At 35.7% G+C, this 71,916-nt stretch overlaps 6 protein-coding genes across 6 annotated transcripts in view; 4 read left to right on the forward strand and 2 right to left on the reverse strand.

The window, feature by feature from the left end:
• LOC142619649 (zinc finger CCCH domain-containing protein 48) overlaps window positions 1-7,929 on the forward strand; it is a 9,214-nt gene extending 1,285 nt beyond the window's left edge. The window contains exons 3-9 of the mRNA XM_075792851.1: window positions 84-173; window positions 423-524; window positions 1,605-1,751; window positions 1,915-2,034; window positions 2,150-2,209; window positions 7,223-7,320; window positions 7,447-7,929. Coding sequence (XP_075648966.1) covers window positions 84-173; window positions 423-524; window positions 1,605-1,751; window positions 1,915-2,034; window positions 2,150-2,209; window positions 7,223-7,320; window positions 7,447-7,591 — 762 coding nt within the window. The 3' untranslated portion in view covers window positions 7,592-7,929. The remainder of the gene's footprint in view (window positions 1-83; window positions 174-422; window positions 525-1,604; window positions 1,752-1,914; window positions 2,035-2,149; window positions 2,210-7,222; window positions 7,321-7,446) is intronic.
• A 7,985-nt stretch (window positions 7,930-15,914) lies between these two features.
• On the reverse strand, window positions 15,915-20,664 carry LOC142619997 (sorbitol dehydrogenase). Its single transcript, XM_075793429.1, has 6 exons — window positions 20,321-20,664; window positions 20,061-20,128; window positions 18,299-18,535; window positions 17,617-17,907; window positions 16,768-16,955; window positions 15,915-16,290 (listed from the first exon to the last, which is right to left on the reverse strand). The coding sequence occupies exons 1-6, from the start codon at window positions 20,445-20,447 to the stop codon at window positions 16,098-16,100; spliced, it is 1,104 nt and encodes a 367-aa protein (XP_075649544.1). The 5' UTR covers window positions 20,448-20,664; the 3' UTR covers window positions 15,915-16,097.
• Window positions 20,665-22,150: 1,486 nt separating this feature from the next.
• Window positions 22,151-25,705, forward strand: LOC142619999 (L-idonate 5-dehydrogenase-like). Its single transcript, XM_075793431.1, has 6 exons — window positions 22,151-22,303; window positions 23,123-23,190; window positions 23,375-23,611; window positions 24,100-24,390; window positions 24,523-24,710; window positions 25,319-25,705. The coding sequence occupies exons 1-6, from the start codon at window positions 22,189-22,191 to the stop codon at window positions 25,509-25,511; spliced, it is 1,092 nt and encodes a 363-aa protein (XP_075649546.1). The 5' UTR covers window positions 22,151-22,188; the 3' UTR covers window positions 25,512-25,705.
• An 879-nt stretch (window positions 25,706-26,584) lies between these two features.
• On the reverse strand, window positions 26,585-28,582 carry LOC142619998 (pentatricopeptide repeat-containing protein At2g22410, mitochondrial-like). The gene has a single exon (XM_075793430.1). It carries the CDS (start codon window positions 28,552-28,554, stop codon window positions 26,725-26,727), a length of 1,830 nt encoding a protein of 609 aa, XP_075649545.1. The 5' UTR covers window positions 28,555-28,582; the 3' UTR covers window positions 26,585-26,724.
• A 12,796-nt stretch (window positions 28,583-41,378) lies between these two features.
• On the forward strand, window positions 41,379-42,115 carry LOC142620951 (uncharacterized). The gene has a single exon (XM_075794273.1). The coding sequence runs from the start codon at window positions 41,451-41,453 to the stop codon at window positions 41,790-41,792; it is 342 nt and encodes a 113-aa protein (XP_075650388.1). The 5' UTR covers window positions 41,379-41,450; the 3' UTR covers window positions 41,793-42,115.
• A 12,426-nt stretch (window positions 42,116-54,541) lies between these two features.
• LOC142620967 (protein HOTHEAD-like) lies at window positions 54,542-60,368 on the forward strand. The gene is made up of 5 exons (XM_075794288.1): window positions 54,542-54,742; window positions 55,157-55,801; window positions 56,207-56,619; window positions 59,366-59,916; window positions 60,161-60,368. The coding sequence occupies exons 1-5, from the start codon at window positions 54,655-54,657 to the stop codon at window positions 60,210-60,212; spliced, it is 1,749 nt and encodes a 582-aa protein (XP_075650403.1). The 5' UTR covers window positions 54,542-54,654; the 3' UTR covers window positions 60,213-60,368.
• Window positions 60,369-71,916: the final 11,548 nt, after the last annotated feature.

A 71,916-nucleotide genomic window follows, 5' to 3' on the forward strand; every position in this document is an offset into this window, starting at 1 on the left:
TGTTTATTTTACCCCTGATTGGGATTAGTTTAACTCTGTCTCTCATAGTTCATTTGTTATGGTTTTACTATATTTCTTTGCAGTGTAATGCAGTGATTCAACTTGGTGGTGAAGTAGGTTGTATGATCAATGAAGGACATTGGGTCTTTGTTGGAATCCCAAATGCTGTCAAGGTAGGCAACCTCAAGCTTTTGTTTTTAAAATTTATAGTGTGATGTAACGGTTCCTTTCTTTCCTTCTTTTATTTATTTTTTTTGGGAAGGGGGAGGGGGGAGGGGGGAGGGGAGAGGGGTTATATTAAGTTGTTACTGTTGTGAGCTTATTAGTGTGAGTATAACAATATTCTCTGTCTCTCCTCTCTCTTGGCCAAGCAGTGAGTAGAATATATCGTGCTTAATGGGATTTTGATAATGATATTGCAGGCATGGAACACACTAAAGAACTCTGAACTGAGTCTTAGTGGACCTGTAGGACAAGTTTATGCCATGGTTGTGGGTAATGATTTGCTCTTTGCGGGTACACAGGTAATATTTTGGACTATGAGTACGTTTTTGTTAAGTATGATGTTTTTTTTTCAATGTTCAGTAAGAGTTGTTTTATTACAACTTTTAGCGGTGGGTTAGTTGATGTGTAGGACTGCATCATTGTGTGAACCATCAGATTGTTTTAACTATGTTATTGAGGGAGGAATTTTGATATTGAAGGATTTTAAAGGTGGTCACGGTGCCTATCAGGCTGGGATGCACGGACGTGGCACCGGAGGTGCCGCACCCGCGTCCGACGCGGCGGGACTCGCCGACGCGCGAGGGACGCCGCTGCTCGCGCGTCGGTGCGGCGTCCGGCCGCGTGGCATCTTATTTTTCCCGCCGACTCGCGCCGACTTGCGCGGACGCGGCGCCGACTCGCGCCGATTCGGGCCGATTCGGCCAGAATCGGGCTGTTTCGGCCGTATCGGCCGGCGACCGAAACGGCCGAAACGGGCCCGAAACGGCCGAAACAGGCCGAGAATCAGGTTGCAACAACCGAAATCGGCTCTAAATGAGATCCAAAAACCCTAAATCTATCATTCCTTAATTTTATTTTGAATATTTGTTGCTTTTTTGTGTTTTCTTTTTGGTTTTGTGTTGTGTTTTGTGTTTCTTGCTTTTTTCTTTCTTTGTTTTGTGAATCAAGGCATAGTAAATTAGTAATATGTTTTTTAAGAATATTTTAATAGTAAAAATATATAGAAAATATAAATAAAAATATTTTTAATAATTTTTTAATTGCCGAGTCCCGCCGCACCCGCACCCACTTTTTTCAAAAATTGCCAAGTCCCGCACCCGTACCCGCACCCGTACCCGCACCCGCACCCGCACCCGTGCTTCATAGCTATCAGGGGTATATACTTTAAATAAAAATGTGGTACATGTGGACCCTTGGTTTTGTTGAAATTCAGATTTGATAGTTTGATTTGAATTAATTGTAGCGAAAATCCATTGCATCTTTAGGGAGACATTCTGTCCCTGTTTGTGTCTGCTTGTGTATGTGCCTTTTTTCTTTGGTGTGTGTGTGTGGAATCGATTTATTTTACTGGTATTTATTGGAGATTTTATTTAATGCAGGATGGGTCTATATTGGCATGGAAGTTTAATGTAGTTACCAACACTTTTGAACCGGCTGCATCACTTAAAGGTCATACCCTCGGAGTTGTTTCATTAGTAGTTGGAGCTAATAGACTCTATTCTGGTTCTATGGACTGCTCTATAAGAGTAAGTTGGTTTCAATATCATTTTATTCTATGTATCTAATCTTTTTATTGGTGTACTTTTAGAGTTTTATTTTGAGGGACACACAGTAGTTGCATTTGGAATGCATTTTTCCTGCTTTTTGAATTTTTTCTTTTCTTAAAAAATCATATGTGCCTTTTTGCAGGTCTGGAACCTTGAAACTTTGCAATGTGTACAGACACTAAAGGAGCATAGTTCAGTTGTGATGTCTGTTCTTTGTTGGGACCAGTTTCTTTTATCATGCTCATTAGACAAAACAATAAAGGTTGATGTCTCTAATGTTTATTTTATTTAATATATATGTATGTATATATCTCTAGATTCTAAATATGCACTAGAGCTACAAAGTTTTTATGTTGTTCCATTTTTGTTTTGTGCAGGTGTGGGTTGCTACAGAAAGTGGGAATTTGGAAGTAACATACACTCACAATGAAGATCATGTATGTGGTTTGTGATATTTTATTTTTCTCATGCATATTAAAATTTTATTTTTAAATAGGTTAGCTATATCAGAAATGAAATTGGCGGGCTTGTCAATCCATTTAGTTGAATTCAGATGTTGATATTGATAAAAGGAGCATTTGATCTTCTTTCGTTCTTAGTATGTTGTTGAAATTATCAAACTATCTTGGTTTTATCAGAAATGAAGTTGGTGGAGGGTGATGAGGTCATGAGTTCAAATTATCTTGATAGATTATGTTCTATTGGTAAGCTACATTCTTGAACTCATGACTTCACCCTCCACCTAGAACTTATAAGGGGAGGAGGTGCCTTGCTATTGGAAGATCAATTTTCATTTGAAGGCAGATTACGTGCACATTATATTTTGAAAGACTCCTGTGCTGTATCTGGAATTTTTAAGAGTTACTTTGAACTTCTAGGGTCTTTTCATAACCCGATATTATGAAAATGATCACTAATTTGTCAGATTAATCTGCATTTAGCATTCTAGATGGCATGCTTTAGAGATCTGCAAGATTCAAGAGAATATAATATCAGTTTTCAATAAAAGCTGTTTTGTCCTTGGTGGAATTCAGAGGATACTGAGGTAGTGTTTGGTAGTGTATTCCAGTGGAGTGTATCCTAATAGAATGCATGATAGAATAATACATCTTTCTAAAAAATTACACTTGGTATTACGCCAAGGCTTCTCTTAAAAAATAATTATGCTTAATGTAATTGTGTTTGGTTATAAATTAGTTTAGAATGCATTTGGATCTGATTGGGCTAGGTAAGAGATAAGGGTCAGGTTGGGTTTATATTAAGGACCCGTGGTGTTTTTTTGTTGTTGCTGTGATTGCGGCATGGGGGACGATTCTCACGTCTGACAGTCTCCTTAAGCGAGGTTATAAGATATTAGGGTGGTGTTGTATGTGTCGGTGTAGTGGGGAGTCAGTGGATCATCTATTGCTATATTTCACTGCTGCGCTCAAGTTGTGGAGGAATTGGGTTGGTAAGCATTGGTCTGACAATTAGAATTTAGTGCTGCTATGTTTGATGTGGACATTTTGAAGGGAACATAACATACGTTTGAGGATGTAGAAAGTACAGGGACTCAATTGTTAGCTATGTTTATAGTAGGCTCTTTATTAGATTGGTCTTGTGCATGGGGTCTCACTAATAAAACCTCCATTCGAGAGTTCCTATCATTGTCTTCTTTCTGTATACAAGGAAAATATAAGGATTCAAAGTTGTGGTGGTGGGGGGGGGGGGGGGAAGCTTAATATTAGTTTGTTGAATTTCATGATGCCCATTAACATCTTAATGCCATATCTGTGGACATAATCTATGATCATGTTGCAATGAACTAATACTTATTCATCAATAGTGATTCTTCAAAATGTTGTTCGATGATTTTCATAAAATAGGATATCAGTAAAGACTTCTAATTTGTTTGTATTTTCTTTAAAAAAAAATCAAACCTAGTAGTTGACTTTCCCATTATTTACAAATCTATAAAAGTCATATAAATTATGAGGATTGTTTTACATGTTCATAGCATTCAAATAATTTCTTGACTTGTAAAGTCATGAGATTTTATCCAATGTAAAAATCAATGTTTATTTGGTTTTGTTTGGGACTCATTTTTGGAACAATGGATTTATTATAAGATAGGGAAATAATGAAGTATCAAAATAAATTGTAGAATGAGTACTCTTCATGTGTTAATTAGACATAACTTACACCTTTTTTTTTCAAAATTTTTTTTTGGATGAGTACAACATTTATCATTAGTTACTTATCCTTTGAACCAAAAGTTGACACACATATACTCCATCTAGCACTATAGCAAAAACGTGCCACAACCCCCTCTATCCATTTAGGCATTCACAAGCTCACCATTCACACAACACATCTTAGAGAGAGCAGAGAGAGGGAACTGAGGAGAGATTTCAGAGAAGAGAGAGGTCAGATTAGAGAAGGAAGAGCCTGATATGCTATATTGCCTGAAGGGTATACTTGTTATCTAGATTTGTGATTTGTTTGATTGGTCTTTTTGGTTTGTCTGAAGTTTTTTTGGGACAACTGGGCAAAAGGGTAGGTTAGATATTTTTTCTATTTGGGTTTCATGGGTCAATTTGTTAATTTTGTTGGGGAGGGGGGCCAGGTATATAAATTTTGGGATCATATTTTAATATTTTTATTTATACGCATACAAAAGTCAATTTTTCTAATATAGTTGTGGGGGGGGGGGGGATGCCCCCCCCCCCCCCCCCCCCTCAGTCCAAGTGTAGTTCTGTCTCTGTCTGTATATAATTATGTCATCTGTAAATCTTCAGATTTTTCCATGTTCCTGGAACGTGAAGTAGTCTCTTTGCAATGTATATCTTTACCTATAAAAAATATTAAAAGGAAAAGGAGGGCCACACACGTAGACATGACCTGCTTCTTATCCTCTCTCTCTCTCTGGGGAGCTTGGCCATCGCTGAACCATCCTGTCTTTCTTCCACCCTCCCTATTGGGGTTTTGGGTTCAAGGTTTGATTGAGTGGGTTTGTGGGATGTAGGTGGTTGCTTGGTCACTGTATTTGAGGATGCGGAAAGTACAAGGACTCAATTGATAGCAATTTTTCCTAAGCTCTTTATTTGATTGGTCTTGTGTATGGGGTTTCACTAATAGTAACTCCATTATGAGTTTATAAAGTTGCCGTCATTCTGATTTCTGTACATAATACTATTACTTTGTAATTCTTTAGACTCCTTTGTGTTCATTGTACATGAAGTAGTCTTATTTCAATAAAATGTCTCTTTAATTACCAAAAAACAAGAATCCTTCAGTTTTGAGGATTCTCATTTCAGCTTCCAAAAATGAAAAATGAAAGAATGCATTCTTGTGTAAAAAAAAGGGTTACCAAACATGCACAAAAAGGCCAAATGTATTCTCATGCCTTGAAGTTTGTGTAATGCATTCCAAGTTGAGATACCAAACGTGGGCCAAATAAATAGTACATTGCAAGCTTCAGTGTGGTTGAATATTAATAGGAGATAATAAACATTAACAAATTGTTCTTTTTTCTTGACTGATGATTTTGCAAGAGATTACTTCTCTTGGAACATGTCAATTTGTTATGTATGAGTATGCGTGATCAAAAGAAATATGCAGTTTGTTTTGCGTGTTTGTTGAAATTTCATTGAAGTATTGTTGTCTGTTGCTTCAGATAGATTTGTTTATGTGTGATCAAATGACTTCTGCTTTTTTTTTTGGCATCAATTACTGAGTATATTGTCTTCTCACATCTAGAGGTGATTTTTTCAAGAAGAAAGAAGATTCCATCACTTCTCTCCCATGATGCTGCCTTTACTTCAAAATTTCTAATTCAGTTGTAATCTGTATGAATTGTTGAAACTCTCTGTGACCATGAGTTCCCCATAAGCTGGCAAATTAAAATGTAGAAGACCTTTTTATGTTCTTTTCATTTCTTCTTTGGGAGACCAAAACCATCCTGTTTTTGGGAACTATCTAATTCACATTGTGTCTAATTTCAGCATAAAAAGTTGCATTCAAAGAGTTGGGGGCTCGAGTAGTCAAGAGTGAATTTCTTCACGGCTGCTTTGTAATCTTATTAGAGATTTTTAGTGTGGTCTGTGCAATATAAATCCAAACTGCTTTCAAGTGGAGCAAAATAATTTTCTGATCGGGCATATCTTGGCTGTATATCCAGCCAGCTTTGCTGTGCCATAAATCATGATCTCTCTCTGGAGTTCTTATCAGCAGAATTATCTTTGTTGTTTAGCGTCAGAAGGATTCTGTTGGATGCATTAAAAGAAGTCATTGAGGAAGCATCTACTGGCAATTGTAATGTCTAGGACTTGGAAATGGGTTTTTGGTGTCAAATTTGCATATGTGAAAACCTTCAAGGGATTGTTAGTAAGGTTGTCCATTTTCAAGGGGAAAATTTAGAGTTCTATCAAAGTTCTGAGTCGTGATGTGCTGGACTATGGGCTTTTGGAAATTTATGATTCTGGAAAAGGCTTTAAATTAAATTTTTTGGGATGGGAATGCATATAAGATTATTCCTAAACATACAATGAGGATCTGATGATTTGGATTATAGATTATGATGAGGTCTCCTCTTGGCTTGCATGTTCAGATCTGTAGGTGCTGATAAACTGTTGGAGGCTTAAAGATCGGCCATGATATTTACTCTGTGCAAGGTTTTCTGTGCATGTATACTTCTTAAGTTGGTTTTCAAATAATAGGCTACTTGGCTCATTTTAGTAAAAAGGATCGTTGGAGCATTTGGACACTAAGGATTGGTTTTAGAATTGGACCAAAAAAGATTGTTTTTAGTTCTCTTTGGGGGTATGTGTCGGCGTTAGTTATTTTTAGGGGTGGAGGCTTTTGATCTTTAAGGCTGTTTAGGGGTGCCTTTGGCCCTTTGCAGGTGATGCATATCTACTCAATTACTTGTTGAGCTTTTATACCAGAATTTGTGGGGAAGGTTGTCCTGTTTTTTGTGGTATTTTATGTTATTCGTTTTGTGTGTACATGTTTGAGGGCAGTCTGATGGTATGAAACACCATCCCCAGGAACCTCTATTTCATATGATATAATTCAACCATGAGTAATTTGACGTTGGTCTTTCACGTGGAAATTTTTTATTATTTCAGCAATCAGTGTACTTTCTCTCATTTTATATTTTTGCTTACCCCCCTTCCCCCTAAAAAGTTTTGGTTTTTGGTTGTTGATTTCTTTTAATTTATTTAGTACTTATATTTGTTTGAAGTAGGACGTTATCTGAGATGAGGAAACATTTGGTTGTGGATTCTTGTTTAGAAATTAGTGAATATGGGTGGCATTATTTGAAATGATATGTTATTGCCTTTCTTTTTTTTATATTTGAAGTAAGATGTTGTGCTTTAGTAATTAAATGTCGCATACATCTTGAAAGAGAGTTTCTTTTATATTGTAGTATAGTTGGTTTAATGAAGTTATGATTTTGTCTGCTGCAGGGGTTGCTTACACTGTGTGGGATGCATGATTTAGAATCCAAGCCCATCTTGCTATGCTCTTGCAATGATAACACTGTCCATCTTTATGATTTGCCATCGTGAGTATTTTCTTGGTTTTGACTTGTGTCCTCCATTTTATTTAATATTTTTGTTAGCATCTATTTGTGTTTTCAAGAACCTAATGAACCGTTGTATATGTTTTTTGTTGGTCTATCCTGCTTTAGATTTTCCGAGAGAGGTAAAATTTATGCTAAACAGGAGGTTCGAGCAATTCAGATGGGTCCCGGAGGCCTGTTTTTTACTGGTGATGGAGCAGGTCAAGTGAAAGTGTGGCGGTGGTTGGCCGAATCAACTGCTACAACTCGATGAGTGGCATCAATTATATTGCCCTCTGCATTTTTCTCTTGATTATATTGATTAGTTGAGTTCACTTTTCTTTTTTGGGTCCCTTTGTAATTTGTGAGTTTAAGGAGGAATCATAAGTTGAGAAAGCCAGTTTTCGGGTTTAGTTTATAGTGGTAGTACCGTTGTATGTGTTCTCTGTTTCTCAGCACCAAAGCTGTTGTCTCCTTGCTGTGTGCCGTAATTATGAAGGGCATTTTGGCCCCTATCAAGGCTGTAACATTTGACAAAATCATGATGAAAATTGAGCAAATATTCATATTGCTTGCTGCAAGAAAATGTTAAAATGTGCATTGAGACTGAAATTTCATCGTGTGTTCTGTACTTGATCATGTATACATCTTATGTTTTGTTGATAGTTCGAATACAGCGACTTTCACCCCCACCCTTTTTGGGTTCTTCTGAATGCACGTGTCCTTCTGGGATGGTTTTGCAGACTTCACACTTAAGAGCATAGTATGTTCGGTGTGTGATGAGTTGTGCATTGTGGATTTGACTTGGATACAGGCAAAATACATAGAATTTAAAATGGTACAGTATTATTCCGAGAGTTTCTGGTCACTGCTTGGAATATTTTGAAGGATTCTTCGTTTAGGATGTTGTAATAGGTTGTGACATTGCTATCTTAGCCCAAAACATACGAGATGATGATGTTAATAGCAATTTACCACCCCATGATATGACCTGACTCTGATATTGTATTGTTATTTTTCTACAAGCATTCTCCATTTCGAAAATCCTAAATCATTGCTATATAGATTGTAAACTTGTCAAGAAATTGCTTTACCCGTGTCTTGTCTTGTTTGATATACGAGGGGTTTGTTTACGTTTCTTGTACCTTAGACATGTGTCTTGATGTTATTGGATAACGCTTAGTCTAAGCTTTTTCTAAGAAGGAAGTTGGACCTGGCGCTCCGCGGAATGGGCTCCAAAGTACCATTCTGCCGCTGCCAGTTTGTGCACAAACGTTGAGTCCAAGTCTAAGAAAAGACGCTGCAAATTGAGCATATCCTCTGTTTCATCCGCAAAAAGAACTTTTCTCTAGTTTTTGCCGCAGGTCTGATTTTTCTACTGTGCAGTAAAACTGTCTGCTGCGCGATAAAGCTTTTTGTTGTGCAATTAAGCTTTCTGCTGTGTTAATAAAGCTGTCTTCCATGCAGTTAAGCTTTCTGTTGTGCTAATAAAGCTGTTTGTCGTGCAGTTAAGCTTTCTGCTGTATTAAAAAGCTTTCTGCTTTGCTAATAAAACTGTCTGCCGTGCAGTTAAGCTTTCTGCTGTGAATGACTACTCTTCATTTTCTGTAGAAATAAAGCTGTCTGTTGTGCAGTTAAGCTTTCTGTTGTGCTAATAAAGCTGTTTGCGGTGCAGTTAAGCTTTCTGCTGTGTTAATAAAGCTTTCTGCTGTGCTAATAAAACTGTCTGCCGTGCAGTTAAGCTTTTTGCTGTGAATGACTACTCTTCATTTTCTGCAGAAATACTTTTCAACTTCCTGCACATAAACAAATCTAAAACCCAAAGAAAATACCAATCAAGCAAGTGTTAGATTACATGGGTTAGCATATTCTCAAATATATACATACATATATTCATAAATATACTTATACGTATACACATATACATCTATAAAATGCATTCTGTAGAACATGAGAAAACAAGATATATGTATATATATACTTATGGTAGGATAATAAGTCAAAAGTAAAACACGTAATAATAAGAAGAGAAGAAAGCTTCAGTAGGAAAGGTTTAGATAGTATAATAGCTAACACGGTAAATATATTAAAAAAGTTACTACAGCAGAATAACTAGTACAACAAGTAAAGATACCACAGCAGGACAACTGATGCGGCAAATGTGATAAAAACATGCTATAGCAGGATGACTAAATACGACAGATATAAGTTATAATGAGAGAAATCAAATATATTTGCAATTGAAAATCAAGTATTGAATATTCCCATAGAATAAGTAAACCAAGAAGGAACCCAAACCCCAACTTGAACAACATTGTCATAGGCTCCCGCCATCAAAGTTGTGCATTTTGAAGAATAGGCCTAAATGGCTACTAGCTATTATTTTTTGGAGATTTCAAAGAGTGAGTTTGCTAAGAGGGAGGGAAAAGATGGTCTATTGATGCATGCCCCTATTCTTGCCGTGTTTTCTCTTTTCTTTTTACCACTTTCTTTCTTTCCCTCTGTTCTTTTTTTTTTTAATCTTAGTTTTCTTACTACTCTCTTGCCGTGGGTTGTTTTTCTCACTTCGGTCTTTTCCCTTAGGTGCTTCTTCTATTGGGTCTCCCTTCTCCTCATTCGGTCCCTCCTCTATCCAGTCTCCCATTTCTCATCCATGGCTACCTCCTTTTATAATGAGCTAATTCAATGAGATTTCTCCATTTTACCCTTAGGGCTTTACCAATTGTTTTTGATTCGTTGTGGACATCCATTCAAGATTACCCACCGATCCATTGGTTGCCCCGACCACTGCCATTGCTTAGTACATGTTTGCTACACCACAACTTATTTCACGTCAAAATCCCCTTTTGTTTGTTCTTGCTGTATACCTCTATCTCTAGGTTCGAATGTGTAAGGATTGGGCTACCTCACTACCTAGTTTTATGGCATGCATCAAATGGTCCCAACCATCTACTACTTCTTTTGGGTAAGATACCATCCCAACAAGGTATACTCCCAAAAGAAGTTATGGCAGGAAACCAAATATAGACCCCCTTTTCCCCTCACCACCAAACCACACCCTCTGAATCCTTTGATCGTGGCCCCACCTCCCTTGCATTGGCTGGGTACAGGTTGGTGGTGCTCCGGCCCTTCTGTGCTTGCTCCACTGTCCTTTGTTTTTGTCTTTTTTCGTTCCCACGCCATTTCTGTTGTAGTAGATTAGTTCTGTTTTGTTCTGCTGCGTGTTTTTTGTCTTATTTCTTCATGCGTTTCCTGCTGCATTTGTCATTTCCTTTGGTTTGACTTTTCTTTTCTTCACGTGATTCCCGTTGCTGACACTTCCTGCTGTTCCTTGTTTCTTTTCATCTTGCTTTTTCATATTAGCTTTCACGCCTATCTTCTTTATCCAAAAGGATTTGGCCCTTTATGGCCCAAATAATGTTGATTGGATTAAAAGGGTCTTAGGCTCAATTTTTCGAAGCCATTCTGCCAAAGAACTGTATTCTGCGGCAAAGCTGTATTTAGCGGCAGATTTGTATTTAGCGGCAAATTTGTATTTAGCGGCAGATTTGTATTCTACTGCAGATCGCTTTCCTTTGCATTTCTTCCTTTGGACCTCTCTTGCTCTTTGGTCTTATTGGTGGGCCTTTGGGCCTTACTTTTCATTGGGCTTTCCTCCATATGGGCTTTTGCGTCATGCAACTTATTGGGCTTTCTTTCTCATAGGCTTTTGGGTATGAATTTGCAAAAATGGGCATCAACAATTCTCATGTAGTCATTTGTGTTTTGTCAAGTTTTGTTTTCAAAACTAGTAGTAGACCCATGCGATATGTGTGAATAAATTATTATTTTGTATTGTAATATAATGTATAATTTTTTCTCTAAAACTTTTTGAAGATAATTTGTTTTCCTTAAAAATCAAACAATTTCTATTCGGTCCAATTAGGTCCTACTTCAACCACTCGGTCAGTTTTTTTTTTTTCATGTTTAGCTCAAAAAATACTTTTTTTCTTCTTCATATTTGAGTTGAAAAGTATGAAATTATATTAAATTTGAGCTAACCTCTTTAGTTTTGAGTTAAAAAAAAATACAAAAAAAAACTAAAATAGACATTAGAAATTAGAAATATGAGCCCTAAAAATGCAATAAAAATGATAAATATTTAAAAGTCTTATTTAGTTCAAATTGGTTCTATTTGGTCCATTTTGTCATTTTCGGTCCAATTTGGTCCTATCTAGTCCATTTTGTCTATTGAAGTTCTATTCTGTCCAATTCGGCCCATTCGGTCTTATTCAGTCAACTACGGTTTAATTCGGTCCATTCAGTCCACATTGGTCGTTAATTCTGTCTATTGCGGTCTAAGTCGGTCTATTCAGTCCACATTGGTCCTATTTTGTCTACTTCGGTCTAATTCGGTCCATTCAGTCTACATTGGCTCTATTTGGTCCACAGTGGTCCTATTTTGTCCTCTTCTCTCAATTCTATCCACTTTGGTCCTATTCGGTCCATTATATGTACTTTGGTTCTATTTGGTTTTATTCAGTCCAATCTGCCCACTTTGATCCACTTCAGTTCTATTCATGCCATTAGGTTCTATTCGGTCCATTTTGTTCTCTTTAGTTCTATTTGGTCTATTATGTTTTATTCAGTCCACATTGCTTCTATTCGATCCAGTTTGTCCACTTTGGTCCTATTCGATCCAATTTGGTCCCTTCCCATCCATTCTACCCACTTCAGTCCTATTCAGTTCACCTTGTTCCTATTCGGTCCTATTCTCTCCATTTGGTCCATTTTTTTTCATTTGGTCCAATTCAGTCCATTCAGATCATTCAGCTCATGTTGGTCCACTTCGATTTATTTTTGTGCACTTATATAATACGAAAAGACATGTTAGAGTTGAAAGCATCTAATTACAATCCAAATTTATTATAAAATAAAATAAATCTCAAACTTGTAATATCTAAAATCTTAAGCATGACATTTATTGTTGCTATGCTTTTGTTGAGTCACATTAATGTAGCATTTTAGTATACTTCGATATAGCTAAATTTAAGTGAAGATCTTTCTAAACATAAAGATTATGAATATACAATTGAATCTTTAGGGTAGTTATTTATTTGTTTTAACGTCATTACTTTTAAATGAATTTCATGAGGTTGATTAAACATTTAAGCAAAATAAATAAATAAATTCATATATGTATGTGTAAGGACTAGATTTGGTTCCTTAGCCTATAAGAAGAAGGATTCAGGTCCAAAGAGCCCAATACAATAAATTTATAGAGAGTGGGTTGGAAACCTAGACTTTAATAGATCAAACAATGATTGTAATGAGCCCAGATGTATCCTTCCCTTGAATTGGGTTACAAGTTCTATTCTTACTACTACAGTGTTTTTTCCTTTTTCCAAGCTCCCGTCCCCTCTGTAAGGGGCTTCCTTCCTCATTATATATTCCTCCTTTCTCCCTCTCCACCATCCACGTGTAGGTCTAGATATTGGCTTTGATCCCTATCCCATCAGCACATTTCAGAAGTCTTTGAAAGTAGCTGTAAGGCTGCTTACTACTGTTTAGGTATTACCTCTACATTAATGTGGCCAGAGGGTTAGTTGCAGAGCATTCAATGCGGTGGTAGCAACTTTCCCCTAGATATTTCACAGCTTCCCTTCGTTTTATGCTTCCATGACATTTACCTTTATCAGTAGAACCTTTTGAAAGTTGCCCTCGTGGGCTGACCAATCCTTCTCGCCTCCGCTTTGATTAGCCGAGGAGGCATTCCTTGGACTATCTTCCATAACTCTCGCAACTACAATTTTTTCGTGGTGTTTCATCTCTTACGTCTTCTCTATTGCCTACATGTCCTCGGACCACTAAGTGTCTTCGGACAAGGCCCACGGCCCAACATACTTTCCTGGTCTTTTATCCCTACAGTATGTATGTATAATTTTTATTTAAATAAATTATTCAAAATATTCATTCTTTTAAAAGAAAGAGATTATCATGATAATCAAAACTCATATCAAACTTACACTGAATATGTATAATTTATTCTCTAAATTTTATTGGAGAGAGAGAGAGAGAACTTGTGATGGGGAACTAAAAAATACAACACCAAAATGTATGAACCCAAAATAGAGTCTTAAAAAATCACAATGATTCATTAATATAAAGTAGAGTTGCAAGAAATAAAAAAAAAAAATCAAGAGAAAGAGAATAACCACTTTTTCAAGAGAGAATGTGAGAGAAAATAATAAGAAATTTATAGAAAACAATAGGAGAAGAAAAAAAGTAAAAAAAAATAAAATTATTCAAGTCATGTTATGTAATAAAATAACATTATATTTATGGTGGTACGGCCCACAACGAAATAAGGGTCGTTGGGCTTGGACCCCCAATTAATTTGTATGTTGCATTGGGTATAGCCTACAATTAGAGATCCCAAGAGAAGTTGGGTATGGTGGATGATGAAGATGAACAATTGTGAAGTGGTTCGTTACTAAAAATCTATTGCCCGAGGAAGATCTCAGACAGCCAAGGTGTCCAGAGCTGGATCACCTTTCCCAAGTATTAGATGATGATTCCTCTTTTTCTCTCCTGTTTTTTCTCCCCTAACAAAATTGTTCCAACTACTTACCCTGGTCTTCTCCCTTGTTTTTATACCCTTATATTAGTGGACTTGTCATGATGAGGGAATATTCTGCATGCATGTGGGTCCCTCCACTCGCAGAGTCTGAGTGGCCTTCTAGGTCTAGGCTATTGTTCCAGCGTGTCTAATCTTGTATTAGGGAGTGAGACCCATTGTTCCGTTGCTGAAATGATTTCCTAATAACTTGTGTCTGATGCCGAATTTTGTGTTCGGCTGGCAGACTTCCCAGGGCATTACTTCCTTTCCTTGGATTGATGGGGTTTGCTTGGATACTGTAGAGAATGCAACGGCGAGGGTAATTTTCCTCTGGCCTTCTGTTGGTAGGATAGGCCTATGTTTGATGGTTCTTGGCCTAGGTTTGGCATGGGCCAAACTTTGTTCTCCCACAATATTCTTATATGCTATCTTTATAGTGCAATATGATAACATTTATGAAATCAAAGAGAATAAAAAAAGATAACAACTTAAAACACAAAACTTAATCACATCAACCCAAAGTAGAGTTCCAAATAATACAAACATTCATCAACCTAAAGTAGAGATGCAAGAAAAAAAAAAAAAAGAGAGATAGAAAGAGGGAGAAATAACCTTTTGTACGTGGAAAATGAGAGAGAAAAATAACATTTTGTGTGTGAAAAAACTATGAATATAATGGAAAAGAGAATTGTAAATTTACTAGTAAGAGGAGGGAAAATAAGAAAAAAAAAAAAGGAAGATAAAAGGATAGATGAAATGTGATATTAAGGTAGATAGTAGTGGGGAGATGAAAATGTAAAATGGAGGTAAATTTTGACAAATCAACCATAGGATTACATTTTCTTCTTATAACCTCTATGCTTGCAAAATTTCTAGAAAATTAAAAACCAATAGCCATGTCATCAATAAATTGTTTAAATTTCAAGTTTTTGTAGTTTAAAATTATGCATAAACATGCAATCCAATGGTTTGATTTTTGAAATATGTAGTAATATTAATGATATTAAGTAAGGTTGTAGCCTTAGATTACAACCAATTTGGTAGCTAAACTTTCTTTTTAAAAATATTGCTTGCATTTCATGCCACATTAGTCTGTGTAAGCTTAATGTCTTAGTGTGGATGTCCAGTATGGTATTCAAAGATTTTAGAGGAACTGATAGAACTTGGTTTCCCGGTTTCTATAATTCTATGGTCAGCAAAAAGCCATCCTAGGACTAAGACACCACATTGTGGCCTTGGCCCTTTACATGCTTGAGCCTAGAGGGAACATATTCTAGGTTCATATTTTTAGGGACAGATCTCACCAACTCTGGTTTCAACGACCCAACTCAAAGCAACTGTTTGCACCAACCAAACTTGGGTGAAAACGGTCCACTACCACTATTTAGCAAAGAAAATTAACAACCTACCAATATTTTGGAAATATGCGGGGTTCTACCCCCTTTTTTAGGACCTAGAGTTTGGTGAAATTGAGTACCATTAAAAATTTTCCGACAAATTTAAAGGCTATTTTTTCAAAGAACTCAAGTTCTAAAAACTCGAGTTTCACGGTAAACTTGATTTTCACAAACTCAAGTTTTAAAAAGGTGGTAGATCCCTACATGTTTTCAAAACAGTGGTAAATTGCTATTTTTTTGCTAAATAGTGGTAGTAGGCCATTTTTGCTACCAAACTTGGATATACCTGAGTCAGACCTAATCCTTTGTAAACAGTGCACACAATTCCCACTTCTACAGGGTTTGAAACAGGGTTTCATCATTCAATATTATCAGGGACTGATCAACTTGAGAGATTATTTTTTTGCATTCTCTTAAAGAACTAAGAAAACAAGAGGACACGTGGACTCGAGAAATTGAAAATCTCTCTTCAATCCCATAGATTATCAGGCTTTGTCAAGCTTCATTCTTATCCTTACATTTCACTTATCCCCTTTCTATCAGCCCTCATCTGTTGAAGAAGCCCATTCATCAGCCCAAGGTGTAGGTTTACAATCATAAGCTTAGTATTAATATCTGAACTTTATTACTGTAAGAACAAGTTTTTATACAAGCCACTAGCTGAGATAATTATTTATATTCATAAGCTAGTATTTTCTCTTTCTTCCTCCTGTAATTATTACAAGTAAACTGAGTTCTATGTTCATACAAAACCGGTCCCATAATCCCATAGGCGATGGAAGACTTCATAGATTAAACATGACCTTAATTGCATTACCACCACCAGCACTAGTTTCAAAGGCTTCTTCCACCTCCTTCTGAGAGAACCCAAACCTGTGGGTTATAAGGGGCTTCACGTCGATCTTACCACTACTTATAAACTCAAGGCATAGCGGCCATGTGTTCTTATAACGGAAGATGCCAACCACATCAACCTCCCTATAAGAAATAGAAAACCATAGCTGTTAATTACCACAAATCAAAGAGTGAAAAAGTAAACTCAGCTTTGCAAATTCATACCATTATATGATACAAATTTCACTTTCAAAACTTTCTCCAATTTCTCGAGTCATCCTAAATCCTAGCTGACATTCTTATTGAACACTGTTTAACAAATTATGCATATTTATAGTGAGTAGTGACCACTACTCAAATGATTGACAGACTTATCAATTCTTCCAAATAATAATTTAAATGCATATATCTGCCCTTTCCCTTTTCCATTACATCCAATTCTTATACTCCAACCAGAACTAATACCAAATTTTCCATCACTACTTCAAATATCTTGCAAACTTTCCAATTTGTACTATGAGGCTCCAATTTTCACACAAATTATTCAAAAGACCTTAATTATTGGTAAACTCTGAATAATTTCTCAACACAAAAATGTTTGTTCATAATTAAATCAAATACCTCGCAGCAGCCGGAGTGAGTGGGACAGTCATCTCACTATGACCCATTCCCACAAGGCAAACTTTTCCACCTGCACGAGTGGCACTAAGTGCTGTTGACATGGTTTTGTTGAAGCCTGCACAATCAAAAGTCACATCGATTCCAGCTTCCATAGCTTTATGTATCTGTGATACTTCTTCAGCAACATCCTGTAAAATAGTGAAGTTAAAAATAGCAATGGAGACTTCTAGCAACAACCACCGGAAGAGACACGGATCCTCAACATTATCCATACTAAAGGAAGAACAATGAACCAAAGCTTTATAAGAGCAGATAAAAACTGATACAGATGGATTTAGTATAAAACTGAAGAAGCTGTACATTATTTGTTTCAATTTCTTTTATCCCTCTTTTAACAAAAGAAAAACATGAATAAGGATCAATTTTGAGAATAAATGGAAAAGGTTAAAAATCTAAAATCATTAGGAAAAAATAAGAAGCTTGATTAAAAGTTTGATCTAACTAACAGAGCCATCCCTCTTTTCATTTTAAAAGCAATAACAACATTTTTATTTATGTGAGTTAGAGGCTGCAAATGAGTGAAAATAATTGTCAAAAACTTATTTTGTAACTTTAATCAAAGAACTGAGATTGACTAAGGAGGTCAGATTGACAGGATATGGCCCTTTCCTATATTGCACAATAAAACTTGAAAATAGTGACGAAAATTGAACAATTTTACAAGTTGAAGATATTTGTCATGTTGTTGTCCTTTCAAAAGGGGGCAGGACTTGGGAATGGGAGTTGGATATGATACACACTGCATAAAATTAACTTGTAGAAAATTTTGTAAAATAGAATAACGAAAACCTGAATATTTGTTGAAACTTTAACAATATCATCTGCACCAAGCTCTTTTGCAACAGATAAACGGTGATCATCCACATCCACGATAACAATTCTGGGTGCCCCAAAAGCACGAGCTGCTAGCATTGTAACAAGCCCTATGGGTCCTGCTCCCATGACCAAAACATTTGTTTCAGGACCAATATTTGCTCGTCGACAAGCATGAACACCAACACTTAAGGGTTCACACATAGCCCCTTCCTCCAAGCTGACACTGCCTGGCAGTTTAAAGCATAGGTCTGCAGGATGAACCACCTGTGAATAGAAAGATGCATCTCAGACGAAGCCTGTAGCTGCACTATAAATTTATTTCATCACATTCAATACTACGCGTGCCCTCTGCTACTAGGAACATGTGATACACCACTTAGATATGTTGAATTGATTATTATGATTAACCATGGACGGTAAAATCACAAATGAAGGTCCATGATCATGAATTTCTATTTGAGCTGTTTTATTAACTTTGCATGAAAATGGAGGAAACGAGGTTATATAACTTAAAATTGAACTAACCAGGGTGCTTTTACAAATGACCAGAGATGGTATAATAATAGGCGTAAAATGTGATTTGTGTTGTGCTGGGGCAAGAGCATGTTAAAAATAATAGTCCAATGCATTGTTTTGAAATGCTGCAAATTTTGACCTGATTTGCAAGAGAACCATGGACGGGTGGAGTGGCAAAAAATTTCATCTCCGGGCACAGATTGTACCGACCTTCCTTGCAAAGGTTGCATCGCCAGCAGCTGATCCCTGGCTCCAGTGCCACGCGGTCACCAGGCACTAGCTTCTTCACCTCACTCCCAACTTCCTCTATGATCCCAGCACATTCATGCCCAATTACCATGGGTTCTTTAACTATAAAATCTGCACATCTCAAGGTCTGAAAATACATGGAACATTCATAATGGGGCATTAGACACACTATCCTTTTGTTATATCTTCTCCAAGTCAGAAACTATTATTACTTAAACTTATTGCATTTGGTTGGTAAGAAAAAGGAAGAAATCTTCATGTGCAATGCAAAAATAACAACCTATCATTCGTACCAAAACTTTGGAGTTGGCTATGGATTGTTGATAGACTAATCAGGGTTGTCCCCATGTTTTTTTTTCTTCTCATACTACCCTATCTAAAGTCCTGCTCTTTTTCGCTACCTTAATTGACATGTCCTTTTTTACTATTTCCACTCAGGAAAACTCTAGTGACACCCAAACCCACACCCAAATCCACAACAATAGTATATGTCAACCTATGATTGGCACACCAAATCCATTTTTTTCACCACATGTAGTCCAATCATATGTTGACACACAAGCATGTTGTGAAATTGAGCATGCTTGTAGACGGACTATTCCACTAATGTTATTTTATGTTTTTGTGTATAATAAACAAGAAAAAAAGAGAAACAACTAAGTCAAAAAGGTGAACTAAGATTCAAATTTCAACAATGAAGTTTTATTTTTTCCTTATTCTTTTTTCTCAGCAACCCAGCAGATGCTAATCCAAACAGGGCCAGCCCTAGGCCTAGGCCATGGCCTAAGGCACCCTAACATTGAAAGGCCCCCAAATATGGGGGCAGTAAGATGTGTGTGTATATATATATATATATAACATCAAAAAAAAGAAAAAAAGAGAAAAAGAGAAAGGTATATATATGTTTTTTAATTAAAAAAAATGTGAGTTACGGTGTACAATTTTTTTTTACCACTCTTAAGAATTAAGAAGGCCTAAAATATTAGAGTCATGTTAGAATATTAAAAGTTTTATTATGTAGTTCTTAAAAATTGATGTCTCCAATCACAAAAAGTAATTCAATACTTATTTATTCTTTTTGTTGACGTGGTAATTCATTACCACATCATTTTGTAAGTTTTTTGCAGTAAAACTTGTAATAATTTTAGCATTTTCTCCAAAAACAATTTATGAGTTAATAGAAATACAACCCAAACACTATTAAGTGAATGAAAAATGTTAAAACTAATACAAATTTTATGACAAAAAACTTACAAATTGATGTGGCAAGAATATGATTGGTGCCGCTTAAACAATATACTAAATAAATGTTTGAACAACTTCTTTTTATTTATTTATTGTTAACACGCCATTTATAAAACCTAAATAGAGTATCACTAGCTCACTCTAAGTGACTTAGACATATTAATAAGTAAGAATTAACAATAGATTTGAAATAAAAAAATTATAATAAAAAAAATCAACGAAATATTATTTAAATGATATTTAGATAGAAAAAAAACCAATTTAAATGATATTAAGATAGAAAAAAGGCCTCTTTAAAATTTTCGCCTTAGCCTCAAACTATACCTGAATCCAAATAATCACAACTCAATTAAAATATTATAAATTAATACAGATAAAAAAGATAAAGCTAACTGAATTGTGTTTACCTTGAGATAGTGAACATCACTGCCACAGATACCAACAGCTTTCACCCTAATTTTAACATCATGTGGTCCTAAAAAAAAAAAAAATTAAACATAGTAATAGCCAGCTCAGAAAGAATCAAGCAAAAGGGTTATCCATAAACTGATCAAAGAAATAAATAATTCAAAAAAAATAAGTGAAGAGCTGCATAACTTCAATCACACTGATTAAGTTGACTCCAAAAAAAAGAAAAAGTTTGATTAATTGAAAAAAAATGAGATACCAAGAGGAGGAAGCTTGAAAGGCTGAATCTTGAGGGTGTTGATACCAAGAAGCCAAGCAGCCATGTTCTCTTCTTCACCATCTTTGGCTTCTCCTGCACTCCCATGTGACATTCCTCCCTTACCCATTTGCTCTCTCTCTCTCTCTCTCTCACACACACACACACACACACACAAACCGAGTCTAACAGAGAAAATATAAGGACAGTGAGGTGTAGACGGTTCTTTCTGTCTTTAGAAGAACACAACGCAACAGGTGGTGGTCGTCCAGATGATGACTCAGATGTTGTAGATAACCCACGTGGTTTTGTGGGTTGTTTGCTTGTTTTTATCCCAAATTGTCATTTTTTAGGCTATAAATAAGACCATGGGCATGGGCGTTAATGTATCTAATCAGGATAAGGCTCCCTAAATCTATGGTCAGATTAACGAGTGTCACAGTACATTGGTTACGTTAAGTATTTTTATTGTAACAAACAGGCTTTTTTTAGGGAATATTATTTAGATTCTTTCTTAACCGACATACTTTTACCCCCATTAATAAAAGGAATTTTAATTTTCAACTGTCTTCCAAATAATTTTGTATACTAAGATAATATATTCCTTGTCGGCAAGTTGCAAGAAATTTATTTTAAAGCCAATAATGATGTGTAATCATCATTTTTTAAAACCCTTTTTGTCCTTGTGGGTATGTTTGGGCTTGGAACTGTAAATTTCCTTCACTTGTGAACCTGGGGGACCTAAATTAATGTTCCATGGATGAGATCTGAATTAAATATTTCTATGATTTTTGCTATCTCGAACCAAACCAAGCTTCATGTTAAAGAAAAATTCCTAGTTCCAAGGCTAATTAGTAATTAGCCTATGTGCAGAATAATTTGCATTTTGCATTAACAACCACCATTGAGTGACAATGTCTCAGTTACTAATACAGGCACATCTATGTTAAAATCTAGTTCACATCCAATGAAGCTGGTCTTGATTTTACTACGATAAACCAAACTTGAAGACGGAGGACCATATATTCAAGACTATGAGCAAAGCGGCAAATCAATTTGTAATTGGCACATCTGGTATAATTATGCAATTGTGGTGAGGTAAAAAAATGTTGGCTCATATTAGTGGCCGCACATAATGAACATTGTTAGGTGAGTGAGTAACTATGATATGAGTACACTCCATGAGTTTTCAGCACCAAATGAACAAGCTTTGATATTGTGTTTTGAGCTTGGACTTGCTTAAATCAAGTCTCAAAAGCAATTTTGGCTTAAATTGCTAAATAAATTAACATATATAATACTTTTAAGTTTAAGCTTCACTTTTCTCCAAATCTCGTTCTATTTGTTAATGACTTGGTTAAGTCCTAAATTTATCACCACTTTGAGGGTAAAGTCGGAGAAAGTTGCTCGTACACCATATCATGCCAATATCTAGGATTAACCATATTTGACTATTCATGAGTCATGACTGTAATCAATCATTGGAGAGTAGAACCTGATTCCAAAGGTTTAAGTGGAGAGGATATATCGTCAAATCCAAAAGGGTAGGTGAGGCTCATGAATCATGACACAATAACAAAACGTGGTGTGGAGAGGATATCATTTATTATACTAGGATAAAGTCATTCATATCATTTCTTATTCCAAAATGTATTTTGTATGATACAATCTCATACGTATCAAAATCTAATAAAAGAGAGACATGTGTACAAAAATAACTACCTAGACATATGTCATTCATTTGTTGGTGGAGTAGTTATTTTTTGTTAACATATCTCACAATTCTTTAATTTTTTGTTAACTCCTCATACTATGCAAGACAGGATAAGAGAGAGAGAGAGAGAGAGAGAGAGAGAGAGAGAGAGAGAGAGATGTCAGGGGGTATTGTTGAAGTCAAGGAACACAAAGATGGAGAAGAGAACATGGCTGCTTGGCTTGTTGGTATCAAAACTCTTAAAATTGAACCTTATCATCTCCCTCCTCTTGGTAAAATTCTCTTTCCCTCGTGTGTAATGTTTCTTTGTCCAGGTCATGTCTTTCTCTCACTTGTGTTTCAAAACACCGTGCTATGCATGTTAAAGATCATGAATCTACAAAATTTCTTATTCTTTTGATCATGTTCAGGGTTAGTGTATGTTTCTACACGCATGCCAAACCACTTATTTTCATGAAGTATATGAAATTCATGCATTGGTATATAAGAACACACAAATCCAGATCATTGTAGGTAGACCAGAAGACCCAACATATCATTTAATCATATATGCAGCCAGCCCAGCCTAGTGTCTTGTGCAAAGATAACTTGTACCCTGATAATTGAGCATGGGCTCAACATTTTCTGTGCTGGTAGCATTGCTCAGCCTGGAAACCCTGCAAACCCCTTTGACCCTCTATTACATGCCAAGCAATTAAGTGTTGTTTACAGGATTTGACTATTACAAAAAATTAAAATTTCACTCACATTTATTATGCCCTTAAGTCCACTATATAATGCATGAGTATGAGCTGACGGGTATGATTTTTAAGTTTAATATCTTTTAAGGGAAATGCTAACGAATGCCCTTAGGGTATTTTTTAATAATCTATTTAAAGAAAGTTTTTATGGGGAAAGAAAGAAAAACAATGAATGTTTTGACAGTTTCTTTTATTTCCCATAAAAGTAATGTCAAAACTTTCCTAAAATAGATTGTTAACCAATGCTCTAAGGGCATTCGTTAGCATGACCCCTTTTAAAATTGTAAATAGCTTGATGATGTACAATTTTTGAGACAGTTGTTCACATTGAGCAATTTTCTGTAAAGTTAGGCCCCCATGATGTTAAAGTTCAGATAAAGGCGCTTGGTATTTGTGGAAGTGATGTTCACCACTTCAAGGTAAAATGTTACCCTGACACCTTGTTTATATTAATTCTTCGATAAAATATATTAATTTTTTCTTAGAGAGGGAGAGAGTGAACACTTAATTTTAGTATTATCTGTTTTTTGTTTTGTTTTTGGAGGTTTATGTGACCTACTGATATCTGATTTGATATTTGATAATTGATATGTTTGTTACCAGAATATGAGATGTGCAAATTTTATTGTCAAGAAACCCATGGTTATAGGGCATGAGTGTGCTGGGATCATAGAGGAAGTTGGAAGCCAAGTGAAGACACTAGCAGTGGGAGACCGTGTAGCATTAGAGCCTGGAATCAGTTGCCGGCGATGCAATCTCTGCAAAGATGGTCGCTACAATCTTTGCCCTGAGATGAAGTTTTTTGGTTCTCCCCCAACTAATGGCTCTCTGGCCAATAAGGTATCCAACATTTGCATCTCTCCAAACCAAACTTCAAAAATGAATATTATATAATCTACGTGAATGAAGTATTATTGAGTGATGCAGAGTTTGACAACAATTTATCTTCACTATCATTATGATGGAAAAATGAGGCTACACGAGTGCATCTAAACAGGACTTCAATTTACAAGAACATCTTGACAATGTGATGCATTATGTGCAGCTAGGAGGCATTCTTTGATAGTGATTTTCTAAGATTTTATCCCACCCCCCACCCCCGTGCCCAAGTCTATGCTGGAAATGTGAACCAAATATATGGTTGACTAAACAGCACTTATTGTTCCCTGCGTTAGATTCCCTATTTGTTTTGCAACCCAATATGGCCTGCCATGAGATATAGATTTTAGCATTAACATCTAATTTTATACCTTTGATTCAAGGAAATGTTAAATCAATATTTATAATTTTTATGTTCTAAATGCAAGAACACTGCTATTTTCTTGCAGGTGGTGCATCCAGAATATCTATGTTTTAAACTACCAGACAATGTCAGCTTGGAGGAAGGAGCAATGTGTGAACCCCTCAGTGTTGGTGTTCATGCCTGTCGTCGTGCAAATATCAGTCCTGAGACAAATGTATTGATTGTGGGAGCAGGACCAATAGGCCTCATTGTCTTGTTAGCTGCTCGTGCTTTTGGAGCGCCTAGAATTGTCATTGTTGATGTTGATGATTGCCGTTTATCTATTGCAAAGAATCTTGGTGCAGATGAGACCATTCAAGTTTCAACAAACATTCAGGTTCCGTTTTCTTTCTTTCTTCCACCCCCCCAGTCAGTTGAACTTTCTTGTTAAATTATAAACAATTTGCCAAGAGTTATCCGTCTTCCAAGTTATTCATACTTGTAAATGATTTGAGTGATATTTGGACAGGATGTAGGTGAAGAAGTGGTAAAATTACAAAGTGCTATGGGCTCTGGCATTGATGTCAGCTTTGATTGTGTTGGTTTGAACAAAACCATGTCAACAGCTTTGAATGCCACTCGTTCAGGTGGAAAAGTTTGCCTTATTGGATTGGCTCAGAGCGAGACAACAGTTCCTCTTACCCCAGCAGCTGTCAGGTACTTGATCTTAAACTTTATCAAGGAAACAGATGATTTTTTCCCCTTAGCCTTCATTCCCCTACTAACCAAAAATCTTTAAGTTCCAATTTGAAAGCTGAATACGACTGCACTTATGTAAAGAGATCCCAGAACTTTAAAACTCATGCTCATTTCCTTTCTTGGATTTCCTCTTGAACCCTGTGGAACAAATAAAATAATTCCCTTGATGATTTGACAGAAATAGATCTAGATATAATATATGATCACACTATTGGATGACAATGCATAGCAATGTGATGAAATTATTGGTACCATGATAAGGCATAATAATCTACTAGCAGATTATTGAGGTTGGTGTTTCCCAGTTCCTTGACAGAGGCCAATTGGAATGAGCAGATGAATTTGCAGAATTTGTTGTTACAAATTTAGCTTTTGAGTCACTTGGTTTCCCCAATAATCCTTTTTACAATTTTGCAATTTTACAATGGTACAACCCCAACCCCTAATTCTTTTGCTTTATTCTGCATTTCTGTGTGTGTGAAAACAGGTAGAGACTAATTTTATAGTTTTTCTTGCTTTAAACTTTGGCTTCATATATTTAACGATATTTTTTTTCCTGGTGTTAGGGAGGTTGATGTGATTGGAATATTCCGATATAGGAATACATGGCCACTCTGCATTGAGCTTTTAAAGACAGGCAAGATCGATGTTAAGCCCTTGATAACTCACAGGTTTGGATTCTCACAAAAGGGGGTAGAAGATGCATTTGAAACCAGCGCCAGTGGACGTAGTGCTATTAAGGTCATGTTTAATCTGTAGAAGCACTGTCACAGGTCTTATGATGCATCTAAGATTCTGTGTGAGCTGGCTTCTTGCTTCTTTCTTTGGTTTGATCCATCTTGTATTAGCTAAGAAGAATAACATATCAGCAGTATGGTATAAGGAAGTCATTGCAAAATAATGAAGATACGATAATATAGTATTCAAGATACAATAAACCAAAAAAATTAGTACTTTGCAACTTGGCCCATATCAGGAAACCTATTACAAGCAACAAGTATATTCTGGAGTGGTGTCCAGAAATTGTTAAAAAAAAAAAAATGATAAGTAATGATTTTTTTTTAAGAGCACTCACAGTAAAGGACGGATAATAGCTATAATGCTATTTTAGCAACTAAAACACCAAGATGCAAGCTACAGCAAAGTTGCAATAAGTTGCTATATCTAAAAAAAATACCAACTGAGCTACAGTGGGCTGTCAAAGATAAGCAGCTACCTCTAGAGCTGCTAAAGTAATCTACAGCAGAATTTTTTTTTGGAGAAGCAAGACCTCCCAAATCAATGTACCTGTGCCTCATATTTCACCAACTACGCACCAACCTGGCATAAAATCTACATTTGATTATGATTATCTTGGAAACTGTATTTTGGAGATGCTCTATAAGGTAACAAGCAACCAAAGAACTTCAACTCTAGTTCCTGTTATCACCACCTTTTTCCATAGCTTAGTTCCTGTTATCACCACCTTTTTCCATAGCTTACCAAGGTTGAATTCTGTCCCCAAATATTTACCACCCTAAGCGTACTTTGTCAGGAATTTGCATGACACTTCTCACCTTGACTTGTTTGTTGAGGATCCATAACCAGCCCCAAATGTTGGGACCAAGGCTTGGTTATCTCATTGTCAAATTCTGGAACTCTATCAAGCCTTCTTGTAATGTAGAGCCATCCCATTTTTAAGTCTGTGCAGGGAACATCCATCAGAAGTTTTCCTCTCAAAGAATCCAAAATCCCAAACGCCACTGGTTCCCTCACCAAAATAGTTTCCAGCACCAACACAGCTGGCAATATGATAAAACAAAAAAAATCTTGGTCCCAGCAGCAAACAGGTTGATTTGTGGGTAAGGTCCAGACCTCCAGATATGTAGTGCTATGGTTAATACTCATTTGGTTTTACCTACACTACCAATGCGCTAAATGAAATGTTCTGTGAGGTTCATAGTTTGAGATGCCATACATGATGGTTCCTCATTTAAGATTGAATAAGACACAGGTCTTGGGAGTTAGACAATGTTGTACCATTTACTTCGACGGAACTACAACCAAATGGCTTCTGGACATTGTTTTCTTCCATCAACTCCCTCATTTTAATAACATCATCCCATCTATCTGAACTGGCATAAGCATTTGCAGAGAGAACATAGTTCCCACTGTTACTAGGATCCATTTCCAGAAGCTTGTTTCTAGCAATCTCTGCCAGGACCATATGTCCATGAAGGTTACAAGCACTTAACAATATTCTCCATACCACAACATCTGGAACCATAGGCATTTTATTTATGAAATCATATGCCTTGTCCAGATTGCCAGAGCGGCTCAATAGATCCACAACGCACCCATAATGCTTCATTTCTGGAGTGAGTCTGTGGACTTTGTCCATACTTTCAAAATATTCCAACCCTTTATCTACTAATCCAGCATGAGCACAAGCTAGTAAAACCCCAACAAAGGCTCCATGAGTTGGCTGAACACCATCTCTTAACATCTGTGAGAAAAGCTCAAGTGCCGAATCTGCAAAACCATTCACAGCAAGACCAGAAATCACTGAAGTCCATGAGATGGAGTCCTTTTTCATTTCTTGGAACACTTCTAGAGCCTTCTCAACCGCTCCACATTTGCAATACATATCTATCAAAGAGTTTCCTACATAAACATCTGCTTTTACACCATGCTTACGGATATAGTCATGAACCGCCTCCCCAACATCAAGTGATCCTAAATGGGCACAGGCAGAAAGCACACTAGCAACCGTTATTTCATCCGGTTTCACCTTTGCCGCCATCATTTCTTTAAAAAGTCTCACTGCATCAGCAAACTGGTTAGCCTGAGAGTAACCTGTGATCATAGAAGTCCAAGAGATCACATCCCTTTTAGGCATTTCATCAAAAAATTTCTGTGCAGCAACTATGTTTCCCACTTTCGCATACCCCATTATCATGGCATTCCAAGAAACTATATTCTTTTCACGCATCCTATCAAATACTTCCTGTGCTAAATCCACTAAACCACGCCGTCCATACATATCTATCACAGTGTTCCCCAAGTAAACATCAACCAAAACATGATTCTCTTCAATATACTTAACCATAGAGTCTGCGATTTTCCATTCATTCAGAAAACTACATGCTAAAAGAACTTTCATCATTGTCACTTTATCAGCCTTCACATTTGCCACCTGCATTGCTTTAAAAAGACCCAAAGCCTCCTTAAATCTATTACACTGACAATACCCACATATCAAAGAGTTCCAAGAAACCAAATCTCTGTCACCCATTTTATCAAACAGTTTCCTCGCAAGAACCAAATCACCACAAGAAGCATACATGTGAATCAAAGCATTGGAAACAAAAAGATAGGATTCAAAACCAAGTTTCAAAGCATGAACATGAAACTTCTTCCCATTTACAATATCAGAAACTCTAGCACAAGCCTTGAAAACAAATATAAGGGTCAAATTATCCCCAGCAAGTCCTTGGTGATACATACGGCTATAAAAACATATTGCTTTACTAGGTTGTTCACTCTGTGACAAACCACGAATCATATGGTTCCAAACTACCAATGTGGGACACTCAATTTGGTTAAAAACGAAGTGGGCTTTTGGCAAAGTTGGTGAATATAGTGCATAGGACTTGATAACCTCAGAAACTGAATATGGATCAGTGAAAAGGTGGGTTCTGATGAGGTGGGCATGAAGCTCTTTGATGGGATTGAAAGAGATTGAATTCTTAGTTACTCGCCCTGATTTTTGGGTCGTTGTGTAGGTACTGAAGATCCTGGAAATGGGTCTTGCGAGTTTCATTAAGAACTAGATGGATTTGGGCGAGCCTAAGGCTCTGGGAGTTTATGGAATATAATGGAATAATCATAATAATCATAAAGGAATGAAAAGAAATGGAATAGAATGAAATGTATTTAAATAAGAGAAATGAATAGAATGGAATGGAATGAAGTAATCTTGATTGGATGTTTTAAAATAAATGAATGAAAATGAATGAAATGTAAGTAATCTTATTTGGGAGTAACATGGAGAAAATAGAATGAAATCATTTTATGATAATATTACTATTAGACTTCTATTTTAAAATAAAGAGTTGAATATATAGGGGTATTTTGAGAATTTTAGTAAAAAATTCATTAAATTTAATTTCTTTCCCTCCTATTCCTCCCAATTTCGGGGGAAATGAAAATTTGAGGTTTTAAGGGAATAGAGATGAATGAGTGTTCCCTCCTATCCATTCTATTTCCTTCCACTTAAACTTCCAAACAAGGGAATGAACTTTCCATTTCCTCTATTAAAACTCCCAAACAAAGAAAGGGAAGAATATTCTAAAATTATTCTTTTCATTCAATTCCATTCCCTCCTCCCAAGCGTAGCCTAAGGTTTGAATCTGTGAGAGGGCCTAAACCGAGAGGACGATAATCAAAGCTATAGATTAGGGAGTACAGAGTTATTAGCTGGAAATATTTGAGGGATAAACGGTAAGGCTTCTTTTTGAGAGGTTGCCGTTGATTAAAGTTGTATTGTGAATGTTGAGTAAGAAATGACTTGCCGTTGTTCAAATAACGACCTTTCTCTTTGTTGCAAATAACCAAACAAAAAAAAAGAAATTTGATGATGAGATAAAATATATATCGAACTCTTAGGGGGGTTGTTTGGATTTTCAGTTTCCATCACCCATAACTTTGTTTTTATCACCCATAACTCAAAATTGGTGGGTTCCACGGTTGAGTAGTTTGTTTGGATGTGTTTTCAGTTTTTGTTTCTATCACTCAATTCTTTGATTTTTGAGTGATGAGTTATGAAAACTGAAATCATATTTTAGGTGTTTTTGAGTTATCAAAACTGAGTTATGATGGCAAAATTGTAATTTCACTCAAGTTATGGGCCCCACAATCAGTGTTTAGTCATTTTAGTGGTTAGTTTTTACTCCCAACAGCTCTCTTTCGTACTAGACCAAACCCATTTCATTCAACACCCTTCCTTTACTTTCTTCATCTTCTCTTCCCAAGCACAACCTCTCCATACCCTTCCTTTACCTGCTTCATCTTCTCTTCCCAACATCAATATCATGAGAAAAGCTAGCTTAGAAGGAGATTTATACCATAGTTGAAGGAGATCTCCATCTAATGTGCTCCTCGCCATCTGTGACAGCGAAGACCAAGGACGAAGTTGCAACAAACTCACTGATTTCGGCCTCCACAGATTAGATCCACAATCTTCCTTCCTTGCTTCGTCCTTTTTGGGTGCTGGTTTTTTTTTTTATTTTATTTTTTTTTTCTCAGTTGTACCGATTTTGGCCTCCACAGATTAGATCCACAATCTTTCTTCCTTACTCTGTCGGTTTGGTTGCTGGGTTTCTTTTTTTTTTTTTTTCATTTTTCTTAGTTCTGGGCTGTGAAAGTTTGGCTGGATCCCACATGTTTAAACAAATCTCATACATAGTTATGTGGGGATGGGTTTTACAACTGAACCAAAAAAAAAAAAGAAGATATTTGAGTGAACATAGATAATTACATCATCCATGATACACAAAAAAAAGGGTGTTAAAAAAAACCATGACATAGCCTAAGGAAATAATGAAAATAAAAGAGGAGTAGTAAGGACAATGGTGTTGAGGTTGCGAAGGGAATTGAAGAACTTTAGTTTGGTAAAGTTGGGTTTTGGGGTAAGTGGAGTGAAAAGGGGCGGGTAAGGGTTCTGGTGCACTGGTAGCATATGTTAGACTTAACTCAAGAATTTTAACTTTTTAGGAGTAGTGAAAACTTACTTTCATTTGATGTGGATGAATCCTTATATAGTGAGTTTTGGAGTGGTTACTTGTTTAATAACTTCCCCAATATTTGTGGAAGTTATTAGGTTAAGACTTAACTTCCACAACTGCTATAGAAGTTAGAATGTTCAATTTGTATCTTCTACAACTGCAATAGGAAGTTGAGTACTTAGTAGGAAGTTATAGCAATGAACAAGGATTTTGCTCATGTTTCAAAATAGTAGCATGTGGTCCAAATTACAAGCTTTTGTAGATAAATCCATTTCCGAAAATTTCCTAAGCGTTGGGGGGTTGTTCAGGCGCTTTCCTGATGAACGACCCATATGTCCATGGACAAACTTCTTATGTTGGGTTGACTTTTGGCTCTGGATGACTCCTATGGACGAACTAGAGATGGTTCGATTTTTAGTTCCCCATCAAAATTAAATTTGGATTTTCAATTTTATACTATGTGTCCCATTTACTTTTTAGTTTTATGCAAAGTGAATTATTGAGTATAAAAATCAAAGTATCCAAATCCAATTAGATTCAAAATAGGATTTCAATTGAAGTCCAATTTTCCACTATGTGTCCATCTAAGTTTTTAATTTTTGTAACAAGTAAATTAGTGGGTGCAAAAATCGAAGAGTCTAAAACTAATTAAATTCTAAATTATATATATATATATATATATATAAAATATGAGAAATCATTATATATTTTAGATATGTATATACACGAGACTGCAGACTATTTTATTTAAAAGGATAATTTTTTTGTTTGAGAAACACACACACACATACATACATACATACATACATATATATATATATATATATATATATATATATATATATAGGGAAGGGGAAAAAGAATAATTATTATTTGGGTTAAAATGCAAATACAACCCTTTGACTTGGGTTTTCTCCAAAAAAAAAAAAAAAAAAAACCTTTGACTGGGGTCATTATCCAATACATCAGTGCTGAAAATTGAACTTTTAAGCCATGATGGCATGTACAATATCGCAATTGATATTTTTGTTAGAGGTCCATTATTTTTGGTAAACTAGCATTAATTATTAATGACTTAATGGGCTCCAAAAAGATGTCTAGGGGAGAAATATATTTTTTTGACAAAATTTAGGTACAGTACCTTATGTGCTGTTCCTTAGTTTCCTCTCTTAAAATTCAGCCATATGGCTATTTAACTAAAATATACACTTAAATCCTATAAGAAAAAATCCACATGACAGAATCTTAAAAGGGAAACCTAAGGAACAACACCTAAGTACTATACTTAAGTTCTACTCTAACTTTTTTATCCCTTCAAACCTGAAATGAGTTATAGGTTTATTTTTTATTTATAAAAACAAATGAGTTATAGAATTAGAAACATCAGCATATTTTTTTGAAATGGACACAAATGTCATATACTAATATCCAGAAAAGCTACTTTGAAGCATGCATGTCCTTAAGATTAAATTTTAATTTTAGCATATATTCAAAATTAAAAGCTCCAATTCAAGGCCTTCCTTTAAAAAAAAAAATAAAAAAAGCTCCAAACTACAAGCAATAAAAAATAAAAATATTACAACTGTAGCATATGGTGATTTCCCTTTTTAGCGATTTTCATCCGTTTTCTCCCAATTATGGTCTCTTTAATTATTAAAAAAATATTGTGATCTTTTTTTTTTTTTTTTTTGATGAACAATATTGTGGTCTTTTTATTATGAGGTCAGAGTTTTAAGATTTATTCTTCCCTTTTTATAGTCTATACGAAACTTTTTTAATAAAATGATGGGAAAATCAATATAGATATAATAATATCCTTTGAGAAAAACATCACAATCATTTGGACCAAAATTTTCTAGCCACATCCATTTGTCACATCTAAAACCGACCCAGAATACCTCTTCTGACTTCATTTTCTACAACCCATTTGATCCAAATATTGAAACTTTCCAAAATTTTAATTATTGATCACAAGTTCACAACCCTCCAATATGTCTGAACTTTTAAGTTTTAAAACCATGGAATTCACTAAATTGAGAATGATGGCTCTTGGCCCTTCGGTTCCAAGAGTTGATTTGGTCCCTAAACGTGTGAATGACTTGGTCAGCTTATGACTTATACCATGCATAAAGCCAATTTTGGTTGAGCACGCCAAGAGGCAAAGTCTTAAACTTAAACCCCAACTTGGTCCCCATGCCAAGCCCAAAACTTGACATTCCCTGGCTTTTGGGTTAGGTTAGTTGTTCATTTGGGTTTGATAAGTTGATTAATAATGGTAATTGAAATTTGTAGTTTTTCCCATGGGTGGTGAGTGGGGGGAGATCACAACTCTTTCATGCAACTTGCCACTTCTCCGCACAAATGGAATAGTTTTTCCGCCTCTCTCTCTCTCTCTCCATATGAAATTTCTAACTTGCCCAATTTCATCATGTACCTAAATTTCACTTATTTAAGGGTTAAATTCAAAGAGACCCCCTCAGTTATGAGCCATTATTAAACACACTTCCTATGTCATAAAATTGACTTTAAAAAAAATTCTTATGCTACTTAAAACGACACAATTGTCCATTCTTTTATATTTCCATCACTTTTAGGTTTTATAGGACGAAAAATTAACTTTATGAGCATATCTTAGAAGAGAATGTAATCATGTTTTGATTCGTGTTGTTCATGTGGTCATTATTTGTCTAATGAAAGTGAGAAAAATCTAAAACAAAAATTGGCCATTTGAGTCATTTTAATTATTACAAGGATTTAAAAGTTAATATCCAATTCATCTATTTTGGTTCACTTCAGTTCATTCGGTCTATTCAGTTCATTTTGGTCTATTTAGTCCACCTCAATCTATATTGGTCCTATTCGGTCCATCTTGGTCTATTAGGTCCAGTTCAGTCCAGTTAGGTCCAGTTCAGTCTAATTTGATCTATTTAATCCATTTCGGTCCACTTCTGTCAATTCGGTTCTTTCAATGCTCTTACTTGAGAATCAGAAAAGAAATGTTTGGGTTGGGAGTATCTCCAAATTTATTAAAAAATATATATCCCAAACTTATCTAATTTCTTTTGCATTTTAGCAATTTAATCTCATAAAGACTAAAGAGAGTAAGAATATTTCAGTTCCAAGTATTTTTTTTTTCTTCATGTTTTTCAGTTCCTGTTTTAAGCATTACACTTGCACACAACATGATACTATCAGAAGTAGCTTAATACCCTTAATTAAAGAATCCAATTTGATTGGATAAGGGGTACGTGTGGCGTATAAGAGAAATCTTGCCACCCGCCTATTTGTAGGCTTGTCACCCAAGCTCATAACACTAGGAATTTATTTAGAAGGACAATTATTATTTGAAAAATGCAAATACAACCCTTTGATTTGGGTCATTATCAAATACATCATCTGCTACAAAATTGAACTTTTAAATGATGATGGTATTTAAAATAAATCAATTGATATTTTTGTTAGAGTTCCATTACTTTTATTAGAAAAAAAAAAAACATACAAGGTGGAAATTACGTGATTCAATTGTTACTTTCCAAGGCCGCAGAGTTTTTTTATTTATTTAAAATAATTCAATTGTTATAATTATAATTAATGGAGAGGGGGATTGAAGATTGGACTTTGTTATTCTAGAAGGTCTAATATATATGGATGAGTTTAAGTTATACCTGGTGTAACTTCACAAGAGTTACACCTTTTGTGAACTATTGATTACTATTAGATCTAAGGGTTAAAAAAAATTCATAGTAATATAATTATTACTCCCTAGAAATTAGTGATTTAGATATTAACTTTTCCTATTACAGGAAAAAAAAAAACCACAGCATTAAATTTTTTTTTTTTTTTCCATCCCTCTTGTCTTTCTTTTTGCACTATACTTTCAGGCCTACACCATTCATAAAATTCTCATAGTTGGGTTGGAAAGCAGCCACAGAGTTTCTCTTTTGTTTATTGTCTGGTGTTACTAGGTAATTTCATAGTTGATGTTGAGGAGACCACATGTGCTCTAAAACTATTGCGGTGAACTGTGGCAGCTCTAGGAATTTTTTCCAAGGTGTTCCTAAAAATTTTTTCCAGGAATATTTTTTTTGGGTACATGGTTTTCTTATCAAATATTTGTCCATAATTCTAGTAAAAGAATAAACAATAAACTTAGGTCAATTATGTAGATCTAGGTTAAACATGCAACAAACATATCATGCAGTAAAATATGTAAATAGCACAAGATATGATGACCTACGAAAACTAATGAAACAAACTAATTTCAAAGTAAAAACCTGGAAAGGAACTATAATTTGTTATATTGTTGTTTCATTAATTATAAAATTATTAATTATTGTTTAACCTATTAGAGTATCATAATTTAATTTGTTTGTCTTTTATAATATATTGGTTAATTAAATTATTACTTTTTGTTTATTAGTTACTTCCTCCAATTAATTATTAGTTAATTAAATGATTGTTTATTAATTATTAGTTGTACTATTGCACTAGCAAACAACCACACCCCATTCACTCCCAATTTAACAGGCCCCAATGCCTATGGCCCCAATCATAAGATTAGAGTCAATCAGATAAAGCCAATTAATTGTATTTTACCAAAAGACACCAACACAGACAATTAATTTATCTCACCATACCAACATCAATACCAACGAACTCCAAAAACAGTGCAAATATTAATAAAAATTTATAAAGCATACTAACCAAAAGGCAAAAGCAGACAAATGACAATCACAAAAAAAAAGAAAAAAAGAAAGACAATCAGTTCTCAGTTCAAAGTCTTAAAAGAGAGAGAGAGAGTCTCATTTTTTCACTTTCATCTTCCCTCTTCACTCTTCAGATAAAGAGTAGAGAGACTGAGACAGAGTCACAGAGATGAAATACTTGAGGGGCGGCGCCGTCGGGCACAGTGGCTAGGCAAGGAACTGAGGAAGACCGATCGGGCACAGTGGCGAGGCAAGGCGAGGAACTGAGGAAGACCGATCTGGTGATCGAGTTTGAATGGAAGATCGAGTTTGAGTCGGCCCGATCTGGTGATCTCCTACTCCGTCGTCCGTTCCGTTGGTTGTTGCGTCTGTGAAATTTTTTGCGTCTGTGAAGTGTGAAGTGTGAAGTGTTTGGCTTGATATGATTTTAGTATACTAGGTTAGGTTTTTTTTTTTTTTTTTTTTTTTTTTTTTTTTTTTTTTTTTGGAGAATCCGTGGGTTACTGGGTTTGCTACCATCTGTTGGGCTTGCCGTCCGTTTTTTTTTTTTTTTGAGAATCTATGGGTTTGCCGCTTGCTCTGTTACACTTTTTTTTTCCTTCAGATTTTAGTTCAAATTTTATTTTTTTGCCTTTTTTTTTGTTGAAAAAATAAATTTTTTTTAGGGTGTTCCTATCTTTGATTGAGGGTGTTCCTAATTTTCTTAAATTTGAATTTCCATTACCACCATTAATAATAGTCTTGTATCTATAAAGGAGTTTTAAGTGGATGACACGTTTTCTATTGAAGAAATTTCTTTGTGGAGGAACTATGAGAAGAACTTTTACATTAACTTTAAGAGAGAATCTTGACTAATATATATATATTTTATGTATAGAGCCGTTATATTCAGAATTCTTTCAACAGTGAGCCTAGTAAGAAGAAAAGTACTTGAGAGTTGCTTTTAGAATTTTTTTCCAACAATGAGCCTAAGAAGAAGAAAAGACTTGAGATGTTATTTTCAGAATTATTCCAACCACCATTCATGATGGAGGCTTGAAAGTATAGTGCAAAAAGAAAGACAAGAGGAAGAAGATGATGATATGGATGAAAAAAAGAGTTAATGCAGTGTAATTTTTTCTTTAATAAGAAGAGTTAATGCCTAAATCACTAATTTATAGGGAGTAATAATGATACTACTGTGAATTTTTTTGACCCTTAGATCTAATAGTAATCAACGGTTCACAAAAGGTGTAACTCTTGTGAAGTTACACCATTCAATATTTTTTAATTGGAAGTAAATTTTAACAAATCTACCGTTAGATTACATTATCTTCGTATATTCTCCATGCTTGCAAAATTTCAAGGTGATCAAAGATTAATTTCCATGTCATTGATAAATTTTTTAAATTCAAATTTTTGTAGTTTAAAATAATGCATAAAAAATGAGTTTATGGATCAAATGGTAAATAACATCCAATTGACATGAAAATTGACATGATTGTTAAGAACATATAGAACATGTAATTCAACGGTGAGATTTTCAAAATACGAATTCTATAACAAGTTATTCGGTGGTGTAACATTGCTTAGAGTTACACCAGATGTAACTTGAACCTGACCATATATATATTGAGAATCAGGACTTGATATTACTTTGATATCATTATAAACCTCTTCACTAATCTTAGGGTCACCTTCAACGTTATAACAAAAAATAAAGACCTTTTTTTGAGACAGCAAAAATAAAGCCCTGTCACAAATGAGTTTGAGGATTAGCTTTGGTGGTTTTAGTCTTCTAGTTGATGAGAATAGGAATAAAGTTATGCTCCTGCAACTTTTTATTTTTATTTTTATTTTTTTATATGAAAGTATGCTATTGCAATTACTTCCAATCTTGTAGCAGTAAATATTTCGTTGAAATACTTGATTAATTCTTAAACTAAGTTAGTGCCCAACAATTGCTCATGTGATTCATGCATGTATCAATGATTCCTATCCTGTCACTTCCTCACAATGATAGATTGTAACTTGACACCATTATGGAGCAATAATGAAGGATAGTGATTAGTGAAACAAATTAAAAGACATGAGTATTTTTTAACAAAAGTTTGAGCAATAGATTTTTAATTTAGTTGACATGTCTATTCTAATTTTGTTTGACATGTTATTTGTGGGGTAATTATTGAGTACTCTCGGAGTATTATAATTGCGTATTTCTCTCTTTTCCATAATTGTAAGTTTCATTAATTAAATTTATGGTGAGACTCACAATTTATGTGAGAGGGGAGAGCACGTATTATGGTACTCCCGGAGTGTTCTATAATTTTCCTTATTTGTGCCCAGTAGGATTTTCTCTTCTCTACTAAAAAGGTTGTCGAATTTTATTTTACCTTTTCATTTTATTTTGTTTGGCATATTGTTGTGCCCATTTGTTTTGATGTTCAGAAAGAAAGTGAAAAGAGAAGATTGAAGTGATTACTAAATTATCATGTTAACCTTTTTTTTAGTCCATTGTTTATATATATATATATATATAATATAATATAATATAATATAATATAGTCCTAAATCCTAATACAATTTGTCAGAATAGATAGATATAGAAATATTCTGTTTCAATGGACAAATGGGAATGGCCATTGCAATAGAATCGACAACATTAATCAGAAAAACTTAAATATCGATTAATGAAAATTTCTATGAGTTTAATTTCTCAAAAAGAAAAAAAACTTAAAAATCTTAAAAGTTTAAAATTCTCAACAACTCAATATGAAATGGCCTTGAGATGTCACAATTAGCTGGCCCTTTGTTCCCCCTTTCTCCTTGCTAAAACGCCATTAATTAGCTAGTATGGAAGGGTTAAAATTTAAGGGTTTGACTTACCTCTAATTCTTTTTTAACTTAAATCTCTTTTTGATTTAATGAAAAATTGCTACATCACCCACTAAATAAATAAAAGGTAGATATTAAACCCACTATCACTTGTCATTATATATTTAAAATAAAAAGAGATGTCTAATTAAAGAAAGTACTAAAGGTAAGTTAAATCCAAAATTAAAAAAGCAGGAATGGTGACTAATTGTATTACCAAGCCGGTAAACTAGCATTAGTTTATGGGCTCCATTGAGAGGACTAGCGGAGAAAAATAACTTTTTCCCCCTCCTTTTACAAAGCTGAAATGAGTCATAGAAAATTAGAAACATCAGCTTAAATTTTTTGAAATGGACACAATGTCATACACCAATATCCAGAAAAGGTTTAATAAAAAAAAAAAAAAAAAATTCAGAAAAGCTACTTAATTTAGAGCATGCACGGGCTTAAGATCAAAATTTTAATTTTGGCATTTATTAGAAATTAAAAGCTCCAATTCAAGGCCTTAAAAACAGATCTAATTCAAGTATGATTTGGACCGCCATTAATTAGGCATAGTCCAGTGTAGAACCATGTGAAGGAAAAACCTGCATTTCATTGTCTATTTTAACATATGTAATAATATTATTTTCTTGCTATCTTTTCTCTCCATCAATGCTTGAGAGAAAAAAAAAAAAAAAAAAAGCTTGAAGGCACCAAACTACAAGCAATAAAAAATAAAAATATTACAACTGTAGCATATGGGGATTTCTAATTTTAGCCTTTTTGATAAGCTTTCTCCCAATTGTGGTCTCTTTAATTATTAAAAAAAAATATTGTGGTCTCTTTATTATGAGGTCAGAGTTTTAAGATTTATTCTTCCCTTTTTTTAGTCCATAATAAACATTTTGATAAAATGATGGGAAAAATCAATTTAAATATAATATCCTTGGAGAAAAATATCACAATCATTTGGACCATAATTTTCTAGCCACATCCTTTTGCCACATCTAAAACCAACCCCGAATACCTCTTCTGACTTCACTTTCTACAACCCATTTAATCCAAATATTGAAACTTTCCAAAATTTTAATCAAACCCTCCAATATGTAGAAACTTTTTAAGTTTTAACCATGGAATTTACTAAATCGAGAATGATTGCTCTTGGAGAATGAGAATGATGGCTCTTGGACCTTTGGTTCCAAGAGTTGATTTGGTCCCCAAATCCTAATCTAAACGTGTGAATGACTTGGTCAGCTTATGACTTATCCCATAAAGCCAATTTTGGTTGAGCACGCCAAGAGGCAAAGTCTCAAAACCTATCTTGGTCCCCGTGCCTGGCCCAAAACTCGATATTCCCTAGCTTTTGGGTTAGGTTAGTTGTTCATTGGTTTGAATGATTGATTAGAAGTTTATGAATGATGATTGAAATTTGTAGTTTTCACCATAGGTGGTGATTGGGGGAGACCGCAACTCTTTCATGCAATTGGCCTCTTCTCTACACAAACACAAATAGAATATTTTTCCCACCTCTCTATCCTTCTTCTCAATATGTTATTATGAAATGTACAAAGTTTAGTTACAAAATCGTTTATAGTCTAAAACTACAATTTTATTCAATATTTTTTTATTTGAGGTACATTTTGACAAATTTACCATTAGATTACATCTTCTTCTTATATCTTCCATGCTTGCAAAAGTTTTAGAAAATTAAAAATCAATAGCTATGTCATTAATAAATTGTTTAAATTGCAATTTTTTTAGTTTAAAATTATGCATAATATATAAGCTTATAGATTATATAATAAATAATATCTTATTGACACAAAATTTGACATGTGTATTAAGAGCGTAAAGAACATGCAATTTAACGGTTAGATTTTCAAAATATGCAGTAATATTTATTTTATTGAGTAATGTTGTAGCTTTAAGGTACAACTAGTTTTGTAACTAAATTTTTTCCAAAGTAAAATTTCTAATATGCCCATTTTCAGTATATACCTAAATTCATTTTTTTAAGGGTTAAATGCAAATATACCCCCTCAGTTATGAGCCATTATTAAACATAAACACACTTCCTAGCTATGCCATGACTTTTTTTTTTTTTTTTTTTTTAAATCTTGTGGTAGTTAAAAACAATTCTTTTATATTTCCATCACTTTTATAGGACCAAAAAAAAAAAAAAAAAAAAAATTCTATGAACATATGTGTTAGACGAGAATCAATGACTGTAATTATGTTTTGACTCCTATGTTGTTCATGTGGTCATTATTTGTCTAATTAAAGTGACAATTTTCTTTTTATATAAAAAATAGTCATTTGAATTATTTTAAATATTACTAAGATTTAAAAAGTTAATTTCAAATTATATGGTGTGTTTAATTTGACAATGACCTATGTCACGGTATCCTTTCTAGTAGCTTTTTTTTTTGATACCTAGTAGCTTTTGAATAATCTTAATTTGCAAACCCATGCTGTCTGTTAGCTTGATCTTTTAATGTGTCCTGAGAAAAAAAGATGATGGGTATCTGTTGAATTCATTTAATATGTGCTCATATTTTTCCTGAAAGTTGATTTCACTCCACAACCTCAATATAATATAATTCTATTGATCACCATTCATCAAATTCGATCATAACCATGTTATAGGACCCTTTAACATAATTTTTTCTGTTTTTGCACTGCTAATATAAGATTAGAGCATGATTAGCATGCAAATTCTATTATAATTGGTTGACCACTAGAATTATTTTCTAACACCCAATTATGTGTATGTATATCTACTGGGAACTGGACCTACTGGTTGAACATCTGTACAACAAATGTTTCTCATCCTAAAAGTTGTTTCACCAAATACATTATTTCTATATGTTTCAAAAAATTGCACTTCAAGCTAGCAACCAACAATATTCAAAAACTTATATAAAAAAAAAATATTTAATTGCACTTGTCAAACTAATTCTCATTATATCTTTAAATATAAGGTGAAACGTATCTAATTGGCTTATTATAGACAACCCACATGTCATAATTTTTATACAAATCTATAATAACTAATTGAGCTTTCCTATTCTCTGCAAGACCAAATACCTAATCCTTAAAAATATCATTAAGGTCATTTTCAGCAATTTTTTGAGTAAGAAAGCAATTCATTTTAACCTTCAAATTTCAAACATTAGAAGACTAGAACCAAGTCAAGTCGTTTAACCCAATTTACTTCCAACGCAAACGGCCAACGACCCCTCTCTCTATACGTGTTTGTGTTTTGCATAATATATAATATGACACATACACACACGTATATAGACTAGGGAGAGACACAACTTTCCATATATATATATATACGCTCTAAAAAGACTTCTGTTTCATAATAAGTTCAAAACCCATATTTTTTTATGGCAAACTCTTCAACAACCAAAGCCATGAAGGCATCAATATCCATAGCCGATTCAGCATCATGGTATTGTGCCATAACCTTGTTAGGTTTGATCTTGTTGGCCTCTATAAGGGAGACTGTCACTGATGAAAGTAGTACTGTGAGAGGAAACCAGTTCTTGAACAACCGGCCATGTGATGAAATCTATGTGGTGGGGGAGGGTGAGACCCTCCACACCATCAGCGACAAGTGCGGCGACCCGTTTATCGTGGAGCGTAACCCGCATATCCATGACCCGGATGATGTGTTCCCTGGACTGGTCATCAAGATCATCACTCCCTCCCAGACAAGCAGCTCATGATCGATCGATCGATGTTGAAGTAGTTTTCAGGGAGATAAGTCTTTGCCTTCTTTTTTCTTATGACAAGAGAGAGAGAGAAAGGAGATTTGAACCTACCTTCTTTTCTATGGAGGAATTGAAGACTATCATTGAGCTATACTCTTGGTAAATAAGCCTTTCCAATTCCAACATGGAATATGTAATATAGAGAATTAGACTCTCAAAAGAAGTGAAAATTATAAGGACCATTTCTTTTCTTTCCATCTTGTTTTTTTGAACATACCTTTTTTGTTTTTGGTTATAGAGAAGGCCTAATTTTCCCATACAAGCTTGTATCACTTAAAGAATGAATTATCAAAGGAATGAAATTTTTTTGTGTTTTGTGTTTTTTTTTTTTAATTATGTTTTTTTTTAAAACTTTCCCTTTGGCGATGGTGTGACTAATAATTCATGGCGGCTAACAGCTTCTTTGCCTTTGGTTTTGTTCTTAACTAGTGAAAAAAAGTCACCTTGAGTTTAGTGGTCTTGTAGAATTGGTAAGCTAGATGCAAAATATGACTTTAAGTACTACTTTGAATTGTTAATTACTACAGAATTTGTTCCAACTTTCTGGAAAAGTCATTTATTAGTTTATTAATTTATAGGCATAATGACTTCTGTTTCTTTCTTATATGCTTTTTGGCTATTGATGGTTCATTTGTTTGTAGGTAATTTCCTACCAGCATTAAAGAATAAACCAAAAACTGAAGTTCAATATCAATACCAACAAAATAATTTATGAAATAAACACATAGGCGTGGCGGTCGGGAGGAAAAGCACCTATCAGCGTTGTCATAAGCTATTTGCTCAAGCTTTGTCATAAGCTAATAAGGCGTGTTGGCAATAAAAACCAAAAGCTTATATTGTCCTTTTGTATATAGATTGAATCATAGACAATTATGTTATATTACTATTATTATTTATAGAGTTTACATTCATAACATCGGCTTTAATGATTACACTTTTTATTATTAAATTAATATATGAATTGGTTTTTGGTGTAGAAGAAAATTGAAACTAAGATTTTTTATTCTACCATAAAAAATTTTATCAATTAAGTTAACTAACACCACAGTAAGTTTATATTATGGTTGTCCTAGCTCTGTTTTATTTCAATTCATTTCTTTGTTTGTTTCATATAATGCAACCCATTTCTAAGTCTGTGCAGGGCACATCCATCAGAATTTGTCCTCTCAAAAGAATCCAAAATCCCAAATGCGGTTGGTTCCCTCACTAAAATAATTTCCAGCACCAACACAGCTGACAATTTGATACAACAAAAAACATCTTGGTCCCAGCGGCAAACAGGTTGATTTGTGGGTAAGGTCCAGACCTCCAGATATTTAGTGCTATGGTTAATACTCATTTGGTTTTACTAACACTACCAATACACTAAATGAAATGTTCTGGTGAGGTTCATAGTTTGAGATGCCATACATGATGGTTCCTCATTTAAGATTGAATAAGGCACAGATACCCTTGGGAGTTAGACAATTTTGTAGCATTTACATCGATGAACTACAACCAAATGGCTTCTGGACATTGCTTTCAACCATCAACTCTCTAATTTTAATAACATCATCTCATCTATCTGAACTGGCATAAACATTTGCGGAGAAAACATAATTCCCACTGTTACTAGGATCCATTTCCAGAAGCTTGTTTCTTGCAATCTCTGCGAAGACCGTTTGTCCATGAAGGTTACAAGCATATAAACAGCATGTTACACGTTTTGAATAGATGATGATGATGAACCAAATTCAGTTCTCATTTGGTTGCATGGTTTTGGGTTCTCTTTTTTCCACTTTTAAGTGGCCTCAAATCAATCAAGTCATATCTAATCAAAGACATTCTGGCTCCTTCCACACAATGTGACTATTATGTGGGATAAAGATTGATAGGCCATGAATGTATTGACCTTATGTGATGAATTAATCAATTAATTAGCCAAGTTAATTAATTAATAACATACAATATGCGTGGCAGCACAAACAAATCACCAACTAATTAAATATGCAGTAAAAATTAAAGTTGACACGGTGATTTATTTATGAATGGAGAAAACCTCCAAGGCAAAAATCTCACCAGGTGATTTTAAGGTCACCACTCCCGAGAATTCACTATTATGACAACAAACGGTTACAAGGAATCCTAGTATCTTATACCAAACCTACAGTTGAACCCTTACCCCAATACTCAATTGGACTTGTTTTGTAGTGACAATCTCTCATTTTAATGCATGGCTCCTAGTACGTGACTAACCAATAAATGCGCGGATCCCAGTACGCGACTTTATCACCAATTTGAGAAAGATGTTGGCTGCAAAGTTCTTCAGTTCATCAACACGATGAAGATCATGAAACTCCTTGGTCACAAAACCCAACGGCATATAAACACAGTAGTTTCTTCAAGAGAAAGATGAACTAGGGCAAATTCTGTCTTTGGTCACAATTTGCATGAACAAAACTTAGCTTCACACTTCTGCAACGGTGCATCCTTTTACAGCCCTTAAAATAATCTTTATATATGTTTAAGGTTGTGAAAAAAGAAAACCTAAACATGTATTCACGGATTGGATGAAAATTAGAACTGAAAATCTGTTTTTCATAAACATCAATAGATAGCTTATCTATCGAGTAGCTATCGAGCTTTGGGCTGAAACAACTTTTTAAACCTTGATAGATATTAGCTGTTGAGTTTTAAAATCTAGCACTTCATCACTTGATTCTTGGACAAACTTGCATGGCTTTAACACTTGAAATTGAAACCTTGTTCATTGAAATTGAAACCTTGTTCCTTGAAGTATTAAACATATCCTAAATTTACCCAGTTACAAGTAAAGTGCGTTTTGTCAAAGGATTAGCTAATTCTAAATTGACATATGTTCCTAACATGAATCACATATGTCCTAACAATTTTCCCCCTTTGGCAATCTGTGACAAAACCACAACAAACAAATGAACATATGAGAGAAGTCATAAATCACTCAACTCATACTTTCTTGTTGAATACAATAAAATCTATCCTAACACAAACTCTTGAAAAACTTTGTAAGAAGAGAGTTCATGGCAAGGAAGACTTTAACAATCAGTATTTCTAAAACACTTTAAACAAAATTCATCACGGCATTTTAGTGTGAAACAGAAATAAAAAGATTGTATACAAGTAATAAGAAGCATGTGTATAAATGGAGAAAAGAAACAACACATGAAGAGATAGGTGAAAATGTAATAACACACACACACACACACATATCAACAATAAGTACAAGGTTTGCTATCACAAAGTGGTCACAAGACCAAAGGTACATGAACTAAGTATCTAAAAGATAAAGAAAAGAAAAGATACATAAGTTCTCACTACATCCCTCAAAGTATAGACACTCCCTCTAACAAAAATCCCTTATGCTAACGCTCCCTCTAAATACATGACTACTCTCATCCCAAAATTACTTCCTCTTTTTGTCACGAATGACAAATGGTAAGTAACTCAAGCAGTCATCTCATCAGCACTGGAAGAGCTAGCATCCTCATCCTCAGCATCATCACCATCAGAGTCACCATCATCATCCTCTTCCTCAGATGCCTCTAGATAAGAAGAGGGAGACTCGACGAAGACACCAAAGTGAGCCTATCGTTGTGCAATATGACCAACACAGGTGTTCACCTAACATAAATCATTACTAAGAGTGTTAATGCTAGCATCTATACGCTGAAGCTGCGCCATGATCGCATTAAGAGTCACATCGCCTGCAGAAGAGGAAGGAGTGGATGTGGATGGAGCTAAAGAAGCCGGAGGAGTCGCCGTCCCGGTTTGTGTTCGCCTCGGTCGAAGTTGCGCCTCGCTCCGTTTAACGGTAGCAGCGTCTATAGCACACATAACAAAGAAGTGGTCCGACTTGGGATAGGAGACAGAAAAATAGCGAATGATCAGCGTGATAGCCGAAGGAAAATTGAGTTTATCACGGGTTGCCGTATCCCTATAGAAATCTATGAGGGATAGAATAAAGTGAGAATGGAAGTCAATAGAAATGTGCTCTAAGAGGGATAACAAAAATTGAGCACGAGGCTCTGTGATAGAGTTATAGTGAGACAATGGATGGAGAACGAATGTCATCACCATGTTAAGGAATCTCGGACCTTTAGCAAATGTCGAGCAATGGGTGTTTTGATGATCACCATAAGAAGAAGGTGTCTCATAGAATAGAGACATGAGTTCATCTTTGGACATGGTCCTAAGACGATCATAACCGAGGTAGTCAGGATACGCTACCTTCAGGACATGTAGCACCTTGGATATAAGATCTGGAGTGACTACAATGCGCGTACCGCAAACGCCAGTAATAAAATAAGGTACAAAATAGTCAAATCTGTGCATATTGGAGTAAAAATCCTGTATGATCAGGGAAAGACACATGACCAGGATGCCACACAGTGACTCTCAACCCCTACTGTAGATGACAGTGGGAAGGTCGGTATCGGAAAAATTCGATAGGATGACTTGGAGTTCCGAATGAATGCCTCGTCAGGAAAGTCCTCCGAAAAGTCCTTACGGGCTTTATCATCACGGAACCTAACATGTGAAGGAGTAGGATTAGAGGTAGATGCCCCAGAACGAAGAGGGTTCCAAGACAAAGCAGATTTTTGCTTAGGTGCCATAGAGCAACTAACGAAAGAAAGGAGAGAGAGAAAGAAACACGCAGAAAAGCACCAATACAGATCAATATAAAATAAATATAGCTGAAGGTACGTATGCATGAAAAATGCATGAACATGTGACATGCAAAAGTAAAAACATCATGGGCTCAGCCTAATCCAATTCTACCAGCACACATGTATTCAATACATATAGCACACGTCTATGATGCATGAAACATTGTTATAATGCAAATGTGATGCAATGCACGAACAATTAGGATTATTTAAACAAAACCCATCCCAAAAATTTTGCAAAAACCTCATCAATTTGGAAAAATCCCAAAAATTGCAAAACCCCCAAAAGTTAGGTCAAAAGATATGAAATGCATGATTAATAAGAGAAAAGGAATCATACCAGAGGAAGAAAGTGGTCTTGAGACCGAAGATTGAGTGGGGAAGAGGTTTAGAGTGATTGAGAGGTGTTTGGGAAAGTGACAAGACAAAAGGAGTTGAGAGAGATCGAGAAAAATGAGAAAGAATTCGCGTTGACCGTTTATATAGAAATCTATAATTCTCAACAAATTGAGAGGTGTTGAGCTTTAAACTTCGACAGATACAACTATCGAGAGGTGTCTACACAAAAGGGGCTCGATGGATCGAGAAACTATTGAGGAGACAGAAAATTTCTCGATGGATCGAGAAGCTATCGAGAAGCTATTGAGATTGCGATAAAAAGAAGCTGAAGAGCTCGATAGATAGCCTAGCTATCGAGAGGTGTTTAGCAGCTGTCGAGATTGCTTAAAAACAGTTTTTTAAGAAGAGAAAAACATAGATATGAATGTAATCAAGCATGCTACACAACCAAGGATCCAAACAAAATTTTAAGCTCTCAAAATCATCTCCAAAAAAATAAAATGTTAAGCACATAGATCCAAAAAAAAAAAAAAAACACACGCATACACACACACAAACTAAACAAGTCTAACCAATTTTATATTTAAAAAACAAGTCATGACAGTTTAGTGAGTATACGTTAGCACATGTAAACTTTATGATGGCCAAATTACATTGTACCTGCACATGTATTAAAAGTAGCAAAGAATATTGCGTGTTGTGTGTGAAAAACATCACAAGATTGCACAAACATCTACATGTTATGACGATTTGAGATATGAGCAAATCCATTTAACTCACACACAATCATAACTGTTTGATGGAGACTATCACTTTCGAGGTATATCCTATAACTCCCATATCTCTTAGAAGACACGCTTGCAATCACATTTAAAGCATTTTGATTCTTTTTGCTTTAATTTTTCTTTGCATATTTTCTTTTATAAAGTATATCATGCATAGGCATATAAGAGAGAGAAAAGAAATACCCAATTATGTTAAGTTTTTGACATTGCACTTTTTCTATGCCGAAGCATACATATGTCATTTCATGATTGGTGGGCAACAATGGTGAAATGGTTATTAATGCATTTCTCTTAGGATTTTCTAGTCCTACCCGTCAAAAATAGTGATACGAATGTTAAGTTTTGACATTGCACTTTTGCTATACCGAAGCATACACATGTCATTTCATGATTGGCAGGTAATAGTGGTGAGATGGTTATTTATGCCTTTCTCTTAGGATTTTCTAGTCCTACCCGTTAAAAAGAGTGATACGAGTGTTAAATACAAGAGATTACTTAATCTTACTCATCACAAACACGAGCCACAAAGCTCACTTGCTTAGTTGTGCATCAAAATGCTCATCTAAGTTACAAGAGATACAAAGTTTAGAAAATTTTGTTTCATTGGCCATTCAAGGTACACAAGTACCAATGTACACAAAAACACACTGTTTTTGTATGTTTCTGATTTTCTAATTTTTTTAATTTTAATTTTTATGAAAATCAAAATAAAACAAAACTGAAAACAATTAAACAAAAACATGTTAACCAAATCAATGCATAAAATTAGACTGACTCGAAACAAGAAAGCAAACACACACAAGTAATGCAAGCAAAAATAAAGAGGGAGAGAGAGAAAAGTGACAAAATCACTTTGAGTTTTTTTCCTTTCTCACCTTAGAAGAACCTTTCCTTTTAGAGAACCCTTGAACCGTTAGTGAGGAGGAAGAATTGCAACCATTCAAGTTCGAAAGGAACATGAGGGCTTTGAGAAGATCTCCAAGAGGAGCAAGAGAGGATGGAAACTAATTCTGGTTTCCCAATAAGATCATACTGTTACTTTGTTGAGTGGCTAGTCACTTATAGCAATTAGGTCAAGTATATCCAGCTGCTCCACAATGATGATAGAGATGCTGCTTCTTCTGTTTAGGCTTTTGGGTATTGCCCTTCTTAGCCCTAGGGTTTTTGGTTTCTTTCTTAGCAAGCTTAGGGGGTGCTCTTAAGATAGATTTACCATTTTCTATGTTCTCATTAGCTAACACAATTTTGACATCATTGTTTTTAAATTCAACATTATTAGTACGAGAAACAAAAATAGCAGTACTAGAAGAAGCAATATTGGGAGAAGAGAAATCATACGCTAAACCGGTTCGATCGGAAGCAGATTTCTGTATACTGAGCATCTCATCAAGCTTTGCACTTGAAGCCCTCTATAGCTGAGCTCTGACTTGGAACAGCTTTGTCTCAAGCTTCTTGGTTTTCTCAGCCAAGAAATTATTCTCAAACCTCAGTCCTCCAATAGTCTAATTGGCTTCATCAAACTTTGTGGAGATTTTTTCTTGTTCAAGCTCCTCATTTTCGGAATCATCCTTAGGCTTGGTGTCACTCAAAGTAGCAGCAAGTGCCTTGTTCTTCCTGATGATCTTGGGATAAGTAGGGCAATCTTGTTTTATGTGACTGAAACCTTGACATCTAAAGCACTTTGATCTTGAGGGAACAGTGTACTGACCGCCGTTCCTAGCATCCTTCTTCCCTTTGTCTTGGTTCTTAAATTGAGACGAATTGGACTGCTTACGGTCTTTATTGAATCCTTTGGCATTGGCATTCTTCATAAACTTTTTGAAGTGCCGTGTAATGTAGGATTTCATTTTAGAATTTTCATCGTTAGAAGACTCATCAGTGTCACTGCTCTTGGCCTTTAATACCATACTCTTTCCCTTATTAGAATTCCTTATCCTTGTCAAACCCAACTCATAGGTCTGCAGATTGCCAACCAGCTTTGTCAAGGGAATTTTGTCAATGTCCTTTGATTCCTCAATAGCAGTGATCTTGGCATGAAATCTCTCGGGTAGAGATCTAAGCACCTTTTTCACAATCTTGGGTTCGAGAATGGTTTCCCCAAGATTATAGGCTGAGTTTACTATGTCCTTGAGCTTGGTATAGAACTCATCGAACACTTTCCTCTATCTTGATCTTTTCAAAGCTTGTAGTGAGCCTCTGAAGCTTTGAATCATTGATAGCCTTGGTTCTTTCATAGGTTGTCCGGAGGATGGTCCATGCTTCTTTTGCAGTTTCAGTGGAGGATATTTTCTTGAACTCCTCATTTGTGACCGCATTGAATAAAAAATTCAATGCCTTGCTGTTGAAGTTTTTCGCCTTGATCTTAACATCATCCCAATCGGCTAGTGCTTCCTTTGGCTTGGTCTAGCCTATCTCCACAGCTTGCCACGCTTTCTCATCTAAAGATTGTAAGAAAACTCTCATGTGTACTTTCTAGTATGCATAGTTAGTGCCATTAAATAAAGGAGGTATAATGAGTGACTATCCTCTATCCATGACAAACAGGGGTCAATGGATCACATAGCAAATAGTAAAATCTAATCAGAGTGTGCCTGCTCTGATACTACTTGATAGGTCAAGAATGTATTGATCCTTTGTGATGAATTAATCAATTAATTAATCAAGTTGATTAATTAATCAGATTAACATACAATATGCGTGGTAGCACAAACAAATCACCAACTAATTAAATATGCAGCGAAAATTAAAGTTGACACCGTAATTTGTTTATGTATGAGAAAAATCTCCAAGGCAAAAACCCCACTGGGTGATTTTAAGGTCACCACTCCCTAGAATTTACTATTATCATAACAAGCGGTTACAAGTAAAGGAATCTCAGTATCTTATACTAACCTATAGTTAAACCCTTACCCCAATACCCAATTGGACTTGTTCTGTATTGATAATCTTTCCTTTCAATGTATGGTTCCCAGTACGTGACTAATTAATAGATGCGTGGATCCCAGTACGCGACTTAATCACCAACTTGAGAAAGATGTTGGTTGCAAAAGTTCTTCAATTCATCAATACGATGAAGATCACGAAACTCCTTGGTCACAAAACCCAACGGCGTATAAACGCAGTAGCTTCTTCAAGAGATAAACTAGGGCAAATTCTATCTTTGATCATAATTTGCATGAACAAAACTTAGCTTCACACTTATGCAATTGTGCATCCTTTTACGGCCCTTAAAATAATCCTTATATATGTTTAGGGCTGTAAGAAAAGAAAACCTAAACATGTATTCATGGATTGGATGAAAATCAGAACTGAAAATCTGTTTTTCATAAACCTCAATAGATAGCTTATCTATTTAGCAGCTATCGAGGTTTCGGGTTGAAACAGCTTTTTAAATCTTGATAGATACTAACTGTCGAGTTTTAAAATTCAGCACTTCATCACTTGATTCTTGAACAGACTTACATGGCTTTAATACTTAAACTTGAAACCTTGTTCCTTGAAGTATTAAACACATCCTAAATTTACCAAATTACAAGTAAAGTGCGTTTTGTCAAAGGATTAGTCAATTCTAAATTGACATATGTTCCTAACATGAATCACATATGTCCTAAAAAAGATGAATGTGACATTGCTATTTGGTCTAGAGCAAAATTTAAAAAACTTAAAAAATAAATAAATAGAGAAAAAAAAAAGCAGTTGTTTTGTCCATAACACACGCATATGAAGATTTTTTTCCCCTGTTAACTTTCTTTTTACTTTCTTTTCTTCCTAACCAATCAATGGACTCAAAAAAAAAAAAAAAAAAATCGGTGCATAGGTGATAGGAGTCAAAAAAGAAAAAAGAAAAAAAAAAAAAAAGGAAGACAATATTACTTTATTAGCAAAATCATCGCCATCTGACCATATTCCCTAAAATACTTTTGTGGAGCTTTTCTTTATAGCATAATTATTATTTTTTTAAATCTTCCTAAGAGCATCCACATCAGCTCGTTTAAATTTTTTGTCTATTTTACACGGAAAAACCTACTTTTAAGGTTTTACACATTTACTTATACAAAACACCCATATCAGTCCATCTATCCTACCACCTCTATTAATTAAATAATCAATTTCCTCACTTTTTTTATTAATTCTCTCAACTACCTATACGCGCGCCTCTTCATTTCTGATTAATTTTTTTTTTCTCTCTCTCTCTCTCTCTCTCTCTCTCTCTCCCTTCTTCTCTTCATTTCTTCTCTTCATTTCTCTCTCTCTCTCTCTCACTCTCTTTCTACCCAGATCAACGCTCCGAGCACGATCCGAGCTCCGATCCAGTGCTCTGAGCACGATCCAAGCTCCGATCCAGTCGCTCCGAGCACGATTCGAGCTCCAATCTAGTGCTCCGAGCACGATCTGAGCTCCGATCCAGTCGCTTCAAGCACGATCCGAGCTCGGATCTAGTGCTCCAAGCACGATCCGAGCTCCGATCTAGTGCTCCAAGCACGATCCGAGCTCCGATCCAGCACGATCTGAGCTCTGATCCAGCACAATCTGAGCTCCGATCTAGTTGCTTCGAGCATGATCCGAGCTCCGATCTAGTGCTCCGAGCACGATCCGAGCTCCAATCCAGTCGCTTCGAGCACGATCTGAGCTCCGATCCAGTGCTCTGAGCACGATCCGAGCTCCGATTCAGTCGCTCCGAGCACGATCTGATCTCCGATCCAGTCGCTTCGAGCACGATCCGAGCTCCGATCCAGTCGCTTCGAGCACGATCCGATCTCCGATCCACTCCGATCGAGTCGCTCCGAGCATCGATCCACTCCGATACGCTCCGATCCAGTCGCTCCAAGCACTGATCCGAGTTCTGATCCACTCCGATCCAAGCTCCGACCGCTCCGATCAAGCGCCGATCTGTATTTGTGTATCTATGTTTTTTTTTTTTTTTTGAGCAAGTGTCTGTGTTGATTTTCTGTGGATGTGTTTGTGTGTGGGTGTGTTTGTGGGCATCTGAGAAAAAAGAAGAGGATGAGGAGTTGAGTTTTAGTTGGGTTGGTTGAGAACGGAAAGGAGAGAGAAAAAAAAGGAGCGAACGGAAATGATAAAATAATGGTATAAACGAGCTACAGTAACCGTGTTAATTTACACGGTTACTGTAGCTCGGGGATGGGTTTACAAAATTTTAGACATTTTTAAACCCACTGATGTGGGTGTTTTTTTGCTCAAAATGTGTAAACTTGGTAGTTATGTTTATTTTAGAAACTTTTACATCCACTGATGTGAATGCTCTAATAAGTGATGAAGAAAGTCAAAAACTCAAACTCCAACTTATAAAAAAAAAAAAAAAAATCAATCAGGAACTCCAACTTATAATAGGTGGAAAATCAAACTTTCCGTATCTATTTTAAATTTCCTCCTCCCTAAATATCAAAATTTAAAAATAAAAAAGGTAAAACATAGTTATGATTTCTTACGTGCTCTATCTTAGGTAACGCGATTAAATTCAACCGTGTGATTGTATTGACCAATATAATACAAACAATTTTATCTTTGGAAAAAATAATTAAACTCAACCACGTGACTTATAGGTAAATACAACAATATAATTGATTTTTTGTTTAATTAGAGAACCTAAAATATAACTCTTAAAGAAGTGTACCTAAATTATCTATCAAGAAGACAATTTCAACCTCAACTGCCCTAATTTCAACAAGATGGTATTCTATGCCCGCTCCACCATGTATGTGGGTTTTCACAGACTTGTAAGAGGTCGATTCCATAGTCCAATCAAAGAAGATACTTCCAAGTTCCAATTGCATTGCTTTTTTAACTTGTTCTCTTCAACGAAGGAGTGTGTCGGTCAAGACCAAAGGTCCCCGACACTCATATTGGTGAAAGTAGGCCCAGTAGATTGTATGATGTCATTACATCAAACCCAACCATGCATGGGGTTTTTAGGATTGGAGCATTATGGTCTTTTGTGAACGATATTAAGCCCATATGCCACCTGCCCCCAAATTAAAGAACAAGGGCTTGTAGACTTGGAGTACTGTATTGAAGTTAAGGCAAGGTAATCCCAGCCTCCCAGGACAATACTCCAAGTTCTTTCATGTGGGGTGAGAGCTACATGTGGACCTACTGTGGGGCCAAATTGGCCAACTATATTGCCAAACTTGACGTTCATATATTTCTTTCCTAAAAAGTTTAGGACATCACATACTTACTCACATATTTTGACAGAATTTAAACACGTAATAAGTGGTTATTGAATTACTTTTCATTAAGTACTAATTATTAATGGACTTGTGTGTAAATAATGCAATTCAATTGCACATTAATAAATTTGCAAGTTGTATCAAAGTGGACAAGTGTGTATCCAAATAAGAATTGGTTTCTCTCCCCTACCTAAATCCGCCTACCCTATCAAAAAAAAGTGGAGAAAAAAAGTGATACTTATAAATTGGCTTTCATATAGCGGAATTAGGTGAGAGAGAAAACGTGATTGAATTTGGCTTTCCTAATTACCTCTCAAATTTTTTCATATCTAATTTGGCATCATCAAATAGATAACAGAGGAATGCCATGATAAAGGCTGTCATTACAGTCACAAATCTGAATATGTTTTTTTGTCTCTTAATTCAATTATCTAGACGCGTACGTATATATGCTATTCACTAAAGCCAAAAAGCCATTCCCAAGTCATTGATGCCTTGTTTTTTTTAGTAAGAAATCACAAATCTGATTCTCGAAAAAAAGAAAGAAATCCCAAATCTTACTCTACGTCTTAAGGAGCTCACGTTTAGGTTGCACTTGCATGGACGCAAGTTTCATCCAATCGAATCATTAAATCATATATATATGGGGGGTTTCTCATTAACATTTTCACTAAATATAACATCATTATAGCTCCCAAAGAAAATAGAGCAAGGTTTTAGGAAATCTTTAAACAAGCTCTCAGTTTGCACTTTTTTAAAGGAGATTGCTTGGCTTTTACCTTTTAGTTCTGTAAAGAAGATTTTAGCAATCTTCGATATGGGTTCGCGACAATATAGCTTTATAGGGGCTATTCTTGCTGGAATTCTAATGTTTCACTTTCATGGCTTTGTTCACTCAGAAAAAGGTACATGTGTTTTAGTTTACATTTTGTTCTCCCTTTCAGACACCGTAAATAGAGACATACACTTATATAACTTCAGCTGACGTTCAAAATGTCTAGGTGGCCTAGCTATATTTTAAGCTTTGAAATTTGAGAACATAATATTCTAGTCTTGTAGACTAAATTTGCGTTTAATGAGGCTATTTGGTAGATTTATAAGTCATTCCAAAACTTAATCTCAGGAAAGAGTAAATTGGGACTTCAGTCGAGACAAAGTTCAGATTCACGATCACCGGGTTTGATACTATAATAACTTATTGATGGTCTCAAAATAAGTTATTAGAAAATAGTGAAACTAATTATTTGATCACTATTCATCACCATATTGAGCCATTTACATTGTTCTCATTTTTTATATTTTTTCCTTTCTACATGCAGCTCCAAACTATACATTTGTCCAAGATGCAACTTCAGCCCCAAAAATTGTATATTATGACTACATAATCATTGGCGGAGGGACCTCTGGGTGTTCACTAGCAGCAACACTTTCACAAAATGCGAGGGTCTTAGTCCTCGAAAGAGGAGGATCTCCTTACGGCAATCCAAACATAACCAACATAGAAAATTTCTCAGACACTCTTTCGGATACGTCTCCTACGTCTCCTACTCAACAATTCACTTCCGAAGATGGAGTGTACAATGCTCGAGCACGCGTTTTAGGCGGTGGAACCGCCTTGAATGGCGGATTCTACTCGCATGCTAGCACTCGCTATGTAAAGGAAGCTGGTTGGGACGAGACATTGGTGAACAAATCATATGAATGGGTGGAAAAGTTGGTGGTGTTTAAGCCTCCAAAGGTGGATTATCAAGTTGCTGTGAGAGACGGTTTGCTTGAGGCTGGGGTGTTGCCCTATAATGGGTTTACATATGATCATTTGTATGAGACAAAAATTGGAGGGACAATTTTTGATAAGAATGGTCACAGACACACGGCGGCAGATTTGCTTGAGTATGCAGATCCAAGAAGGATTACTGTCTATTTGCATGCAACTGTGCACAAGATCTTGTTTAGGTATAATAATGGTAAGGTTTTTTCATTGAGTACTTTGTATGATGTATCACTTTTGTAACATGAATCTAGGCCTGAAGGTGAGTACATGAGGTCAGGTTGGATTGATTTTGAAAATTTTTCAATCTAGCTCGACTTCTTTATGTTAAGAAATTTCTCAAAATCAGCACATGATAAACCAACCGTAAACTTATTAGTAGACAACTTGAGCATGGTAGTGCATGTTTGAAGATTTTTATAGTGTTACTTTAATTTGCAAGCAACCGCGAGATGAAGTCTAAGAAAATAATGAAATTCTCTCTCCTTTTGTTTCCCTAGGGTATTGAAATTAGCATAAAGGACAAGAATGGAGCTGCTGTGGGATGACTTTAATTTGATCAGCTGGTTTTGATAATCCCTCTTTGATTATTTTGATGCAGGAACAGCAAGACCTCAAGCTTATGGTGTGGTTTTCAAAGATGCATCGGGCGTGTTTCACAAAGCATACTTAATGAAGAACTCGAAGACGTTGAATGAGATAATATTATCAGCCGGTGCAATTGGAAGCCCACAGCTATTGATGTTGAGTGGTATTGGGCCCAGTGACCATCTTCAGGCCCATGGGATTAAGGTAGTATTGGACCAACCCTTGGTGGGTCAAGGAATGGCTGATAATCCAATGAATATTCTCGCGATTCCCTCTCCAATTCCAGTTGAAGTGTCTCTAATTCAAACTGTGGGCATCACTAGGTTTGGTAACTATATTGAAGCATTCAGTGGACAGAGTCTGAGTTTCCTTTTTTCTTCTTCGGCTCAAAAACTTTCAAGAGGCCCAAGGCTGTTCGTAAATAAGGTTTTAACTTCCAACTCCATATTTACATTTTAAAATTTATTTATTATATCTATAATTGTGTATATAATATATATGACTTATTTTGACACCATGAATGGATAATGATATCACAAAGTAACGGACAAAGTTTGTCTCCAAACTTTTCGATCAAAACTTCAAACAATGTTATTTGTTTTAGGAAAAATTAAAAAAAAAATTAACATTATTATATATTTTAAAAATCCAATAATTGGATTGCATATTCTTTATATTTTTAACATATATGTCAAATTTTGGTCAAATTGGATGTTAATTACCATTTGATCCATAAATGTATTTTTTATTCATAATTTTTTTATTACAAAAATTTGAAATTTGGACATTTGATTAATAACATAGTTATTGATCTTTGATATTCTTGATTCCTTGAAACTTTGCAAGCATAAAGAATATAATAAGAAAATGAAATTTAACCGTGAATTTGTTAAAAACCACATTCAATTAAATGATATAAATGAAGTTAGAAGATTTTCTCTCCAAACTAATTTGGAGAAAAACTTTCTCCCAAAGCAAATGGCATTGATTGAAGTTTTGATTGGAAAATGTATTGGATAATCCGATTTCAAATAAATACTGATATAATTATATTTGTAATTATTTACATAAGATAAATATTAAGTCTTAACTCATAATCATGTGCATTTTCTTAATATATTGGATAGGGCAAGACTTATAAGGTACAACATGAACTATGCTTTGGTTTTTTCCTATTGAACAAGTTTATCTACTTAAATGAACTAGCTTGTAGTCTCATGCATATGCATGGATACACTTAGAGATATACAATAAGATGCATAATATAATTCCTATATATATATATAATTTAAATACTATTGATAGTCATTTTTATATTTTGTTAACTCTTTAAAAAAATTGTAAGGATATTATTAGGCATAAAATATAAATTGTCCATGTTTTTTTTAAAAAAACTTATTGTGAAACACTTTTTTTTACGATTTATTTATTCTAAACTCTTTGATTTTTGTACTTAATAACTTACTTGGATGAATATTTATGATGTAGTCCCACATGTGATTCTAAAATTAAGAAATAAAACTCTTTAAGAATAAATAATTTAGGACACATGACACAAAATTAGAATTCTAATTTGAATTTCTCTCAGTTTTATCTATTATTATATACTAATTTGTAACCCCATGCATACGTATGGACATATTTAAAGATATACCATAAGATGCATAATATTATTCTTATATATATATAATTTAGATACTATTTATAGTCCATTTTATATTTTGTTAAATCTTTAAAAAAATTTGTAAGGATATTATTAGGTATAAAATGTAAATTTTCCAATTTTTTTTTAAATTATTGTGAAACACTTTTTTATTTTTTTTATTTTTTATAGTTCATTTATTCTAAACTCTTTAGTTTTTGTACTTAATTACTCACTTTAATGAATACTTATGATGTGGTCCTATATTTAATTCTAAAATTAAGAGATAAAACTCTTGAAGAATAAATAATTTGGGACTCATGGCGCGAAATTGAAACTCTAATTTGGAATTCTAATTTGAGTTTCCCTCAACTTCACCTATCTATATATATAGATAAGGGTAATTACAGTAAACTTACCTATGGTTAGGCTCTTATTCATTTTGCTTACTTGTAGTTTGAAAAGTATTACTTTACCTTTTGTCTAAGCCGTTTTTTGTTTGATTTAGAGATTGGGTTTCTTTTAGTTGTTAGGATTTGAAAATATGGAGCTTGGGGCATGGCTACTGAATCGATCATGGGTTTGGATGTGTGTGGTTGTGTTGGTTTTTGTATGTCTAAGCTCCTACATCAAATAGAGTAGTAATCGCTTTTGTACAAAAGACAAAGGGGACAGAAATGACTTGCTTCAAGCTGCGTAATTAACATCCTTTTGCAGTAGAAGAGGCATCTATTCACAATCTTAAATGAGTTATCAAATACGGTTCAAATCGACAATTTAGACCCTCTTCCCAAAAAGTTTTTAGTCAAAATACTTGTGGCGATAAATTAGAAACCAAGATCAGTACAAAACTTTAGAAGAAAACAATACCATTTATTAAGTTCAAAATTGCAGCAGCACTTGTATTAAACGTTGGCTGTTTGTAGGAGAGGACCAACCACACAATAACTTGGCTGCTCTAAGCTTTTAATGTCTTGTGAGTAAATGGGTTTGATGCAGTTGGTATGAACAGGGGAAGGAGTTTGGAGCTTGTTTTTTTGGTTTCTTTGATGGTGGATTTTTAAAAAAAAAAAAAAAAAATTTCAGACAATGAATTTATTTGTTGATGGATTTTGATGGTGGTAGGTTTCTCTGTTTTGATGGCGAGTCTCTTTGATGGTGGATTTCAGACAATGGGTTTTGATGCCTGATTTCTTTATTTAAAGAGTTTTTATTGGGTTTGAATTGTTTGATGTTCTTGATTTTTGCAAAACCCTCATTTTTTTATCTTATTTTCTCTTGGTTTTGTTTTGTGTTTTGTGTTCTTTTTTAAGGAGAGACATAAAGGGAAGTAAAAATACATATTTATCCATATTTTTAATAAAGGTGGGTTACAGAAAACAAACAGAGCAAATCTCATATGAGTAAAGTGATATTTTTTAAACCATGGATAGACAAAGTAAATTCAGGCCTAATTATAGGCGGATATAGTGTAATTACTCTAATGAATAGATTAACTTAAAAAAAAAGCTGACTTTGCTCAAATTGCAGACTGACCAGCCTTTCACAGTGCCCACAAAAGCAATGGCTGAAGCTGCTGAAATCACAAATGCCATTGCCAATAAGAGTTTTAAAGGTGCTGTGATACTTGAAAAAGTCACAGGTCCCCTCTCCACAGGCTATCTCGAGCTTCGGAACACAAATCCGAATGACAATCTAGCGGTTACCTTTAACTATTTCAAAGAACCAGAGGACCTAATAAGGTGTGTTCTAGGCATGAGGACCATTATAGAAGTTGTAAATGCATATCCATTTTCAAAGTTCCGGTATAGCAATATGACAGTGCAGGCGCTGATAGATATGATGGTGAGTTTACAATTGAACAAGAGGCCACGACATCCTAGTGCTGCATTTTCCTTGGAACAGTTTTGTATAGACACTGTCATGACCATTTGGCATTTCCACGGAGGTTGCCAAGTTGATAAGGTTGTTGATCGTGATTATAAGGTTCTTGGTGTGGATGCGTTAAGGGTCATTGATGGATCAACATTTTTACGCTCACCTGGGACTAATCCTCAAGCCACTGTTATGATGCTTGGAAGGTAAAAGCTTAAGCTAGTGGAAAATAGAGACATTTAACTATTATTTTAAGACTTAAATTTCTCTTTAATGGGTCCAACATGTATGATATTAACCTTTAAAGTAAGAGATAGAGTGGACACAATGTTTAATTAAACTTTAATAACACATAAGTTTAAGATATTAAAAAATGGTAAATTTGATCGATTAAAATTTATTTCCACATTCTATTAGTCTTAACTTACAAATTTTCCCCTTCGGATGCAGGTATATGGGAGAGAAGGTTTCACATGAAAGATGTTCACATGGGAGGAAGTAGAAGATGATTTTATACTTAGATTTTACAAGTATCAGGGGTTTCAGGCGAAAATTGAAATCAAGGCCTTTTATATATTTAGATATGTCTTTAAAAAATAAATATTACTTAAACTCTATTATCTTGTTTTAGATGCAAAATTATTACTAATTAACATGAACCACGCATAATTTTTTTTTAGAAAGTTTGTAGTATAAAAATTTTGACAAAACTTTTCACACCTTTTAATGTGGTAGATTGATAGTGGCAATTAAAATAATGATGTTAGTGGTGGACCTAGATAAGAATTAGGAAAAGTTTTTCCAATAAACTATTGTGAAAATATTGTGAATTTTTGTATATTGCTCTTTTTTTGAAATTTTTTTTCTTCAAAAATGCTACATTCATAATATTTTTATAACAAATCCTAAGTGTTAAATTGTTACTGGTTCTAATTTGAACCTACTACTGAAATTATTTTTTTGCCATCAATAACAGTCGATAACAATTTGCTACTTAGGATTTGTTGTGAAAAATGTTGCAAACGTAGCCAAAAGTCATAATTTTTAAACTCGTGGCATATGAGCCAATCCAGGGGATGTGAATTTTTCCAAAAATATTCTAAATTAAAACACAACAATCAATTAATAATTCGGCAAAAGTTATCCTTCTTGACAAAAATATATGCTTTATTTTGAAATTCTCCAACAACTTATGCATGATAAATAGTTTAGAGCTCATATATATAGTATATATACACTCACTCTCTTCATCTCTCTTTAGTTTCACCTTGCCTTCTCTCTTCCAGTCCATGTGAAGATGGAAAAAGTCTAAAATTAATTAAAATATAAGAAACCAGGAAGATTTGGGAAAAGCAGAATATACAAATATTGCGATAAATGGGTTAGAGAGGAATGCAAAACACAACCCTCTAATGCATCATTCAGGTTTTGCTGCAGCCTGCATGGGAGATGGGACGTTCGGCATCATGCATGTCTGATTTATTTGCAAAAACAATGCCCGAAAAATTTGAAATAGATCAATATCATGATTCAAATTAGATATTATAAATCGAAAAGCATGTTAGGCCAATAAAGAAAATAATGGCAAATGTGGAGGCCAAAGGTTATTTGTAATTACTTATACACAAAATAATGTTAATTAAAATATAATGTTTGTATGTGGGAGTAAACTGTTGGGTAGTTACCAATAAAATGCCTGCTCTGTAATGTATTTACCAATAAACTGTTGGGAGAATACGGGTGGCACCATCGTATTAAGTAATTTATCTATTATCAGTTGTAAAGTGTGAGAGATTGCAAAGCCAATTTCAAGAATATAGGCATGCAAGTAGTTATTCAAGCATGTGAACACGTGGAGAGCACATGGGTGCATGTGCAAGCTTTTATTGAAAGATTCAAGCATGTGAGAAGCACGTGGATGTGCGAGCAGTTATCTGAGTACGTGAAGAGCACATACGCATGAGCATGCAAGCAGTTTTTATTTTTTTAATTATTTTATAGAAGTTATTTGTTTCAAGTTGTGAGTGGATGCAATAATTGTCAATGATTGAGTACAACCTAAATTTCATTCTCGATTGACGGAAAGATAACTTCATTTTTGTGAGTGTGCATCCCCTTGCATGAATTATCTAGCAGTAGATTTGTAACTTAGAAGTATTGTAACTTAATTTTAGTTGTGTACTTGTGTGAACTTGTAATTTGGTATTTGTGACTCATTACAATATTATTAATAATAATATTGATTGTTTTGTTCCTCTATTATTGGTTGATTTTTACTTTTGAAAGTCCTATTGATTTTGGTAGTGCAGAGCCCATCCTTTTGGTTCGAAATCCAGTCTTGCATATAGTGTTTTAGTGCGAATAACCCATTATACCCATTATAATTAGTTTGTTCTCTCAAACAAAACATAAGTTCATGTTCTTAAATTTTTTAAATGGTATGGCAATCTATACATATCGTCTACCACATCAAACATAATTATACTCATGGTCTTGTACCCTATTTGTTTCAAGTAAATCAAAGAAAACTCATTAAGATTTATTTCTTGTATTTAATAATGTATAAAGTGTTACATTATTTAAAATATTATATTACAAGATGTTAGATACACGTTTAACTTTATAATGTTTAATCTAAACAATAAAATTAATCCGATAATCCACCACCAGCATTTCTCCCAAAAAGGATGTCATAATCTACTGTCCTTCCAATTCTCTCAAGTTCCCTTCTCTTGGACCACAGCTATTAAAAAGAAAAGTTTTCTCGTTATGTTGTAATTCTAGTTCAATCCTATTGGTGGTTCAATTTGTCAGTTAAAGAAGTTGAGGTAAGATTACAGATATCGGAATTGTTTTCCTTTAAATTCTATCAAAGCTAAAAACCCAAACCCATCAAAAAAAAAAAAAAAAAAACCACTAAAAACTTATATATAAAAAATAATTAAAAATTAAAAAAAAAAGAATACAAGACAAGTCTAAAAGCAAGTGATGATTGCTGGCCTAACATTAACGATATTGCATTACTTGCGAGATACAAAAATTAAAGGCTAAAATGCAAAAGTTACTCTCTAAGTTTCACAATTTTTCATTTCAGTCCTCTAAGTTTGTATTTTGTCGTTTCAGTCCTTTAAGTTTCAATTCTTCTCAATTCAGTCTTCTGTTAATATTCCGTCCATGGTTACTGTTAACTTGTCCAAAAACGGTGTCGTTTTGCCCTTTACTTAATGTTTAATTTTTATTTAATTATTTATTTCTTAATTAAAAAACGTTAATTAAAAAAAAAACCTAGTATAGTCCCCATCTGAAGAACGCATCTGAAGAATAAGAAATAGAAACCCCACTACCCACTTCTACCTAACCCATCAATAATTGAGATCGAGAGGGAGAAAGTGAGATTAAGAGGGAAAAATAAATGATTAAGAAACAGAAAGCAAATTAAAGAAACCCAGTAAGGCTCTAATACCAACAGATCGTGAGGAAGAAAGTGAGAGATTGTCACACGTCTAACCCCAGCAGAAAGACTCTTCCTCCAACCTGTTAAAGAACCCCAGAGACCTAGACTAAACCCAGGTACTCAACTCAGTGATGCTCAAGCACTCAAGGTTCTCTAGCCTCATGGTTTGTGACTCCAGTGGCCGAGAACACAGGTGCCGCATTGAGAGACCGAGAGGGGGAGGAGGTATTTTGGCTGGAGTCAAGTACATCTAGAGCGAAGTTGCCGAGGATTGGCCTGAGCCAAGATGCCGAGTACACCAAGAGCAGAGCCGCCGAAATACCTTCTCTCCCTCTCGATCTCTCGACCTCTCAGTCTCTCGATCTCTTTTTCTCCCTCTTGATCTCGCTTTCTCCCTCTCGATCTCAATTATTGATGGGTTAGTTAGTTAGGCAGAAGTGGGTAGTAGGGTTTCTATTTCTTATTCTTCAGCTGTGTTCTTCAGATGGAGACTGTACTGGTTTTTTTTTTTTTTTTTAATTAACGTTTTTTAATTTAGAAATAAATAATTAAATAAAAATTAAATATTAAGTAAAGGGCAAAACGACACCGTTTTTGGACAAGTTAACAGTAGTATGGACGGAATATTAACGGAAGACTGAATTGAGAAGAATTGAAACTTAGAGGACTGAATTGACAAAATACAAACTTAGAGGACTGAAATTAAAAATGGTGAAACTTAGAGGGTGACTTTTGCATTTTAGCCAAAATTAAATGTCCAATTATAATCGTACAAGCTTGAAATAGTTAATTTGTTGTGAATCCTAAATCCTAATACTTTCTATCCAAATTTTTCTCTCACTTTTCCTATACAAATGTCATTGGACATGGTGATTTGAAAAAGAAATCCTTTAAGTGAATTCATACAAAAATAAAACAAAATAAAAAGAAGTTTGAGATTTTGAATTTTCCTTAAACTACTTTTTATTTTATATTTCTTATGAAATTCTTCCCTAAAATTTTCAACTCGTATTCATATATGTCAAGTGACTTTTAATGTAACAAGGCTATCATATCAAAGTAACTTTTAATTTTAGATAGATGGCTATCAAAGTGACCAAATCCAAACTTCAAGAATTAAATTAACAACAAATCCAAACTTAAAAAGTATTTTATAAGTATTTTTGCACAATTGTCAACATAGGCCAGCATGGAATTTTCTAACTATACAAAAATTGGTTTATAAAGTGTGCAATTGGCAGTATATTATTATATTAGTAATTGTTCTCTAACATTTGTTGATGTACATTCCATACACATAATGTCCATAATTTCGAATGTAATGTCCACCTTTTTATTTTATTTTATTGATGTTCATATTTAAAACTTGAAATTGATGATTTACAGTAAAGAATGTGCGAAAATCAATGCTAATGTTATATATACATTTTAAACCCCTAAAAATGCTTGACGTACAAATGCAATATTTTCAAATGGAAAATATTTGGGAAATTTGTAAAGATAAATACTTTTGCCTATAGAGCCTAGGATTGGTTTCTCCCATGAAACGTCCTAGTCAAATCAAACCTGGATAAGATATATATGGCTCAGGTAAAACTAGAGTATACCCAACGTTGGACCTTGACCCTGTTGATGATTGATCAATCTTCGTATACCTATGGATCAGTTGCCACACTGTTGAAGTGTTTAGGCCTTTTCGCAATGTCTAATTTATTGCTAATCATGTTTACACCATTTAATGGAACCAAGTTTTCACAAATATGTCTTGATGGAGTAGAAGGAGAAGAGAGATTGTTATTACTGAACCAGGCAGTGCAGATTAGGAATTTTGATTCTTTTCACTAGTGACATTGCATCAAAGGTGTAATTGCACCGAAGCTTGTTTCTACTTAGGAATTCCTAATGGTGTTTCATTTTATGATTGAAATGTTTTTGTCACAAAAGGAAAAATGTAAATCAAAGCAAAGGTTTTGCCGAAAAGCTGTAAAGCAAAAGATAAGAGGAAAAGAATATGACATTAGGATATGCGGTCAAGTAAGGTCCCTCTTAGCTTCACAATGTGGAGCATAACCAGATTCTCCTCTCAGCTCAGCTGCTTTTTTCCACTTCCCGTTCTCACATGCAAAGCAACAAAGAATCTTATATGCAATTGGGAAGAGATTTTTCAAGATTTGGTAATGGAAGGTACAAAAACCCTGCCTCCTTTCACTCAAAACAAAACAAAAGAAAAGCAGATCCCCCTAGGATATCCATAAGCATATGCCATTGTTTCAATGGTTTATTCCTTCAGTCAAGCGCAATTGAAGTGCATAAAAGCCTTGTTTTGGTGTCACTTGAAAAACCCAGAAGCAGTTCTAGCTAGGCAGTATATGCATTAGAAGGAAATTGGCTTCAATAAGCAAACCAGTTATAGGGCGTCTCTTCCTTGGCATGTAATGGGGATTGATTAACATGTAGAGCTACCAAAATTTCATCCCATTGACTTGCCAAAGGAGAGCTGCCCTACGACTGCTTTAGCTTAACACCATCTAATCATAGGCTAATAGCCTCCATGCAGAAATGCACAAGGTATGGTAACTGAGTCTAAAGGAGATGATATTTCTCACATTTTGTGTGAGCATGCTTGTTAATGTTTGTTTTTCGTGCAAATTCCATGCAGTGATCGTTTATTGCATAAGCAATCAAAATTTAGAATAGTTGACGAGTTTGTCCAACATAAGATTTCTAAACAGATAGTAAGTTCTGTATCATGTTACGAAAATTTTAAAATAGTTGACAAGAGTTTGTTCAACATAAGTTTGGGCATCTCTACCATCGTCACTATTTTCTAGCACAAATTTAAAGAAAATAAAATAATTTTTATATTTTACTTACCTACTATTCAAATACAAGAGTGCTAATTTCTCATTTTTTAGAATAGTTCCGATGACTACATGTGTTAAATCTAACTGACAAACTATACTCTTTTCTGATGAAGCAAAAGTTCGTCAGTTGTTATGAGTTCGTCTAGATAGAGCCGGTCACACTCTTGCGTCACGACGGAAGCTAGGGCTCACTTAAATGGTCATCGGTGTGGTGCCTGCCACAACGCCTCCGATGCCAAAGTTAGTGTGGAAGAAGGTCCATAACAATAAAAACCAAAAATAGCTTAGTATATCTTGTGACTATGTATGTACCTTGTATTGGCGTTGTGAGGGCTTTATATATCCCTCTGGATTCTAGCCGTTGTGGTGTTAATGTCTTTCTTGATAACGTCTTCAACTAAGTAATGGCATTCAATACGTTTCCAACGGCTTGTCCAGCTGGTTTCGTAACCGACTGGGACATTATTGGCAGCATTGAATGGTCTTAATCACCCTTGTTAGTAATGCGGATAATCGGTCAGGTTCGTTTGTGGAGTCGATCTCGTCTGTGTTTGACTTCGTCAGTCCCATCAGCTGCCCCCGGGTTCCATGGTCGTCATGACGTGTCCTGATGATTGTGGAAGATGAAAGGGTTTTTTTTTGTTTTTTTGTGGGCGACCTTTGGGATTTTGCGCTGCATTGAATGCGTAGTGGCAGCATTATGCTGGTTGTGGCCATGTGGCATGTTACGGTTGGAGAGGGCTTATGTCCTCATTGTATGACCCTTGGGTTTCCCGCTGATTTTCAGTTTGCCTTGATCTCTTTTTTAAACTTCTCTTCTTCTTACTGTACCTTCCATTTTCTCCAAAAAATTCAGTTGTCTCTGAGCGCTTTCTCAGGTAAAGGTCCTGGAGGCAGAGAACTCGAAGTTGAAGAGAGAGTTGATAGCTTCGATGGAGGACGTCAACCACACCAAGGAGGAGGTCAAGAGATTAAGCGGCGAGCTTAAGGTGGAGCGGTAACTAGTTCTGGAGAAGGACGAGTAGCTTGCAGCTGCTAAGGAGAAAATCAAAGTCGTTGCTTCTAGGGCCATTGAGGGTTTCTAGCAGACCGAGGAGTACAACTCCGTGCTCTTTAGCTGGTATTTCAAGGGGTTTGAGCTCTTGAGAAGATACTGTATCAAACACCCTTCCGAAGTGGATTTTGAGACGCTGGACATTGAGGAAGTGGACAAGGAGATTTCAGCTGACGAGGCTGTTCAAGCAACGACTGCTGACGCTCCTAGAGACACTCCTGCCGTTAATACCTCAGTCGCTGAAACCCATGCCCCCGCTGATGACGATGCTGCTCCGAACGTTTGATCCTATTACTTAGAAAATTTTCTCTTTTTTTGTTTGTTTTTCTCTTTCTTTTGGGTGCCCGATGTTTTTTGGGCTTAAATTCTGGAACAATTTTAATTTTTTAATTTTTTTAGAAGAATATTTTTAGCCCAGTGTTTATGGGCTTTTAGATGTAAAAATAAAGGTAATTGCCCGTGGTTCTTGGGCTTTTATAATATCGTATTTTACTAACATATGTTGTACTTGTGTGTGCTTCGAGACCCGTTAACCTCTTTGACCCGTTAGCAACTTGTATCCGTCAAGGTTGGATCTTATCTTTTGGCTCAGCTAGTAATGCACATCCGTCTAGGCGGAATCTTATTACTTTAGCTTTTTTTTTTAAAAAAAAAAATCTTTTCGCCTTCGTCAGTAATACACATCCGTCTAGGCGGAATCTTATTACTTAGGTCTTTTTTGTTTTTCTCCTTCGTCAGTAATGCATATCCGTCTACGCGGAATCTTATTACTTAAGCTTTTTTGTTCTTTGCCTTCGTCAGTAATGTACATCCGTCTACGTGGAATCTTATTACTTAGGCTTTTTTGTTTTTCGCCTTCGTCAGTAATGTACATCCGTCTGCGCAGAATCTTATTACTTAAGCTTTTTTGTTCTTCGCCTTCGTTAGTAATGTACATCTGTTTACGCGGAATCTTATTACTTAGGCTTTTTTGTTTTTCGCCTTCGTTAGTAATGTACATCTGTTTGCGCGGAATCTTATTACTTAGCCTTTTTGGGTTCCCGGGATTTACTGCTAACGAGACCTGTATGAAGACATTAGTTGAATCTTTATTTCATTAATTTTCAGGAATGAGTACATTTTTGTGTTACATCTGTTGATGATATTTCTTCAAGTGCTCAATGTTCCAGGGTCGCGGGAGCCTCTGCCTGTTTAGGGTTTCCAAGTGATAGCTGTCTTGCCGGGAGTAGTGGACGATTCTGTAAGGTCCTTCCCACGTAGGACCGAGCTTTCCTTGGGCGGAATTTTTGGTCACCGTGGTGACCTTGCGCAGGACGAGGTCGCCTATTTCAAGTCGTTTGAGCTTGACCCTTTTGTTGTAGTACTCGGCCATCTTCCGCTGGTACCCCACCGTCTTGCTGGAGGTCTTGTCTCTTATCTCATCCAAGCAATCTAGATTGATTCGCAGTTGGTCGTCGTTGTCTTTCTTGCAGAATACTTCTTGCCTGACGCTGGCCACTCCTACCTTGACTAGGATTACCGCCTCAGTCTCATAAGTGAGCCTGAAAGGCGTCTCTCCCGTTGGGGTTCTTGTCATTGTTCTGTAGGCCCACAAGATATTGGGCAATTCTTCCGGCCAGGCACCCTTCGCTTCGTCCAGTCTGGCTTTGATAATCCTGAGCAGTGTTCGGTTAGTCACCTCTGTCTGTCCGTTCGGCTGTGGGTGTCCCGGGGACGAGAATTGGTTCCCGATGCCTAGTCCCGAGCAAAAGTCTTTGAATCCCTGGCTATCGAACTGCCGCCCGTTATCTGATATAATCGTCCTTGGAATCCCGAACCTGTAAATTATATTCTTTCATACGAAGCTACGGATCCATGCCTCTATGATAGTTCCTATTGCTTCTGCTTCGACCCATTTTGTGAAGTAATCAATAGCCACGAGCAGGAACCTTACCTGTCCTTTTCCTAGGGGCAATAGGCCGACGATATCAATTCCCCATTGTGTGAACGGCCACGGGGAGGTTATCGTCGTCAGTTTCTCTGCCGGCAGCCTCTGGACATTCCTGAACCTCTGGCATTTATCACACCTCTTGACGAGCTCCGCTGCGTCTACCTGCATGGTTGGCCAGAAATATCCTGTTTGAATGACTTTGCTTACCAGAGATCTAGGCCTAGCATGGTCTCCACAAATTCCTTCGTGGACTTCTCGAAGAATGTACTTGGCTTCTTCTTCGTTGACACACTTTAAGTAGGGCATGGAGAAGCCCCTTTTGTATAAGGTGTCATTCAAAATCGTAAATCTAGCTGCTCTTGTTTTGATCCTCTTGGCCTTTAGGGCGTCGTAAGGGAGGTGCCCATCTTAGAGAAACGACACGATCGGTGCCATCTAACTATTTACGCTCTGGATGGAAAATATTGGGACTTCTTCGATGTTGGGGCGTTTCTGAATATCCATGAGTAATTCCCCATTCGTTGGTTTTTCTTCTGACGAGGCCATCTTCGCGATCTCATCTACCGCCATATTCTGGTCTCTTCGGATCCTAACAAACTCCAGCTTATCGAACTCCCGGGCTAGATGTTTCGTTAGCCTGAGGTACTTCTGCATTCTCTCCTCTTTTGCCTCATACTCTTCCCTGATCTGCCCTATTGCCAATTTCGAATCGTTCTGGATGAGCAGGTTCTTAGCCCCAAGTACTTGCCCGAGTCTCAATCCCGTCAGTATCCCTTCGTACTCGGCCTCGTTGTTGGTTGCCGGGAATTTTAGTTGAACTCCATATCTGAGTTTTTCTCCATCAGGGGTGTTTATGATGACCCCTACTCCCCCCCTCTTTTGGGTTGATGAGCCATCAGTTTGGATTGTCCACTGTTCTGCCTCATCTCTGCGGTCGTCATCTTCTGGAAGGGTGAACTCGGCAATGAAATCTGTTAGAGGTTACGCCTTAATGGCTATTCTGGGATGGTACTCGATGTCGAACTAGCTGAGTTCGAATGATCACTGGACCATTCTCCCTGCTGCCTCAGGTTTGTTCATGGATTTCCTGATTGGTTGGTCCGTCATTACCAAGATGGGATGTGCTTCGAAGTACGGTCGCAGCTTCCGTGAAGCCACTATTAAAGCGAATGCAATCTTCTCAATCCTGGGATACTTGGCTTCTGCTCCCTAGAAGGCTTGGCTGATGTAGTAAACTAGAAGCTGCTTCTTATCTTCCTCTCGAATTAGGGTTGCGTTGACGGCCGTGGCTGATGCCGCCAGGTATAGATAAAGGTTTTCTCCTTCCTTCGACGGACTTAGGAGGGGCGGATTGCTCAGGTAACGTTTGAGCTCTTGAAACGCTGCTTCGCATTCGTCAGTCCAGGCGAAAGCTTGCTTCAATGTCTTGAAAAAGGGTAAGCATTTGTCCGTTGCTTTGAAGACGAACCTATTGAGTGCAGCAATCCTCCCTGTGAGCTTTTGGACTTCTTCGACGGTCTTTGGCGATGTCATGTTGAGTATTGCTTGTACCTTCTCAGGATTTGCTTCTATCCTTCTCTGGGACACCATAAATCCCAAGAATTTTCTTGAGGCTACCCCGAAAACACACTTACTAGGATTCAACTTCATCTGATATTTTCTGAGGGTGTCAAATGTCTCATCCAAATCATCCAGGTACGTCAATTCCTTTTTGCTTTTGATGAGCATATCGTCCACATATACCTCCATGTTTTTGCCAATCTGCTTGTTGAACATCTTGTTTACTAATCTTTGGTATGTTGCCCCTGCATTCTTTAGTCCAAAGGGCATCACCTTATAGCAGTAGAGCCCTTGGCTCGTGATGAAAGCGGTTTTTTCTTGATCTTCCTCAGCCATCTTTATCTGGTTGTATCCTGAAAAGACATCCATGAACGTCAGTAGCTTATGCTCGGTCGTAGAATCTACCAGCTGGTCTATCCTAGGCAGGAGGAAACTATCCTTTGGGCAAGCCTTGTTTAGATCTGTGAAATCCACACACATTCTCCATTTTCCATTTGCTTTTTTCACCAGCAAGACGTGGGCCAGCCACTCGGGATAATAAACCTCCCAAATGAAACCTGCTTGCAACAACTTGTTAACTTCGTTGGTGATCGCTTGGCTTTGTTTGGGGGCAAAGACTGGTTGTCTTTGTTGGATGGACTTTCTCCCGGGATCTACGTTCAACTCATGCTGGATGACCTGGCGTGATATGCCGGGCATATCCTCGTGACTCCATGCAAAGACATCCATGATTTTCTTGAGGAATTGAATGAGTTTCGTCCTCATCACGGGGCTTAAGGTTGTTCCTATCCTCGTCATCTTGGTAGTCTCTCCCTCGACGAGTTCCACTGCTTCCAAAGCTTCTACTTTGTCTTCTTTTTCCTTCTCGATTGTCCATGTGTGGTTTTCCTTCGCAGCCAGTATAGCCTAGTAGCATTCCCTAGCCAGGATCTGATCTCCTTTCACCTCGCTGACACCGTCCTCAGTTGGGAATTTCACCTTTAGGCAGTAGGTGGACGTGACCGCCTTCCACCTATTAAGCGTGGGTCTCCCAATGATTACATTATATGAGGAGGGGCAATCTACCACTAGGAAGTCCAACTGACAGGTCAGCTACTTCGGGTAGGTCCCTACTGTGACTTTTAGCGTCACTATGCCCTTGGGGTATACCCTGTCCCCGCTGAAGTTGACGAGGGGAGAATCAAACGGGCGTAATCTCCCAGGATCTAGTTTCAACTGTTGGAAGGCCGGTAAGTACATGATGTCTGCGGAGATGCCGTTGTCTACAAGGATCCTCTTGGTGTTGAACCCTTCGATTGTGAGCGTTATAACCAGGGGGTCATTATGCGGCTGCCTTACTCCCCG

The sequence above is a fragment of the Castanea sativa genome, chromosome 12 (genome assembly GCF_040712315.1).
Source record: "Castanea sativa cultivar Marrone di Chiusa Pesio chromosome 12, ASM4071231v1".
In the NCBI taxonomy this organism is placed as follows: Eukaryota; Viridiplantae; Streptophyta; class Magnoliopsida; order Fagales; family Fagaceae; genus Castanea; species Castanea sativa.

Coding starts and splice junctions, on each gene's coding strand:
- LOC142620951 (XM_075794273.1), top strand. CDS start 41,451: ATGGCAAACTCTTCAACAACCAAAGCCATGAAGGCATCAATATCCATA.
- LOC142619999 (XM_075793431.1), top strand. CDS start 22,189: ATGTCAGGGGGTATTGTTGAAGTCAAGGAACACAAAGATGGAGAAGAG. Junction 22,304..23,122: donor TTATCATCTCCCTCCTCTTG/GTAAAATTCTCT, acceptor CTGTAAAGTTAG/GCCCCCATGATGTTAAAGTT. Junction 23,191..23,374: donor GTGATGTTCACCACTTCAAG/GTAAAATGTTAC, acceptor GTTTGTTACCAG/AATATGAGATGTGCAAATTT.
- LOC142619998 (XM_075793430.1), bottom strand. CDS start 28,554: ATGAAACTCGCAAGACCCATTTCCAGGATCTTCAGTACCTACACAACG.
- LOC142620967 (XM_075794288.1), top strand. CDS start 54,655: ATGGGTTCGCGACAATATAGCTTTATAGGGGCTATTCTTGCTGGAATT. Junction 54,743..55,156: donor CTTTGTTCACTCAGAAAAAG/GTACATGTGTTT, acceptor TTCTACATGCAG/CTCCAAACTATACATTTGTC. Junction 55,802..56,206: donor CTTGTTTAGGTATAATAATG/GTAAGGTTTTTT, acceptor ATTTTGATGCAG/GAACAGCAAGACCTCAAGCT.
- LOC142619997 (XM_075793429.1), bottom strand. CDS start 20,447: ATGGGTAAGGGAGGAATGTCACATGGGAGTGCAGGAGAAGCCAAAGAT. Junction 17,908..18,298: donor ATGGTTCTCTTGCAAATCAG/GTCAAAATTTGC, acceptor TTCTATTCACAG/GTGGTTCATCCTGCAGACCT. Junction 16,956..17,616: donor AAGTTTCAACAAATATTCAG/GTTTTCGTTATT, acceptor ACTATTTTACAG/GATGTTGCTGAAGAAGTATC.